The 62765-nt window shown below is 44.3% G+C and overlaps 4 protein-coding genes across 5 annotated transcripts; 2 read left to right on the forward strand and 2 right to left on the reverse strand.

Annotated features, from left to right (window-relative positions):
- Positions 1-10234: 10234 nt before the first annotated feature.
- On the forward strand, positions 10235-11042 carry LOC124666947. The gene is made up of 2 exons (XM_047204283.1): positions 10235-10481; positions 10672-11042. Exons 1-2 carry the CDS (start codon positions 10250-10252, stop codon positions 10824-10826), a joined length of 387 nt encoding a protein of 128 aa, XP_047060239.1. The 5' UTR covers positions 10235-10249; the 3' UTR covers positions 10827-11042.
- Positions 11043-13300: 2258 nt separating this feature from the next.
- Positions 13301-17917, reverse strand: LOC124660389 (serine/threonine-protein kinase 19-like). Its single transcript, XM_047198195.1, has 8 exons — positions 17734-17917; positions 16776-16849; positions 16028-16108; positions 15734-15826; positions 14965-15084; positions 14656-14727; positions 14348-14425; positions 13301-13643 (listed from the first exon to the last, which is right to left on the reverse strand). Exons 1-8 carry the CDS (start codon positions 17846-17848, stop codon positions 13452-13454), a joined length of 825 nt encoding a protein of 274 aa, XP_047054151.1. The 5' UTR covers positions 17849-17917; the 3' UTR covers positions 13301-13451.
- Positions 17918-49729: 31812 nt separating this feature from the next.
- LOC124660390 lies at positions 49730-50858 on the forward strand. Its single transcript, XM_047198196.1, has 2 exons — positions 49730-49978; positions 50493-50858. Exons 1-2 carry the CDS (start codon positions 49747-49749, stop codon positions 50645-50647), a joined length of 387 nt encoding a protein of 128 aa, XP_047054152.1. The 5' UTR covers positions 49730-49746; the 3' UTR covers positions 50648-50858.
- Positions 50859-52995: 2137 nt separating this feature from the next.
- On the reverse strand, positions 52996-58278 carry LOC124660391 (serine/threonine-protein kinase 19-like). 2 transcript variants are annotated; one of them, XM_047198198.1, is made up of 9 exons: positions 57976-58278; positions 57355-57586; positions 56398-56471; positions 55650-55730; positions 55356-55448; positions 54620-54739; positions 54311-54382; positions 54004-54081; positions 52996-53299 (listed from the first exon to the last, which is right to left on the reverse strand). In XM_047198198.1, the coding sequence occupies exons 2-9, from the start codon at positions 57467-57469 to the stop codon at positions 53108-53110; spliced, it is 825 nt and encodes a 274-aa protein (XP_047054154.1). In that variant the 5' UTR covers positions 57470-57586; positions 57976-58278; the 3' UTR covers positions 52996-53107. The 2 variants fall into 2 exon arrangements, with proteins under 2 accessions (XP_047054154.1, XP_047054153.1); XM_047198197.1 differs by having other exon boundaries at positions 57355-57518; positions 57976-58277.
- Positions 58279-62765: the final 4487 nt, after the last annotated feature.

Below are 62765 nucleotides of genomic sequence, written 5' to 3' on the forward strand. Positions count from 1 at the left end.
AATATCCATATTGCTAAAGATGGGAGATGCTCCCGTTTGTGCTTCAGGTAGATAGCAGCGTCAAGAGTTGGTTTGTGTTTGAGTTAAAACAGAGTAAGCAGCCAGGTTGAGCTGCAAAAGACTAGCCTGCACGCGTTATGAACTGAAAGAGGGGCAGATAGCTGCTGCTGATTGGGAAAACCTGCAGGCTATGCACTGAAGGACAAAATCGTTGGGGCTTTTTTTACACGCTCAACGGATTCAATGTGTCCTCCACTCTAATACCTATCGTGGAGGAGGAGGACGGGGAGAGGGAGCTCACTGTGCTGGGAGGTGCAGCAGGACGGGGAGGGGGGTGGCGTCCGGAGCAGCAGGTCCGGCGATGTCGCCGGCGTGGGGAGGTGGTCGCGGGCAGCAGCAGCGCGGCCAGGCCTCAAACAGGCCTTCCGCCGTCGACTCCCCTGGATTTGCAGCAGTCGGCGCCAAGAGCCACGGTCTCGCGCCCTTGTTGTCCGTCCTCATCCATGGCTCGGGCGGCCACCAACGGGAGCCCCGCGAGGATGGCGGCGGCGGGCGCGTCGTGGAGGAAGGTTGGCGCTGCGGTGAGGAGCGGTGCAGGGTGGTCGGCGAGGGAGGCAGGAGCCGCCGCGAGGGGCAGGCGGCGGCGGCGAGATCGGGAGGGGAGAGGAGGCGTCGGGTGGAAGTTGGGTGCGAAAGCGAGGAGAAAGGGGATTTTTTTTGGGAGTAGGGCTCCTGGTTTCAGCAACGCAATTACTACTCCTTTATTTCTTTTGGGAAGCAACCTAATTAGTAGTGTTGTTAGGGTGGGTAGAGAGCAACGCAATTAGTGTGCGTCTCCTCGGGAGCTGATATGCATGACGCTCCGGCCGATTAAGCCCAAATGGACGGCTCAGAACGAGTTTAACAGGGTGATCTGCGTTAATCCAATTCGTGTTATCTAATTGGCTCGACGGATTCAGGGGTGGGCGGGAGATTGCGGTCAAATATTCCCGCTCACTCAACCTCAAAAAATCATCCACCTCCAACTCAAAAGAGTTCGTATCACATTATTGCTAGGTATGAATTTGAGGTTCTCCAGCCCGCACAAGCTAGCTAATACAAACGGCTACCAATGGCGGTATTATCGCTCCTATATTTTTCGAGAACTTGACGTGCACTGACTGCCACCATCCGAGCACCAAGGAATTCAAAGGATGGTGTCACTATGCATGCACCGATCGCCACGACCCGAAGCCGCGGAGGTGGCGTCTCCACATCGTCCCAAGATGCAGAGGCGGATCCAGGGAGGGCGGAGGTCAGGCCCCCTATGCATCGGCTACGCCCATTGTTTGTTATACAGCCGGGGCAAGGGTCAAGGACAAAGTGGCACTTATCAATCCATATATCCACGCGAGCATCATGTATAGGCGACTTTGATGCTTGACTAGGTTTCTCTACACGGTCTCATCTACTCGTATTCCTCGCGTGCCAACTGCCCAACTACACACATCACATTGACACATGAATTCATGAATGAGCATCGCCGTTGCCACTAGGACAAATGACTCGGGCTCAGCGATCAGCGAAGATGCGAAGGCAGGCCTCACGACTCTATGCGTGTCTCTCAACTCATGGGCGGGCACAGGTCGTCGATAATAGGTATTCAAAGTCAAGAAAAATCCAACTGGAAAACGTTAAGGTTCAAATTTGTTCACCACTGAAACGAATCCGACTACTCGGCTAGCTTCTGTGGCAAGCTTCAGGTCACCGAATTCGGGACCCCTGGCCCTTGGTTGATCTGGCCTCTTGTTCCCCTCCCTACGGTGTCGCTGCTTCTGCGGCCTCGAGAATTGAGTCGATCACCGCCTCGGCCCTACTCTATCGTTGGAGCAAGACTAGGGCTAGATTACTTAAACCTCATGGGAATATTATTGGGGCTAATACAGCTAATGTTCGGCCTGAAGGATAGCATGAGATTTCCTCGGTTATAAGTGGCCGAATACTATGCAATTTTGTTTAGTCGGAATTAATGGGTATTCAGCTAAATACTCATGAATAGCTTTCTGCCCGCCCATGTCTCAACTGTCGACCTGCCTCCGCGTCGTGCGCCATGAGGCCACGCCCTATTCCTACACTGATCGCTCAAAGGTATTATTGTAGTAGCTGCTACTTGGTAGCTTGATTATCAACTCAAACTAGTAATTGCTACTTACTAGTTTGCTTTTGATAGTTGCATGTATTATATGGTGTATGTATGTATTAGAGTGTACAATTCCTTAAGTCATCGCAAACATATTGTAAATTAGTAATTATTTCAAATTGTTGGTTTAACCTGCAATTATACATTTGAAAAAAAAATCTAGGATACAAAATTACAGATGTTAGAGAGAAATCTTGCGTGTATATAACAATTTTAATACAAAAGCTTCCAATCGAAATCTCAGACCAAAAGACTATGTGTTGTATCTTTTATATGGTCATTAATATCTTCTTCACCCCCGGCCAGTAAATCATGGATCCGCCCATATGCCAAGACGGAGGCTAAAACTAGATGATGAAGGGTACGTACCTAGCCATGTGTTTGTACTCCAGGCATTATTACCTTGCTAACCATGTGCTTAAGGACTACTTAGGTAGGTTAAAACGACATTAACCAAGAAAATTAATACAATTGAAAACATATATATGCAACAAATCAAAGATAGGATTTCCACCGGGACAGACTTCTGTACGTCTTCTCTCACAGGCGATCAAGAAGGCGGCTTCTGTTCCCGGCCACCTCCCGCCGGCACCGCCGATCGGCCCCTATTCTCTAGCCTTCAGGCCATGGATGCGGGGTGGATCTGGGTCTCCGTCGGTGGGTGGGCTCCGTTCTTTTGGTTTTAGGTTTAAGCTTTGGTGTGGCGGCGCTCAGATGGATGGTGTGGCGGCGCTCAGATGGATGCGGTGGCGTCTTCTACAATATAGTCTCCCCAGCTTCAGCCCCATTTCGGCGGTGATGTCGAGAAGTTTGTGGGAGTAGTGTGGTTCTCGAGGACTTCTAGCTGGGGGATCTCCATGGAGCTTCATCGGCAGTTATTTCTTCTTCTTTGCCCCCGGGATGGATGTGGTCTTCTTGACCCGTTCGGCGACTTCCCGCTCGCAACCAACAAAGTCAGGCCGACTCGGGGGGAGCGGCAGCGGTGGCGCGCCGTCGACACGGTCTGGAGGTTGAAGATGAAGGGTATCTAAAGATTTTTATTGTAATTCTATTTTTGTTGGGGTGTTTTGTACTGTTCGTTGTTTCTCTTAATGCCAAGGTTCTATTCGCAAAAAAAGAACATGTATATGCATGGACACCATTACTATATCAACATGTGCCAGCATGGCCAAGTACGTACGCAACCTAAACCGGACATGCATGCTACGTAGAAAACTACTAGATACTTGCATATATAGTTAAATTAAAATATTTAACTTCTTCTAGCTTGAATTCTAGCTTCTTCTCCTTAGATGGAATTTTTCATAGAAATGTGTACTTGGACAATAGATAAAAGAGTGTATGTGCGTGTATGTGAGCTTCTATATTTATATTGTGTTTCTCAAAAAAGAGTGGAACATATTTAAATTCCATGGAAAATATATTTGGAAAGACAACAAGGTGAACTTATCCCATTAATCGCGGTATCTTGAGTGCAAACTGTCACCCCTAGCAGGCCACGACTCTTGACTTGTTTCGGTTGGAGCTAGACCCCCGTGCGTACAATTCATTGGGTGGTCACGACGTGATGCGGTTGTAACATGTCAATAGCGAAGGGTTCATGGAATTGTTCATAAACCCTATATTTGGTCATTATATCTTCTCTATTCTTATTAAACTCCATATTAGCAATTTATGTGTTAATTAACAAAACTATGTAAGCATGACTCATAGAGCCAAGAACAAGTCGTCGTCCCTAGACGAGGCATGGGGTGAACCCTAGCATGGTCGTCGCCCTCTACTGCATTGTCGTTTTGCGCCGATTTTCGAAGGTGTGTGAGGGCCCTCCATGCTTGATGTTGGTGGTGGTCTTGATCATAATCAGGGTTCATGCAATCCTTCATGAACTCGCAGTGGCCCTCGGAAATCCACCTTGATCTTGTTTAACAACAAGATTTTGTGCCTTGACATATTCTTTTTTGTTCGGAACTCCTCGTTCACTTCCTGCCTCCTCACATCGATTCACCCCACCTCTGTGAGCACTGATGAGGAGGTCAGTTTCCACCATGAGCAACTAGATCCTCGTCGAAGAACCAGACCATGCCTAGTGCCACCACAAACATGGTCTCGCTCTTGAACCACACGATGATCATGTCTACCATCGCCTCCAGCTTGCGTTGTCTATGTCTCGAGAAAGTCTATCGGCATTGGATCGATAATGAACCACACGGCAACTAGCCGCGATTGTGGACGACCTGGATTTGCTCCAGCTCCTAGCTAGCACATGACAACACTTGAGGCCGAAGACGGTTTGGATTTGAGTGTGAGGGCGGATGCGAGGTCACTACATATATTCACTGAGGAATATACAAATTAGTAGTGCATGTCGGGTTCCATCGAAGTACAACACACATATGTAGGAGCTACTACGTACAAATTTGTACTGCTGTTGACGATGATTAATAGATTGGTGGTCCTTTTTTGCGAAAAAAAAGTGCAATGAGCTTGGTACGACTACATGCAACATACTAGGTGCATGGCATAGAATATGCGGAAACGAGCGGGAAACTAGCAGTATATGTATAGGAAAATAAGAATAGGTATAGGAAAATCGCAGTCAGAAGCGAAATTGGGTGCGACCCATAGCAAATTTGGCCCAACCCAGGCCCTTTATGAATTATGATCCACGGGAACAAAACCAGCCGCAATCAGTCCCAAACCCTAACTCTTCCCATTTTCCCTCTCACCGACGAGACAGGCGGCGCCCCACCACGATGGCCGGAACCATATCGGCGCGGCCGGCTTGCTCGCCGGCGCGCACGTGCAGCGATGCGCGGCGCTCCGCCGAGCTCGCCGGACCGCGTCGGGCGCGTGGACGAGGCCGCGCGATGCGGCTGCTGGACGCCGGCGAGGGCCTGCCGGCCATCAGAGCTACGATGCATCTCCGGTCCCTCCCCCCGGCGACGGCGCTTCCTTCGCCGTGCTCCATCGGGGTGGCGAGCTTCATCGCCACGCGCAGCCCGGGGTCGCCATCAACGACAGAGCGCCCTCCTCTGCGGCAGCAATCCACCGCAGCTGCTCCGCTCCGTCCTGGCCGTGTCCTACGACATGCTCGCCGGGAACAAGTCCAAGCCCGCCGGTGAGACACCAGACTGTCTTCTCTCTCTCTACCCCCCTCCGTCTCTCTCCCCTCCTGATCATGTCCTGAATTGTGATAAAAAAATCGATCTTGCTACGCTGTTCCTATTATCTGCTCGTTGCTGCAGTGTATATGTTCATGAAGGTACCGGATTTACTTTTGTAGGTTCATGGCTACAGTTTGTAGGAATTTTAGCTCATCCGACCATTCATTCTTTTTTTGCGCCATTAATTGGGTGTCCAGAGAGGAGGTGATGAACACGCGCACCATGATCTTCTGCGTTTACTTGTGCTGTGTTGGGGATTAGGATAGGATTTATGAACACGCCAGACTGTCTTCTCTCTCTCTCTCTCTGATCTTCTCTTGAATTGTGATAAAAAATCGATATGGCCATGCCTTTTCTAGTATCTGTTCGTTGCTGCAGTTTGTATGTTCATCAAGGTACTGGATTTACTTTAGTAGGAATTTGAGCACATCGGATGCTTCAAAAATAATTGCGTCATTGGGTGTTCAGAGAGGAGTGGATGAATGCACCATGGTCTTCTCTGTTTAGTTGTGCCTTGTAGGAGATTAGGATATGATTTATTTGCTTGATGTGCTTGTGCTGAGGCCGTCCTCGTTGGTTAACACCATCCTGGCAATTTATGTTTGAGTGTGGGATTTTGGCGCAGATGGTCTTAGTAGGAGCTTAATCAATTCTTCTAATCCAAGGTTGAATACTAATTCGACTAACCAGTAGCCTAGTATATGTTGATAATTCTTCTGCCTTTTGAGCAAGGGTATATACTACTTTAAATTAGCAAATAAAATATTCTTGTTTCCCGATGATGCAATTTTCATCTAATGAATTGCCTGGGATCAACTAAAATGTACTTGTCTCGTTTGCTATCATAGTTATTTCTGCCCAGTAGTAGTAGTGAAGACATTGTATGACTTGGTGAAGAAGTACCCTTTGGAGGGCCACCAGTTCATCAGTTTCCCCATTTACTTTGTGAGCAAACAAGGCGTTTTGGGTGTTTTGGCTTGAATTCCAGGAACCGAGTAAGGCAGCATCCTAAGTTTTCAAAATCTTGTGCCTCTAGAATTATAGCTCACTTTATTGTTTCAGTAAATGAGATTCAATTTTTGTTTTTATTGGCTTGGCTAGTCCACTCTGTGTAGTTCCCATAATTTATGTTTGAATTTGAAATGTAGAAAGAGGCACACTGATGATAGCTGAGTCCCAAAATGAATTCTGGAGTCGAAAGAGTGACTGCAAAGTAGTAATGGTTACTCTTGGACCTTATGGAATGTTTGTGTGCAGGAATACTAGTTGGCTTTGCTTTTGCTCATATTCTTTGCATCGTATGTAGAGGAGTGCTAGTGTTATATATTTAGCGTGTGCACTAGAAAGAGACATTGCAATGTGATTTTGTGTTGGAAGCATGAAACTAAATGTTATGCGGCCGGTTCACTGTTTGCTCACCCGGATGATTTGGGTATATGAATGCAGGTTGCCTTGTTCTTGGACCCGTGGTGGTACGTAATAGCCGAAGTAGTGGTGTAAGTGCTGCTGCCTTAATTAGGTGACCTTTGTGAAGTGAACGTGGTCGAGGCTGTGGCGACCGGCCGGATGGACATGCTATTTACAATGTTGCTGTATCGAGCGATTGTGTTGGTCAGGTTCAGTTGTGGCTACTGGAGCAGTTGTTTTATATTTCCGTGCCATGAAAGCAAGCGAAGTTGAGAAGCCACAAAGTTGTCGTCCATTTGGGCGTTGTTTCACCCATGGCAACTAAAATGTAGTAATTAATTCAGCATTAGAGTGCTAGCTTGTCTAAAAAGATGGAGATGGTGGCCAACTTTTTTGTTATTGTATCGTGCTGATGGTGGTGGCTAGCCGTTAGGGTTTGTAATAATTTGTATATAAGGATGAGAGTTTGCAAGTAATTGGCTCTGTTGTGCTTGTAGACTTGGCATTTGTTTATGCATGAATTGTGTTTTTTTGTTGCAGCTGGCCAAATTTGTGATGTGAATGTTGAGAATACGTTTCACGAAATTTTGAACTCAGACAAATGAATGAATGAACCTCTACTAGGGAGTACTCCCTCTGTTCGGGTTTAAAGGTCCGGAGAGCAGAATCGCTAATACCAAGACGCTTTTGGATTCTATTAATTGCAACTGTAATCTCTCCACTTAAATAGGTTAGCTATCTCCTTTTCCTCCTTCCTTTGCATCGTGTATAGAGAGGAAGAGGAGTTATCGCCGGGTAGTTAATTTCGCACGGGAATTAAGGGGAGTTAATACTCCGGGCTAGTACTGCCGAACAACCTGGAAAAGCTCTCCGGACCTGTAAGAGCAAGTACAATAAGGTTGACTCAGCAGGCTATAAAAATTAAAATAGTGTTGTTTTGCTTAGGTGGATGAGAGAGAAGTAGAGAGAGAAGAGAGATGGGCTCTCATGCAAGAGCCAGCTCTTGCACGTGCTCCTAGGCACTTTGTGAGTATGTGTGGTGGGCCTTTTACACATAAAGTTATCAATCCTTAAAGCCAACTATTGTACAAGTTAGCTATAAGCTGACTATAGCTGGCCTTATAGCCAACACCCAGCTGCACTATTGGAATTGCTCTAAATAATTTACATTCTATTCCAGAAAGCCTCTAATCGCTAACATCCAGCCGTGCAAGGAGATAACGGCCTTGTGAAGAGGACGGGCGGCCTCCTGATATAACTCCGCCGGCTTCTCCAAAAGTGCATTGCATGTCATTTGGGGCCAAATAACCAATAGGAGCATAAACAACTAACGCCCAAGACCAACGACGAGGCACATTGGACGAAAGCGAGACCTCAACTTGGGCTCGACGAGGAGCTTTTACATGGTGAGGCGGTGACACGATAAGGCTTTCCAACAAGCTGAGAGAACGTCAAGTGTTACGACAGTTACGTGACCGTCCTCAAGGCATCGAGATCATACCATGGCACCGTGACCACGAGCGAGGCACCTGCAATATTTACTAGTAGTAATAGATAATTTTGAAATTCGGTGAAGTGCACTTGTGAGAGAAAGTAGTTTAGAGAGAGAGAGAGAGCGCGCGCGGCAAGGAGTGTAGTATCGTGGTACAAACCAAACCTGAGGCCCATTGACAGCTAACCCAACGGAAGCCCATTGATTACGCGAGGTTGTGCCGTCTCGATAGAAGAAAAAACAGTGATTTAATTACTCGTGCACCGTCCCGAGGAGTTTACAGAAAGAAGCTTGTACTACATGTGTGAGCGCGAGGTTGTGCCGTCTTTGGTGCGCGAGAGAATAAAAGCAGTGATTATGATTTACTCGCCGTGCCCCGTCTCGAGGAAGAGAGAAGAAAAGCAGTGATTTACTCGTCGTTCACCGTCCCGAGGGAGAAATACACAATCGCCGAGAATGAAGATTTATTACGGTTTTCTTCTGCTCCTAGTCCTTCCGTTCACTCTCCTAGCCTCCCATTTACGGGGCACGACGAGTAAATCATAACCACTGCGGCGGAATCAGGCGAGGGAGAGAATGCAGCGTCATCAACACCACACTTCTCAAAGTCGGGTGCCTGACACATCGGTTAAGCCACATCTGAGAACCCATGCGAGCCGAGCCTCACTTCCTCAACGGAAGGAGGCGTAAGCACACCACTACACAACTCCAGGAGCCTAACACGAGGAGAGAAATAGCCAGGAAGGCCCACCCCACTCGTACCCACTTTGCCAACATCAGGCATAGCCACAGGATCGGCAGACATCCGGGAGAGCCTACCCGACGCAGCTTCCGCTCGCTCCAGAAAGACTCCAATCGCTAACATCCAGTCGTGCAAGGAGAGAACGGCCTTGTGAAAAGGACGGGCGGCCTCTTGAAATAACTCCGCCTGCTTCTCCAAAAGTGCATTGCATGTCTTTTGGGGTCAAATAACCAATATGAGCAGAAACAACTAACGCCCAGGATCGGCGACGAGGCACATTGGACGGAAGCGAGACCTCAACTTGGGCTCGACGAGGATCCTTTGCATGGCGAGGCGGCGACACGATAAGGCTTTCCAACAAGCTGAGAGGACGCCGAGCGTTACGACGGTCACGTGCCTATTGACCGTCCTCAAGACATCGAGATCACTTAAAGGGGTCAGAGCTACCATGGCACTGTGACCACGAGCGAGGCACCTGCAATATTTACTAGTAATAGATAATTTTGAAAATTCGCTGAACTGCACTTGTGCGAGAAAGGAGTTTAGAGAGCGCGCGTGGCAAGGAGTGTAGTATCGTGGTACAAACCTGAGGCCCATTGACAGCTAACCCAACGGAAGCCCCTTGATTCTTCAACAGCGGGCGCGAGGTTGTGCCGTCTCGATAGAAGAAAAAACAGTGATTTAATTACTCGTGCACCGTCCCGAGGAGTTTACACAAAGAAGCTTGTACATGCCCACGCGCGAGGTTGTGCCGTCTTTGGTGCGCGAGAGAATGAAAGCAGTGATTATGATTTACTCGTCGTGCACCGTCCCGAGGAAGAGAGAAGAAAAGCAGTGATTTACTCGTCGTTCACCGTCCCGAGGGAGAAATACACAATCGCCGAGAATGAAGATTTATTACGGTTTTCTTCTGCTCCTAGTCCTTCCGTTCACTCTCCTAGCCTCCCATTTACGGGGCACGACGAGTAAATCATAACCACTGCGGCGGCCCGAGTGCAGCCAGAGAAAGACAGCATCCTTTCTTCTTTTAGCGTTGCACATGTTTTGCCTTAAAAAAAGCTGCCCCACTCCGTCCCCTACCTACGCGGCCACACAGCTACGCTTGTTCCCCAAATCTTCTCTCAAGTTCTGAAATTGGACACCAATTCGTTGTAGAATCTATCAAATCTGCAAATTGGAAGCACAAGGCCACCGCTCCATCCACTGCCCTCTGGTTGGATTTCGAGTACCAGCTCTTCGCTTACGCGGTTGCGCCGGCGCTGCGCATGGCCGCGCCGCTCGCGCCTGTGCTGCCGCTCCAGGCACCCAGCCGGGCATGCCCCACCTCCCGGACCACCCCGCGCCACCATCTCCAGCCGTCGGTGTCCTTCACCCCCGCGGCCGTCCCAGGAGGCGTGAGCGGGCCCGTGCTCCGCACCTGCAAGAATTGCAAGAAGCAGTACGACCCGGCGGCAAATCACCCATCATCCTGCCGCCACCACACGGCCCACTTTGGAGGTGAGAAACATGCCCTGTCTAGCACTTTTCATTTACAAATCCTGTGATCTGTCAAGTGTGATTACTCTGTTGATCTGGTACACTGAATTCGCCGCTAGCTCTTACCATTTTGATTAGAAAGGCGTACCAATCTAGTTCTTTTAGTATTGTTCATTCGGAAAACTAAGTTGCTGTTTTTTGTAATTTCCAGGAGAAACAAAGAGAAAATTTGAAAGCGTCCATGTCGGTGGGACCATGGATACTCCGGGTGCAGGCAAAGTGCTCCAGTACTGGCATTGTTGTGGGTCAGAAAATCCATTTGATGTTGGTTGTACTGCTGCTCCTCACTCTTCATACGATGATTGAATACCTGGCTCTTATCTGCCCACTGGGCTCTTGCCATTCAGCTATTGTTTTACATGAATAGCTTTCTACATATTGCTTATTTTGCATTTATGTCTGAAAATGGCAGGAGCGGCCAACATGATTTCCTTTCTAGCTTCTTATATTATGTGTATTTGGATGTTCCATGAATGAGTTTTTCTACTTTTCTGAAAAGCTAACATACTGTTTATTACCTGACATTCGTTCTTTTTACTTGATTGAATGTTCTCTTGGTAAATCTATATCCATTATCTTGTTTTTTCTGTAGGAAATGCTTGCTTGAAGCATTGCTATATTATGAAAAAAATGACAGTAGTTGGATGTTTGTAGCACTAAGGCTTGCCAAGAAGCTATTCAGGCCTATCATCTGAAGCATTGTTTCAGTGACATATACACAACGACAATGCCACTTGGTGCAACACGTAGGTTGGTAACAGGCTTGCCATTTGTATGTTATGCATTCCCTCGAGAGAAATATTTACAAGGTTACCACGACCTACAGAGGCTATAATACCATCACTTGACTAGGAAGTAACAAAAACAGAGTTGTTGAAGTCCATTGCATTATAAACACGCATGAAATGGAAATCGGCTCATTTAAGCTACATTTCCAACCCTTTTCAAGATCAGCTTATCATAGCAATTAAATCTAGTACTAGAAAGGATTGGAGGAAGCGAGGCGAAAAATTGGAAACCATTAATAGTAAATGATTATTTAGTGTACAAAATCCAAAATCCATATCAGTTATGGATAAATGGTCATGTTCTTATCATGCTTTTCTTAGATCTACTCTATCAGTCTTAGCATCATCAGGACAAAGAGGATAATATGCAGTGTACATAGAAATTTCGCAACATGTTTGCATGAACTTTTTCATAGTAAACAATCCATTAGGTACAAAAGAAATTCCAGTGTACATCGCCATTACTGCACCCCTCACAGTAAAAGGAAGGATGCAGGAACCAATAAGATAGCTCCGAGTATAGCTGATGCCCAAGCAGGAACGGACCGTCTTCTATTCAAAGTAGCCGAAACCTCTAGACCGCGAGACATAATTAGAAGGCGAAACATAATCAGAAGCGTGGAACCTGGATAGTACCCAGCAAGGAAGAGAAACTAAAATCAATTGAACCAAAAGTGTTTTTATCAATCGGTTGATACGGGAGCAAGTAGACCTGTGGGTGTCTGAACCGTCTTTATGTGACCAGGCCCGATAAGATCTCCGAGGTAGAAGACGGCTTATGAAGTGGACAAATCAAAAAACGATAGCCGAGAGGCTGACAGTGGGTATCAGTTTGTCTTGTAATTTTGAGAACTATTACTCATTTAGTACTTCATTGTTCACCCCCTATCTGGCATCCCAAAGAAGCTGTTGCTCGTGGTTCTCACCTCATTTTTCCGTCACTTCCTTGACTCTCATGTTTTTGTTTTCCTCCAATATTTCATGTAGTCTGAACTTTAAAAAACATAGGCGAATCTGAATCCATATCACACTTGATTTTATATCCTAGGACATGGGTATATATAATACATTGAACATGTCTAGTCTTTGTTAGCTCTTACGAAACAAACATATTGCCAACATGGGAGATGTGTTGAGCAGGGCATTCATTAAGTATTTTATCATGTCATTTTCATAGTGTGAGCAGGCAGCAAAATAATGTGATAATCTACTTGCATAACATATTGCCAACATGGGAGATGTGTTGAGCAGGGCATTCATTAAGTGTTTATCATGTCATTTTCATCGTGTGAGCAGGCGGCAAATAATGTGATAATCTACTTGCATGTTAGGTTCTGATCTCTCGCCAAAAATAAAATGAAGGGAAATGTTTCGTTTCGTGGATGAAACTTGCATCAAAGGAATGATCTAAAAGTAACCAACTTTCGCTAGATGAGTCAGTGGTTCAACAGAAATAGCATTATCATGAATGATCCAAAGTAACCAACTTTCGCTCATACCGACCATCACTTGACTAGTAAGAAAAAAAACAGAGTTGTCCAAGTCCATTGCATTATAAGCACCCGTGAAATGGAAATCGGCTCAGTTCAGCTAAGTTTTGAACTCATTTTCAAGATCAGCATGCTATAGCAACGAAATCTAGTATAGTATTTACCTGGGTTCCGAAATATAAGCCTTTTTAGGAAGCTAATAAATCAGCTTACCAAAATGACTTGCATTTAGGAACGGGGGCAGTAGAAAACAATGGAGGTGAAACATAAAATTGGGAATTATTAATTGTGAATGATTGTTTCTTATAGAAAATCCACATCAATTCTGGATAAATTGCCATGTTCTTATTTGTGATCTTAGATCTGCTCCTACAAAAGGTAGCAGTCTTAACATCATCAGGGCAAAGAGGATACTTATGTGCACGCATACCAACTTCAGCTCCTTAATTTCAAACACATTAATCAGATCAAGAATACCTCTCACAGAAAAAGAAAAAAAGAATGCAGGAACCAATAAGATAGCTCCAAGTACTCCTGACGTCAAAAGAAGCCAAAATCGCCATAACATAAAACATAATCAGAAGCACAGAAGCTGGGTAGTTACGCAGCAAGGAAGAGAAAGTAAGATTAATTGATCCAAAACTGTTTGATTATCAATCTGTTGATACACGAGCAAGTAAGCCGGTGGGTGTCTGAACCGTCTTTATGTGACCAGACCCGATAAGATCGCGGAGGTGGAACCGCACGTCTAGAGGCGATGTCCTCAACCTCGTCTTCTCCAGTGAAGACACTAGCATCTCCTTGTACTTCCGACGGTTCAGTAATGAAAGAACTTCCTTCCTCCCCTGCTCACCATAACCACATATGTCAGTCTTTTTGACAGAGAAATTGCAACTGTAAAAAGTCAGTTCGTAGCCATCTAGAAGAATACGGGAAAGCCAGGCCAAGAGGAAACAAACTAGCATTCATGAAGTACATCGTGTGCGGTTCCGAAGTATATACATGAATTGAACCTGTTTATATAATATGAAGCGGCCAAGTACTCCATCTTAGTGGGTATTAAGGAAGAAAAGATGCATGTGCAGCAATCAAGAACAATATAATATAATTCATTGCAATCTAGAAAGGATGTGACATACACGGAAAAATATCATATGGACAAACCCTTTGGCCGCTACAAAAGAGCCACAAAGTAGGCACCGGAAGGGCACTGTCTACTGCTCAGATGGATGCTATGTCAGCAAGAAAACAACTTATGGCCCCATTTGCACAACTTATGCAGGTCTAAGGACACAAGTGTCCAATTTTTAAGTTCATGACTTCATGGACCAAGTTGTACCCAACTTGCCGGTATAGGGACGTACACTGCAATTTAATCTAATAACACTCCTTAGGGATTCATGATAGCCTGTCAATCACTAAAGCGGAGGCTAAATTATTTCACTCACAGATAAGCTTTGAATTCATTATCAATTTGTTAAGGCCATCTTTCGTTTAACTGGCACCGCGAAATTAGAACCAAGGAACAGAAAAGTCAAGAAGTGCAAACCTGGGATAGGCCTTTCAAGATTGGACCAATACTTGGAATAGAAAACCAGTACATGTTTGGATCTATTAGCTGGCGCGTCTGCAGAAAACCAATATGGCACAAACAGTAGGCATGATTGGTCAAAAACATGTTTTCTTCACGTAATCAAATTAGACGTGTTTATTACTTGGTTGCTAAACATGACAAAAAAATATTGGAGATATAGTATTCTTTCAGTTTAACATAACTTTCTTCAGTTCAACATTCTAAAGTAAGACAAAAACAGCGATGATAATGATCCCATGGAAAGTAATAAAAATATTACTTACTAGGAGGCCAGCATTCATCAATACTGTGATATGTTTATCTTTCGCATCACCACCACATGATAACAGTGAACACTGCAACGACAAGCAGAATGCATGAAAAGTTCTATAGAGCAGCACCATGTCTTGGTTTATTACTAGGTATAGTTTAAGAAACAATATTCCAAAACAAAGTGTCAGCTCAAAATCTCCATGATAGATCATCGCAAAGCCTCAGGGAAGTTAAAGCTTGATAATGCACTATTCTACAGAAAAAGTCAAGAAAGAATTCTGCACAGGACTAACACTTGTCAGTAATTGGTTGAAACTTACCAGCTCTAGGTGATTTATGCTAACATCCAATTTCGAATGCAGAACATATTTCTCAAACCACTCAAACACTTCACTACCATCTTGTTTTTTACCCGTTGACCTCCTGATAGCAAACTCCATCTGCATACGTGAACAGATCCATTAGAACTTGTAGTACAAAAAGGTAAAGTTAATGCGATGAACAATCATATTAGGACTAAACTTGTGAATCAACAGGAGATTGGTTACATAATGACTGCTTTTTTATGTAACGAGATGAGATCCAGCCCCCTAGAACACCGAAGAGAAAAGGAAAAGGACATGAAAGATATCTTTTTAGTTAGGCAAGAGATAGAGTTAGGAAGATAAGAATATGGTTTATTAGGCAAGTAAGAGTTCGAAATAAAGGTTCTGAAAAGCAAATCTTCCTATACACACTACAAAGAGAATGTTCACATCTTTCACTAATTAATGAAGAAATGCTCTCTAGGGTATTGTTGACATGTCTATGACGATAAATTTGCAGTCTGATTACTGTGCACTTGTTGGTTAGACAAGGATAGATGGTATATGGGCATATGGCTATCCAGCTTGGTACGGATGGGCTTGAATGAGGTGTTGTATGCATGGTTGGGTGGATGGGCTGAGAAAATTCCATGCTTGCCTTAAGGGAGAAGTATCACAAAAGACTAATTAACAAAATTATATATACTTCTTAACTTCCTTTACATTAACATCATCCAGATCTAGTGAATGAACCTACTTAATGCCAAACCAGGACAACATATACCTGTCTCAGATAATCATCCATGAACATGATAGCATGGTCATCCTGACCAGTACTGAGTTTGAATACTCGGAGTACTCTGTCTTTCTTCAGTGACTGCAAAAGGAAGTATTTCTATGTTCAAATTTCATCACAACCAATGAAAAACTATCTCTGATGCAGTTGGAGATTAATACACACTAGTGAATGATAATGACTTGAAGAGTTTAATATGAGAATCACTAGAAAACAATCCAAATGTAACATCTACAACACTGTTTCCCCATAAAGAGTAATTGCATAAGTTCAAAACAAAACCTCCAAATCTCTATCAACTTGAGTCCTGTCCTTCACGCTGCTATACAATTGGGATTGCAAAATGAATGGCTGTGTCACAACCTACAAGAACATACAAAAAAAGATGAATTTTATTCAGAAATGGTACTGAATCAGCATTACAAGGAAATAACCACAGAAGAAGCACAATGGAGTTTATATAACCATCCTTACTATATTAAAACATGCTCTTTTAACATTACATGGAGTATTTATTCGGTTTGCATATCTTTCCATTAAAACGAGGTGCTAACATAAATACAGGAGTTTAGCGGTGGCCATTAAGCAAAGCGCGCACCACAGCCCCCAAGTACATGTTGCACATACACTCAAAGATAACACTTATGGAACACAAAACAAAACAAGCCTAGCCGCATCGTGGCTCTTGTAACCAGTGATGGTACGCCTGACTCGTGGCTCCACCTCTGCCTTAATTTATTGGCCATTGTCTGAAGGTCCTGGCTCTCCCTGGAATACCTGGTTGTTCCTTTCTCTCAATAGATCAAATTTGCAGAATAACTATGGAGGCAGGTATTTTCGGTGATATCTTGGCAGTAATTTCCGCCTAGACAACCATCAAATTAGCATAGTCTTTGTTTGATGGGATCCTGGAAACGTGAGCTGCCTATCTTTAAAATATTTGCCACAGTGCAGCAAACTGAAACATGATACTTTTGTTCTCCAAGTTCAGACAAGATTGAAAATAATGATAATGAGGGGATGCCAATACCTTCTCTAGCTTTGGGAATTGTGCGCGCATCAATTGTAGAGCTATCAACGTATCAGTGAATATAAGGTTGTCCTCTGCGTCATCAAAATTGTTAGATGCTGACTTGTTACCAGCTTAAGATGTACAACAATATTGTCATTGAATTCAATGTTTTTCACATACAATATGTAGCAACTTCCAGGTCACTAATGTCTTTGATGGTGACAGTCTAATGTAACAGCTAGAAGTGGTCTAAAATAGGAAATAAATTATGTTCTAGGCCACTAAACTTACTTCGAGGTTGTCAGCTAGGCACCCGCTCTCCTAGCTTAGCTATTTTGGTACTAACCATGAACTCTCCAATGTCCTAAGGATCGCTATCCAAGTTCTCTAATTGTGTTCCCAATTTTGCAGCAACATGAATAATCTTGTTAGTCTTTTGTTAGTTCCTCTTCATGAATACTCTTATTCCAGTACCACCCCATACAAAAAATTACTGTTTCATTCACTTTGAGCGATCATGTGTACTTCAAAGAAAAAAAGAGTGTTAAAAAATGGTTGAGCGTATGTAGCTTTATGTTATTTTTGTTCTCAACAATCTTGGTAAAACGAATGAAGTCTCACTTGACTTGTTGCGGCTGGCCAATTCTGACATGCTAGCGAATCCAATTTTCTAGACATATATAACTGAATGAAACAACTACAATAGACATCATATTGATTTTACCAGGCTCACATGCTGAAAAGGATGAGAAAGAGAAAACCTAGGGTAATTGCATGCATAATTACACTGAATCAATCTGATGCAGCATGCTGGTGCTGCTGGTGGTGATACTCAGTGACCTATTTGATTTACTCTTGACCTAAATGCGGAAACTAAGAGAACAATAGCCTATTTGACACACCTGAGCAAGTTTTGTGGCGTGGAGTTTACTTACTCTAACAGAGGGGAATAACTTAGACATAGAAAGTAACGAACCAAGGCTTGTGCTGTTTTTGGTTCTGCCTGGTGAACTACTGGCATTGTCATTAGGAGAGCATGCTCGCTTCCTTTTCCCATGAGATGATGAATGTGATGATGATGGTTCCGCCATCTCACTTTGTTGATTGTATGCTCCGCTTTAAGACGACTGGGACAAATGTCTGTTTCAATTAGGAGTCGAATTAGCTATTTTGCAATCAGTACCATGGAGCTTCCTTCCACGATTCACACTGTAAATTCAGTGCAAAAGCATGGCACATCAGAAAACCGATAGGATAGATGACTTGAATTAATAGTTCAAACACGTTCGCAGTCAAAGGATATTCCAACAAATCTTGAAAGAGATGGACATGGATAAATACACCAAAATATGAAACTGTGGTATGAATGGTACTCCACACTTGGAAGAACTTGAAAGTTTACCAGTAAATGGAAGTTACAAAAATACAACATGAGGGGTGGACAAAGTCCGGTAGAATACCATGCTACAAGCTCCCCTGTAATTTAGGAATCTATTCTAAATTGGAAACTTTCTAAGAGGGAATCATCTGGCTACTCCAGGAACGAGCACTGATTGATAGACAGGGGGCGGATGAATAACCTGGGAGCAGAACAAAAGCAATGTTGTAACCCTTGGTATGTGTGCTTGCCATGGAGTGGAGCATCACATAGTCGCCTCAACCGTACCTACGCCCTTCGATGGTCCGGGACTTCTACCCGTTGACCCATGTGCTGGGTGTGGCCGCTGCCCTCAAGGCGTTACCCTTGCTGGTGGTGCAGAAGACTGAGTCCAGTGCGTCGGCGACGGCACCACTTTCTGGGCATTCTTCAATGCCTGGTCGAGGAAGCTCCAGATCCAGAAATGGTTTGTTGGTAGCGGCAGCCCCCGTTCATAACCATATGTCATTTAGTAAGGTGTAGAACGTTGTCCGGCGGTTTGAGCACCCCGTTTTGGCGGAATGTCTATTTACCTTCTCTGCAGCCAGCATTAGGAAGATCAAAACTAGGGCCAACAACGAAATGCCAGCCCATGTTTTGATATTCTCGCTCTAGGCCCTACTCGTGAACCTTTTGCGAGCGGTGTGTGGTGTGCAGCCGCCCACGGGCAAGAGATATCTTATTCCATTTCATCAATGGTGAACCAGATCTTGCATTTAAATCAAATAATTAAAGAGTGAATTCCACTTTTTACCCTGTAATGTTGTATTTGTGATTTTAATTACCTTGTCGAGTGAAAATTCATGTAGATTACCTATTTTAAAAAAATTGGATCCTTGTTTTCTGATGTATGTCCATTGGGCAGGGTGTTAGGTGATGATCGGGGTCCAAAATTATCAAGATGATAGTGATGATTGGAACATATGGATAAAGGAAGTTTGGGAAAAAATCGGCCATGAGGTCCTTCGATATTTTCATATTTTATCACTTCACATTGACGTATCATGCCTATCCTATCGAACAATAAGAAGCAAAGTGATAAATTGGAGCTAATCCATGTTTAAAGTCTCCTAAATGGAATATTTTGGTAGATGTTCCACTAAATGGGGTAATATGTTTCATAAATGTACAGCTACAGGGTAAATTGTGGAATTCACTCATAATTAAATTATGAGTTGTTCTTTCGAATACATTGTATGGAGCTCACAACAGATGTTCCCCGGACTTGAACCCATTGACAGTGCACTGAGCAGTGTAGATGGCTGCTGGCTCCATCATCGATTGCTAGAACTTCAGCATCTCGTAATCAACAAGGCTCAACTCGATTGTATGAAGACAGGAGCTCCTGAAAATGGCACACAACACTTGTGTCAGAGAGGTAAGATACATCCAGACAACTATGCTAGTGTGCAAGATCCATGTACTAGTAGTTTGAGTTATCTTACATTCTTGTCGACTTGCCTGCCTTCAGGAACCTTCTCAGTTCTCACGAAGCAGTATGGAGTTGGTACTGACATATCAAACTTAAGTCTGCCCACGTACTGTCATCCTAGTATCAGTTCTAAAGATAAGAATTCATAAAGGAGGATGACCAGGGTGATCTTGTTTTTGTGGTCCTAAACTAGGAATTCTGGGACAACTTTGGAGTGGTTTGACAGGTCCTTCCCTTACCAAGGTGAAGAGAGAATTCTTTTGGGGCATCTGAACAAAATATTTGTAGCAAAGCTATTAGTCTTTTGACCTATAGCCTATAATAAAAACTAGAACATAAAAGCACGCGTTGGTACGCTGCATATATTGAGAAAAGGAGGCCTTTTACAGTAGGGGCGGACAAATATGACCCGTTCAACCAGCATGTCCGATGGCCTAGATTAATCAATACTTGTGACCAAAAGTAGCTCGATTGATATTTTCACCTTCAGTACAGATAGCATGAATATTGCATAAGTAATACATTGGTATGTCTGATGCTTGGAAGTAATACATGTGTACTGTGAGCCATGTATGATCTCACAAATATAGACTAGTCGGTATAACAGGAACTACGTCAATGTTAAATTAACTCTGTAACTTTGTGGCAGTGTCCAGTTTACCGTCCACTGTAATATTTTTGTGCTGCCAGATCGTTCATCTGTTAAGGATCTATGCCACAAGGTTTCGTACCATTTCGACAGTCTGAAGAAGAGTATGCAGGTAGCAGTTATATAGTCCTGGAGGAATTCAGAGTTTCTGACTGGTAACGGTACCCAGTTGCGAGTGTGAGTTGGGGCTGATTGGATATAATTACGTTCCATAGAACCACATTGTGACTAGCTTTGGCCACCCATGAATTAATGATCACACTAGACTGGCGGTAATGACATGCTTTTCAAATCACAGCTCAGAACAACACACAAGGTACTTTTCGAATGACAGCTGAACAAAATGATTAGGCAACCAAAAGAATCTGGCTACATCATGGTGATCTTTTTTATTCAGATAACATATAAACATTGCTACATTATAAATTAAGCTAGACCATGGCACGTCGATATTTTCTTCAGATATATAACATATAAACACTGCCGACCACATTGATGCAGCGCGACAAACTTGGTGGGAACTGCAGAAGCTGTTCCTTCAACTGGAAAAACAAGCTCATTATCAACCCACCGAGATGAAAAAGAGCTCTGTAACATGTGTTGTGAATGAGCAACTAGTATTCACTGATGGACAAAGGCCAGTACATGTACATGGTGCAATATGCAGGGAACCCCTCAAGATAAGTTTTAGGGTTTCGGGGTAGTGCTGCTACCCCTCGGGATCTCATATATATACACGTACGGGTACAGTCCGTACGGAATACAATACAGTCCGGGCTGTGTACAAATTGTACAGCTCACGAACATTACATTGTTAACACACCCCCTCAATCTAAACTAGTGGATACAAGATTTAGATTGGTACTAAAACGATGTAACATTTGTCTAGTGGCTGGTTTTGTGAATACATCAGCCAACTGATCCTCAGAAGAAATAAACCTTATCTTCAAAGCGCCATCAGCAACCCGCTCGCGCACAAAATGAAAATCAATTTCAATGTGCTTTGTCCTAGCATGGAACACTGGATTCGCTGCAAGATAAGTCGCCCCTAAATTGTCACACCATAATATAGGTGTACGCTGCCGAGGAACACCAAGTTCTTGGAGTATCGATTCTACCCACATAGCTTCAGCAGCACCATTTGCAAGAGCCTTATACTCTGCCTCTGTACTGGACCTTGAGACAGTAGGCTGTTTCTTAGAGCTCCACGACACAAGGTTAGATCCAACAAAAATGGCATACCCACCAGTGGAGCGACGGTCATCAACATCACCTGCCCAGTCCGCATCTGTAAATATACTAATGCCCATAGCTAAAGATTTGCGAAACTTCAGCCCGGTGTCCAAAGTTCCTTTGACATATCTCAGAATACGCTTCACAGCTTCCCAATGTACCTCAGTAGGCTGAGACAGAAACTGACACACTTTGTTGACAGCAAAAGAAATATTCGGGCGAGTGAGAGTCAAATACTGGAGACCACCAACAATGCTACGGTACCGGAAAGAATAGTACCTAGAGTTGTACCAGAGTCGCGAGAAAGACGCTCTGTCGTCACAAGAGGCGTAGAAGTAGACTTGCAATTCTCCATGCCAACTTTATGTAAAAGATCAAGCGCATACTTGCGTTGAGTCAACGTCATGCCCCCAGAATTGCGAGACGCTTCAAGACCAAGGAAATACGCCAGAGGACCAAGATCCTTGATGGGAAACGTGTCAGAGAGAGCTTGAACAAGCTTATCAACAGCTGCAGAACTGGAGCTAGCAATGACAATGTCATCAACATAGACAAGCATGTAAAGATGAACAGAACCCTGAGAGAACACAAACAGGGACGTGTCGGCCTTGGACGAGATAAACCCCAACTGATGCAAACGAGAACTTAAGCGAGCATACCAAGCACGGGGTGACTGCTTCAGACCGTAAAGGGCACGTTGAAGCTTGCAGACATGAGATGGAAAACGTGCATCCTCAAAACCTGGCGGCTGCTGCATGTACACATCCTCTTGCAGATACCCGTGAAGAAAAGCATTACTCACATCAACCTGGCGAAGAACCCTGCCGCGAGAAACAGCCAATGAAAGAACCAGGCGAACCGTGGCAGGCTTGACGACAGGGCTGAAAGTTTCGCCATAATCCAAACCATGTTGTTGAGTAAAGCCACGAGCAACCAGACGAGCCTTGTGCTTCTCAATTGAACCATCAGGCTTGTGCTTTGTTTTAAACACCCATTTGCTTCCAACAATGTTGACACCAGGAGGTCGAGGCACGAGAACCCAAGTGCGAGTCTGACAAAGGGCAGAGAACTCATCAGCCATAGCAGATCTCCAAGCAGGTTCACGGAGGGCATCACGGTGCGAGGTAGGAGCAGCAAACAGAGCACGACGACGCACATCATAGCGGACTGTGCCGTCGGTGTAAGCCTTCTCGCGCCGAGTATGATCACGGTGACGGGAACCATAGGATGAGCCGGTGCATGAGACAGGCTAGACGAAGGTGCACCAGATGAATCGCCAGAAGAAGGCGCACCAGGCAACGAAGCAGCCGACGCGGGCGCGTCACCAGGCGAGGCACCAGGCACGCCAGGTGAAGCAGCAAGCACAGGCGAGGCACCAGAGGCACCCGACGTGCCAGGTGAGACGACCGGCGCGGGTGAGTCAGGCGAGAACCGGTCCTGAGGCGCTGATTGCTGCCACACAGGAGGCGACGGAGTGGTGCCGGGTGCATGGGACGGCGTGCCCATGCCATGCACGTCGATCGTGGACGTGCTGGGGACGTCGATCACGGGCGCAATGCCAGCATCGGAAGCAGCGAGGTCGGACGAATCATGCACAGCATCAACAGAGGCTACAACAGGAATGTCAGTAGTAAGGTAAGACAAGTCATATTTTCGCATATGGTCACTAGTAGCCGGTTCAGATGTCGGATAGGTAATAGCCTCATACAAAGATGGAAGATCTATCTTAGCACCGGGAGTGGCATAGGGAAAAACAGATTCATCAAAGACGACATCGCGAGAGATGTAGATGCGACCAGTAGACCGATCTAAACACTTATACCCCTTATGCATAGCACTGTAGCCTAAAAACACACAAAGTTTGGACCGAAACGCAAGCTTATGTGCATTATATTTGCGGAGGCTAGGCTAGCAAGCACAGACAAAAATACGAAGGAAATCATAGTTAGGCTGGATGTGAAGAAGCCGGAACATAGGCGTCTCCTTGTTCAAGACAGGTGTAGGCATGCGATTGATTAAATAACATGTAGTCAAGAAAGCTTCATCCCAGAACCGGAGAGGTAGGGAGGAGTGAGCAAGGAGAGCGAGACCAGTTTCAACAAGATGACGATGTTTGCGTTCAGCAACACCGTTCTGTTGAGAGGTATGAGGACAAGACACCCTATGAGAGATGCCAACACGCTGAAAATACCGATGAAGGCGGTGATACTCACCACCCCAGTCAGACTGGACAGCTTTGATTTTGCCATTGAGGAGACGTTCAACATGGGCCTGAAAAGCATAGAAAACTTGCTCGACATCAGACTTATGTTTCAGGAGATATATCCAACAGAAGCGAGAATAGTCATCAACAGAACTAACATAGTATGTATAGCCACCAGAAGAAGCAATGGCCGGTCCCCAAACATCGGAATGAATTAATTCAAGAGGCATAGTAGAAACACGTTCAGAAGCAGTATATGATAACTGGTGGCTCTTGCCACACTGACATGCATCACAAATAGAAGAAGATTTGTCTGAATCTAACACAGGCAAACTATAATTTTTAACAATTGTCTGAACTATATTATTGGACGGATGACCAAGACGCTGATGCCACTGGGACGGCGAGACCTTGACACTAGAGCTAGCATGGCGAGATGAAAAAGAAGTTGACGCTCGATTGACTGGTACTGGATATAGGCCCCCCTTACTTCTACCGTGAAGAAGGATTCTCCTCGTGGCCTTGTCCTTAACAAAGAAAAAATCCCGATGAAATTCCACAAACACAAGATTATCAGCAACAAGACGGTACACGAAAAGAAGGTGCTGGCTAATTTGAGGTACGTGAAGGATGTTTTTCAAGTGAATAGAAGAACAGGCTAAAGTAGAATGACCAATATGTGAAATAGACAAACCTTTACCGTTAGCCACTTGAACATTGTCCTTCCCGGTGTAGCGCTCGTGCACGTGGAGGCGCTCGAGATCATTGGTGATGTGATCCGTTGCCCCGCAGTCCATCAGCCATGGCGGGAGACTGTTGTTGGAGGTCGTGGAAGCGGCGTTGCCAGAACGCCGACTGTCGTTGTTGCGGATAAAATCCTGGTTGAAGCGGTTCTTGCAATCAAACGCGTCATGCCCCCAATATCCGCAGAGTTGGCACTGCGGACGCTGCTTCTTGCCACGGCGGGCGGACTGCTGCTGATTACCACCGTTGCCATAGCCACCAGACTGCTGCTGGTCGGTACGGCCTTGGCCCTGCTGGTAGGAGTTGCCAGAGGGGCACCCCCCGCCGGACTGAACGGGGGAATAGTCTGAAGCACGCGGCCGGCTGTTGTTGGAGTAGGAGCCGGCCCGGGAGGCGGCATTAGCCGTAGAGGTCCACTCGTCGTCCTGCGTCTACTGAGTCTGCATGGAGTCGAACGAGAGGATGCCGGAGTAGAACTCAGCGTAGGGGACGGAGCAGTTCCCCATGGTAAGATGACCGGCGATGGCGTTGAAGGTTTTGCCGAGACCGGTGATGATGTAGTCGACTAGATCATCGTTGGGGACGGGCGCGCCGGCGATTGCCAAGGTGTCGGCGATGGCCTTCATCTTGTGCATGTACTGGCAGGCGGTGAGGTCGTCCTTACGCAGCGTCGTGAGTTACCGACGCAGATGGCGGATGTTAGCGCGGCTTTTCGCGCCGTACATGGTGTGGACGGCACTCCACACGGCGGCGGCGGTTGTGCAGCCTATGAGCTGACACGCGATCTCCGGCTCCATGGAACCGAGGAGAAGCCCAAGCACCCGCTGATCGGTCGTCCACCATCGGGTGTAAGCGGGATTGGTGACGTCCACTGCATCGTCGCCCGTACCGTGCTTGATCATCTTGGCGGGAGTCTCCTCGGTGCCGTCGAAGTAGCCGTGAAGGCCAGCACCGGACAGATTGGGGAGGGTCAGGCCCTTCCACAGAGTGAAGTTCGTCGCATCCAGGCGCACGGCAGGCGCCGAGATCGACGGGGAGGGCGCCGATTGAGCTCAAAAGCTGTAAAGCTCCAGTCGATCCCATGGCTACACGGAGAGTCTCGCGTGAGGGAACGCGGCGACGGAGAGGCGACGCGGAAGGACTCGCGTCGAGAGCGACGGCGCGATGGAGCGGGAGGGCTCGTGCGGCGGCTCTGATACCAAGATAAGTTTTAGGGTTTCGGGGTAGTGCTGCTACCCCTCACGATCTCATTTATATACATGTACGGGTACAGTCCGTACAGAATACAATACAGTCTGGGGGTCTTTTGTCGTGGGTTGAGTAACCACCCGCGACAAAAGGGGGTGATACGTCTCCGACGTATCGATAATTTCTTATGTTCTATGCCATATTATTGATGATACCTACATGTTTTATGCACACTTTATGTCATATTCGTGCATTTTCTGGAACTAACCTATTAACAAGATGCCGAAGTGCCAGTTCTCGTTTTCTGCTGTTTTTGGTTTCGGAAATCCTAGTAACGAAATATTCTCGGAATTGGACGAAACGAAGACCCAGGGGCCTATTTTTCCACGAACCTTCCGGAAGACCGAAGAGCATACGAAGTGGGGCCACGAGGTGGCCAAACCACAAGGCGGCGCGGCCAAGGGGGGCCCGCACTGCCCGTGGTGTGGGCCCCTCGTCGCCCCCGACTCGCCCTTCCGCCTACTTAAAGCCTCCGTCGCGAAACCCCCGAGGCGAAAAACCACGATACGGAAAACCTTACCGAGACGCCGCCGCCGCCGATCCCATCTCGGGGGATTCCGGAGATCTCCTCCGGCACCCCTGCCGGAGAGGGGATTCATCTCCGGAGGACTCTACACCGCCATGGTCGCCTCCGGAGTGATGAGTGAGTAGTTCACCCCTGGACTATGGGTCCATAGCAGTAGCTAGATGGTTGTCTTCTCCTCATTGTGCTTCATTGTTGGATCTTGTGAGCTGCCTAACATGATCAAGATCATCTATCTCGTAATACTCTATGTTGTGTTTGTCGGGATCCGATGGATAGAGAATACCATGTTATGTTAATTATCAAGTTATTACATATGTGTTGTTTATGATCTTGCATGCTCTCCGTTATTAGTAGAGGCTCTGGCCAAGTTTTTGCTCTTAACTCCAAGAGGGAGTATTTATGCTCGATAGTGGGTTCATGCCTGCATTGACACCTGGACAGAGTGACGAAAGTTCTAAGGTTGTGTTGTGCTCGTTGCCACTAGGGATAAAACATTGGCGCTATGTCCGAGGATGTAGTTGTTGATTACATTACGCACCATACTTAATGCAATTGTCCGTTGCTTTGCAACTTAATACTGGAAGGGGTTCGGACGATAACCTGAAGGTGGACTTTTTAGGCATAGATGCAGTTGGATGGCGGTCTATGTACTTTGTCGTAATGCCGAATTAAATCTCACTATACTTATCATGCCATGTATGTGCATTGTTATGCCCTCTCTATTTGTCAATTGCCCGACTGTAATTTGTTCACCCAACATGCTTTTATCTTATGGGAGAGACACCTCTAGTGAACTGTGGACCCCGGTCCATTCTTTAATACTGAAATACAAATCTGCTGCAATACTTGTTTTTACTGTTTTCTCTGCAAACAATCATCTTCCACACAATACGGTTAATCCTTTGTTACAGCAAGCCGGTGAGATTGACAACCTCACCGTTTCGTTGGGGCAATGTACTTTGGTTGTGTTTGTGCGGGTTCCACGTTGGCGCCGGAATCTCTCGGTGTTGCGCCGCACTACATCCCGCCGCCATCAACCTTCAACGTGCTTCTTGGCTCCTCCTGGTTCGATAAACCTTGGTTTCTTTCGAGGGAAAACTTGCTGCTGTGCGCATCATACCTTCCTCTTGGGGTTGCCAAACGAACGTGTGAAATACACGCCATCAAGCTCTTTTTCTGGCGCCGTTGCCGGGGAGATCAAGACACGCTGCAAGGGGAGTCTCCACTTCTCAATCTCTTTACTTTGTTTTTGTCTTGCTTTATTTTATTTACTACTTTGTTTGCTGCACTTATATCAAAACACAAAAAAATTAGTTGCTAGCTTTACTTTATTTACTATCTTGTTTGCTATATCAAAAACACAAAAAAATTAGTTTACTTGCATTTACTTTATCTAGTTTGTTTTATTTACTACTGCTAAAATGTTTACCCCTGAAAATACTAAGTTGTGTGACTTCACAACCACAAATAATAATGATTTCCTATGCACACCTATTGCTCCACCTGCTACTACAGCAGAATTCTTTGAAATTAAACCTGCTTTACTAAATCTTGTTATGCGAGAGCAATTTTCTCGGTGTTAGTTACGATGATGCTTGCTGCCCATCTCAATAATTTTGTTGAACTATGTGAAATGCAAAAGTATAAAGATGTAGATGGTGACATTATAAAATTAAAATTGTTTCCTTTCTCATTAAGAGGAAGAGCTAAAGATTGGTTGCTATCTCTGCCTAAGAATAGTATTGATTCCTGGACTAAATGCAAGGATGCTTTTATTGGTAGATATTATCCCCCTGCTAAAATTATATATTTGAGAAGTAGCATAATGAATTTTAAACAATTGGATAATGAACATGTTGCTCAAGCTTGGGAAAGAATGAAATCTCTGGTTAAAAATTGCCCAACCCATGGATCGACTACTTGGATGATCATCCAAACCTTCTATGCGGGACTAAATTTTTCTTCGCGGAATTTATTGGATTCAGCTGCTGGAGGTACCTTTATGTCCATCACTCTTGGTGAAGCAACAAAGCTTCTTGATAATATGATGATTAATTACTCTGAATGGCACACGGAAAGAGCTCCACAAGGTAAGAAGGTAAATTCTGTTGAAGAATCCTCTTCCTTGAATGATAAGGTTGATGCTATTATGTCTATGCTTGCGAATGATAGGACTAATGTTGATCCTAATAATGTTCCATTGGCTTCATTGGTTGCTCAAGAAGAACATGTTGATGTAAACTTCATTAAAAATAGTAATTTCAACAACAATGCTTATCGGAACAATTCTAGTAATAACTATAGGCCATATCCTTATAATAATGGTAACGGTTATGCTAATTCTTATGGGAATTCTTACAACAATAATAGGAATACATCCCCTGGACTTGAAGCCATGCTTAAAGAATTTATTAGTACACAAACTGCTTTTAACAAATCTGTTGAGGAAAAGCTCAATAAAATTGATATTCTTGTTTCTAGAGTTGATAGTCTTGCCTCTGATGTTGATCTTTTGAAATCGAAAGTTATGCCTAATAGGGATATTGAAAATAAAATTGTTACTACAGAAAATGCCATCCAAGTTAGAATTAATGAGAATATAAGATTAATGGCTGAACTGCGTGCTAGGTGGGATAGAGAAGAAAATGAAAAACTAGCTAAAGAGGAAAATGTAGCTAAAGTTTGGACTATTACCACCACTAGCAATGCTAATGATTCACATGTTGCTGCACCTCCTACTATCAATGGTAAAATAATTGGTGTTGGCAATGTTTCTACTCCTAGTGCAAAGCGCGCAAAATTACCCGAAACTGCTAAAACTGCTGAAACTGCCTGTGATAAAACTGCTGAATTTTTTTCCAACCTTGGGGATGATAATCCCATTGCTTTAGATTGTAATGATTTAGATTTTGATGATTGCCATATCTCTGAAGTTATAAAGTTCTTGCAAAAACTTGCTAAAAGTCCTAATGCTAGCGCTCGTAAACTTGGCTTTCACAAAACATATTACAAATGCTCTCATAAAAGCTAGAGAAGAGAAACTAAAACTTGAAACTTCTATTCCTAGAAAGCTAGAGGATGGTTGGGAGCCCATCATTAAAATGAGAGTCAAAGATTTTGATTGTAATGCTTTATGTGATCTTGGTGCAAGTATTTCTGTTATGCCTAAGAAAGTCTATGATATGTTTGACTTGCCACCATTGAAAAACTGTTATCTGGATGTTAATCTCGCTGATAATGCTAACAAGAAACCTTTGGGGAAAGTTGATAATGTTCATATTATGGTTAACAATAACCTTGTCCCCGTTGATTTTGTTGTCTTGGATATTGAATGCAATGCATCTTGCCCCATTATATTGGGAAGACCTTTTCTTCGAACCGTTGGTGCTACTATTGATATGAAGGAAGGTAATATTAAGTATCAATTTCCTCTCAAGAAAGGTATGGAACACTTCCCTAGAAAGAGAATGAAGTTACCTTATGATTCTATTATTAGAACAAATTATGATGTTTATGCTTCGTCTCTTGATGTTACTTGAGTCACACTTTCTGCGCCTAGCTGAAAGGCGTTAAAGAAAAGCGCTTATGGGAGACAACCCATGTTTTTACTCCAGTATTTTTGTTTTATATTTGTATCTTGGAAGTTGTTTACTACTGTAGCAACCTCTCCTTATCTTAGTTTTGAGTTTTGTTGTGCCAAGTAAAGTCTTTGATAGTAAAGTAAGTACTAGATTTGGATTACTGCGCGATTCATGATTTCTTTGCTGTCACGAATCTGGGTCTACCTCCCTGTAGGTAGCTCAGAAAATTAATCCAATTTACTTGCATGATCCTCAGATATGTACGCAACTTTCATTCAATTTGAGCATTTTCATTTGAGCAAGTCTCGGTGGCCTAATAAAATCCATCTTTACGGATCGTTCTGTTTTGACGATTCTGCCTTTTATTTTGCATTGCCTCTTTTGCTATGTTGGATGAATTTCTTTGATCCATTAATGTCCATTAGCTTTATGCAATGTCCAGAAGTGTTAAGAATGATTGTGTCACCTCTGAACATGTGAATTTTTTATTATGCACTAACCCTCTAATGAGTTGTTTTGAGTTTGGTGTGGAGGAAGTTTTCAAGGATCAAGAGAGGAGTATGATGCAATATGATCAAGGAGAGTGAAAGCTCTAAGCTTGGGGATGCCCCGGTGGTTCACCCCTGCATATTATAAGAAGACTCAAGCGTCTAAGCTTGGGGATGCCCAAGGCATCCCCTTCTTCATCGACAACATTATCGGGTTCCTCCCTGAAACTATATTTTTATTCCGTCACATCTTATGCACTTTGCTTGGAGCGTCGGTTTGTTTTTGTTTTTGTTTTGTTTGAATAAAATGGATCCTAGCATTCACTTTATGGGAGAGAGACACGCTCCGCTGTAGCATATGGACAAGTATGTCCTTAGGCTCTACTCATAGTATTCATGGCGAAGTTTCTTCTTCGTTAAATTGTTATATGGTTGGAATTGGAAAATGCTACATGTAGTAACTCTAAAATGTCTTGGATAATTTGATACTTGGCAATTGTTGTGCTCATGTTTAAGCTCTTGCATCATATGCTTTGCACCCATTAATGAAGAAACACTTAGAGCTTGCTAATTTGGTTTGCATATTTGGTTTCTCTAGAGTCTAGATAATATCTAGTATTGAGTCTTGAACAACAAGGAAGACGGTATGGAGTCTTATAATGTTTACAATATGTCTTTTATGTGAGTTTTGCTGTACCGTTCATCCTTGTGTTTGTTTCAAATAACCTTGCTAGCCTAAACCTTGTATCGAGAGGGAATACTTCTCATGCATCCAAAATATTTGAGCCAACCACTATGCCATTTGTGTCCACCATACCTACCTACTACATGGTATTTATCCGCCATTCCAAAGTAAATTGATTGAGTGCTACCTTTAAAATTCCATCATTCACCTTTGCAATATATAGCTCATGGGACAAATAGCTTAAAAACTATTGTGGTATTGAATATGTACTTATGCACTTTATCTCTTATTAAGTTGCTTGTTGTGCGATAACCATGTTTTCTCGGGGACGCCATCAACTATTCTTTGTTGAATATCATGTGAGTTGCTATGCATGTCCGTCTTGTCCGAAGTAAGAGAGATCTACCACCTTAATGGTTGGAGCATGCATATTGTTAGAGAAGAACATTGGGCCGCTAACTAAAGCCATGATTCATGGTGGAAGTTTCAGTTTTGGACATATATCCTCAATCTCATATGAGAATAATAATTGTTGCCACATGCTTATGCATTAAAGAGGAGTCCATTATCTGTTGTCCATGTTGTCCCGGTATGGATGTCTAAGTTGAGAATAATCAAAAGCGAGAAATCCAAAATGCGAGCTTTCTCCTTAGACCTTTGTACAGGAGGCATGGAGGTACCCCATTGTGACACTTGGTTAAAACATGTGCATTGCAAAGATCCGGTAGTCCAAGCTAATTAGGACAAGGTGCGGGCACTATTAGTATACTATGCATGAGGCTTGCAACTTGTAAGATATAACTTTCATAACTCATATGCTTTATTACTACCGTTGACAAAATTGTTTCATATTTTCAAAATAAAAGCTCTAGCACAAATATAGCAATCGATGCTTTCCTCTTTGAAGGACCATTCTTTTTACTTTTATGTTGAGTCGGTTCACCTATCTCTCTCCACCTCAAGAAGCAAACACTTGTGTGAACTGTGCATTGATTCCTACATACTTGCATATTGTACTTGTTATATTACTCTATGTTGACAATTATCCATGAGATATACATGTTACAAGTTGAAAGCAACCGCTGAAACTTAATCTTCCTTTGTGTTGCTTCAATACCTTTACTTTGATTTATTGCTTTATGAGTTAACTCTTATGCAAGACATATTGATGCTTGTCTTGAAGCACTATTCATGAAAAGTCTTTGCTTTATGATTCACTTGTTTACTCATGTCATTACCATTGTTTTGATCGCTGCATCCACTACATATGTTTACAAATAGTATGATCAAGGTTATGATGGCATGTCACTTCAGAAATTATCTTTGTTATCGTTTTACTCGCTCGGGACGAGCGAGAACTAAGCTTGGGGATACTTGATACGTCTCCGACGTATCGATAATTTCTTATGTTCTATGCCATATTATTGATGATACCTACATGTTTTATGCACACTTTATGTCATATTCGTGCATTTTCTGGAACTAACCTATTAACAAGATGCCGAAGTGCCGGTTCTCGTTTTCTCGCTGTTTTTGGTTTCGTAAATCCTAGTAACGAAATATTCTTGGAATTGGACGAAACGAAGACCCGGGGCCTATTTTGCCACGAACCTTCCGGAAGACCGAAGAGCATACGAAGTGGGGCCACAAGGTGGCCAAACCACAAGGCGGCGCGGCCAAGGGGGCCCGCGCCGCCCTGTGGTGTGGGCCCCTCGTCAGCCCCCGACTCGCCCTTCCGCCTACTTAAAGCCTCCGTCGCGAAACCCCCGAGGCGAAAAACCACGATACGGAAAACCTTACCGAGACGCCGCCGCCGCCGATCCCATCTCGGGGGATTCTGGAGATCTCCTCCGGCACCCTGCCGGAGAGGGGATTCATCTCCCGGAGGACTCTACACCGCCATGGTCGCCTCCGGAGTGATGAGTGAGTAGTTCACCCCTGGACTATGGGTCCATAGCAGTAGCTAGATGGTTGTCTTCTCCTCATTGTGCTTCATTGTTGGATCTTGTGAGCTGCCTAACATGATCAAGATCATCTATCCGTAATACTCTATGTTGTGTTTGTCGGGATCCGATGGATAGAGAATACCATGTTATGTTAATTATCAAGTTATTACATATGTGTTGTTTATGATCTTGCATGCTCTCCGTTATTAGTAGAGGCTCGGCCAAGTTTTTGCTCTTAACTCCAAGAGGGAGTATTTATGCTCGATAGTGGGTTCATGCCCGCATTGACACCTGGGACAGTGACAGAAAGTTCTAAGGTTGTGTTGTGCTGTTGCCACTAGGGATAAAACATTGGCGCTATGTCCGAGGATGTAGTTGTTGATTACATTACGCACCATACTTAATGAAATTGTCTGTTGCTTTGCAACTTAATACTGGGAAGGGGTTCGGACGATAACCCGAAGGTGGACTTTTTAGGCATAGATGCGGTTGGATGGTGGTCTATGTACTTTGTCGTAATGCCCAATTAAATCTCACTATACTTATCATGCCATGTATGTGCATTGTTATGCCCTCTCTATTTGTCAATTGCCCGACTGTAATTTGTTCACCCAACATGCTTTTATCTTATGGGAGAGACACCTCTAGTGAACTCGTGGGCCCCGGTCCATTCTTTAATACTGAAATACAAATCTGCTGCAATACTTGTTTTTACTCGTTTTCTCTGCAAACAATCATCTTCCACACAATACGGTTAATCCTTTGTTACAAGCAAGCCGGTGAGATTGACAACCTCGGTGTTTCGTTGGGGCAAAGTACTTTGGTTGTGTTGTGCAGGTTCCACGTTGGCGCCGGAATCTGCGGTGTTGCGCCGCACTACATCCCGCCGCCATCAACCTTCAACGTGCTTCTTGGCTCCTCCTGGTTCGATAAACCTTGGTTTCTTTCTGAGGGAAAACTTGCTGCTGTGCGCATCATACCTTCCTCTTGGGGTTGCCCAACGAACGTGTGAAATACACGCCATCAGGGGGTTGGGGTGGATCCGTGGGAACTGCATCCAACGGCTCCGGCCGTTTGAATCCAACGGCCTGGAGCCGTTGGACACGGATCAGCCCTTTTCCCATATACCCTATATGAAAATACAAATGTTTTATATAACTTCAATAACTTTTGAATGGTAACTCAAATAGAAAAGTTTTATATATGAAAATTGATCAGAAAAATACAATGAACATGAATATGACATCCATATAACTATTTGCATCTCGCATCATATCAAACATTGATAGCCGTGTATGTTTCACCCCTAATGATATGCGGAGTGACACCGACTAAGGTTTCCCCGTGCCACGTGTCGCCGCCGCTTCCACGTGCCTCCCCCCGTCGCTGCCGGCGCGCGACGTGTGTAGCCGTGGATTACACGTGCCACGCCCCGCGTGCGCTATATAGAGCGCCGCGTGCGGGCGCAGCCACACGTCGCCACCTCCTCTGCTCATTCATCTCCGGGATGCCGCCACGTCGTCGAGGGTCGTCCGGTTTCTGTGGCGTTTGAGTGCGTCCGAGCGGTAGGTTCTACACCGAGATACGCGCCGGTGGCTTCCGCCTCACCCTCGGCACGTACAACACGCCGGAGCTGGCGGCGCGCGCTTACGACGCGGTGGCGTGGCGTTTCGGCGGCCACGGCGCGACATGAACTTCGCGGATGTTGAATCGCTAGAGGAGGCAGAGTTCCTGGCGCCAGCACCGTGCCTCATCGACGACGAGGATCGTCGCCGGCACCGCCAGGTGCAGCGCAGGATCGCCATCGCCGAGCACGATGAGAAGTTGATGCGCCAGTGGAGGGCGCAGTTCCCCAACGACGTCGACAACACCGACGCGTTCTTCGCTGACCTCAAGGCACAACGCAGGTCCAACAGGCGCCACCGTCGGGCCGTCGCCGAGTTCGAGCTTGAGAACCCGAATACAACTTGGGCTGAAAACGACCCTCGGTGGTATGAAATTTGGACGGAGACAACCTCCGACGACGAGTAGAGACTAGACTAGTCATTTATCTATTTTATTGTAATTTCAATAAAGTCGTTGTCGGTTGTTTTAGTTTAAATTCAGTTTATAAAGTCGTTGTCGGTTGTTTTAGTTCAATAAAGTGGTTGTTACGAAATTTTATTACGATTGAACTGGAATTAAAGTACATAGCTCAACTGAAAATTAAGATACATGGCCAGATTCGAATGTTGGAGCCATTCAGTCATAGTCGTGCCTAGCCCTATAAACGTCGCCACTGTAGTCATCATCGTCGCCGACATCATCGTCGCTAGCATCGGGGTCGCGGTTGTCGAACCTCGGCGGGTGAGCACGTGTGGGCTGGGATTGAGGGTAGCGCAGGCGGGGGCCACGGTAGGCCATGACGCTCTGGAGAGTCCGGCCGCGCCACCACAGCCGACGGCCGGCCTCGTTGAAGTTCGAAGGATGCGGGCCATCCTCCTCGTACCTAGCAACCGTCCTCTCACGCTGATTGATGAAGAAGCTGTCCCAAGTCGGGCTGTAGTCGGGATGCCACTGGGGATTCCTCCGCTGATCTGCCGTGAGCTCGAAGTAGTAGTGGTTCGTGAGGGCCATCTCGTGTGCCACGCCTAGAGGGATAGGAGGGACCGGTACGCCTCCGATGCTCAGCAACCAGCCGGTCGGGACGAGGTAGCCCGACGGACAGGGGTAGTTCGAGGCGCAAAGCGCCTCCGCCTCCCGGGGTGTTAGAGATACGATGGAAGCCATGGAAGAGGGTGATGAGGTTTGCAGATATGTGTCTAGATGTGATATGTGAATGGAGACCAAGCCTACATATATATAGTGAAAAAATGCCGGGAAGACGGAGGCGGGAAGTGGTGGAAAGCGCGGGAAGAAAATAGGCGGGCAACCATTAGTCCCGGCTGGTGGATGCAACCGGGACTAAAGCTGTCGGCAGGATGAGGATGTGTTGGTAACCTTTAGTCACGGTTGGTGGGTGCAACCGGGACTAAAGCCGTCGGCAGGATGAGGACGCGTGGGTGGACTGATGGCGTGTGATGCACACGTCCGTTGGGAACCCCAAGAGGAAGGTGTGATGCGCACAGCAGCAAGTTTTTCCCTCAGTAAGAAACCAAGGTTATCGAACCAGTAGGAGATGAAGGCCATGTGAAGGTTGTTGGTGAAGGAGTGTAGTGCGGCGCAACACCGAGGATTCCGGCGCCAACGTGGAACCTGCACAACACAATCAAAATACTTTGCCCCAACTTAACGAGTGAGGTTGTCAATCTCACCGGCTTGCCGTAAACAAAGGATTAAACGTATGGTGTGGAGAATGATGTTTTCTTGCAAAGAACAACAGAGAACAATGATTGCAGTAGGTTGTATTTCAGATGTAAAAGAATGGACCGGGGTCAACAGTTCACTAGTGGTGTCTCTCCAATAAGATAAATAGCATGTTGGGTAAACAAATTACAGTTGGGCAATTGACAAATAGAGAGGGCATAACAATGCACATACATATCATGATGACTACTATGAGTTTTACTTAGGGCATTACGACAAAGAACATAGACCGCTATCCAGCATGCATCTATGCCTAAAAGTCCACCTTCGGGTTAGCATCCGCACCCCTTCCGGTATTAAGTTGCAAACAACAGTACAATTGCATTAAGTATCGTGCGTAATGTAAACAATACAAATATCCTTAGACAAAGCATTGTTGTTTTATCCCTAATGGCAACGAGCACATCCACAACCTTAGGGGTTGCTTGTCACTCCCCCAGATTCAATGGAGACATGAACCCACTATCGAGCATAAATACTCCCTCTTGGAGTTACAAGTATCAACTTGGCCAGAGCCTCTACTAGCAACGGAGAGCACGCAAGATCATAAACAACACATATATGATAGATCGATAATCAACTTGACATAGTATTCCATGTTCATCGGATCCCAACAAACACAACATGTAGCATTACATATAGATGATCTTGATCATGATAGGCAGCTCACAAGATCTAAACATGATAGCACAAAAGGAGAAGACAACCATCTAGCTACTGCTATGGACCCATAGTCCAAGAATGAACTACTCACGCATCAGTCCGGAGGCGGGCATGGTGATGATTCCCCTCTCCGGCAGGGTGCCGGAGGCGATCTCCAGAATCCCTCGAGATGGGATTGACTGCGGCGGCATCTCAGTAACTTTTCTCGTATCGTGGCTCTCGGTACTAGGGTTTTCGCGACGGAAGGATTATATTGGCGAAGGGGCAGAGTCGGGGGACGCTCGAGGGGCCCACCCCATATGGCGGCGCGACCAGAGGTGGGGCCGCGCCCCCCTATGGTGTGGCCGCCTCGTCGCCCCTCCCCGTCTCCTCTTCGGTGTTCTGGAAGGCTCCATGGAAAATAAGACCGTGGGATTTTGTTTCATCCAATTCCGAGAATATTTCCTGTGTAGGATTTCTGAAACCAAAAACAGCAGAAAATAGGAACTGGCGCTTCGGCATCTTGTTAATAGGTTAGTGCCGGAAAATGCATCAAACTGATATAAAGTGTATGTAAAACATGTGAGGATTGTCATAAAACTAGCATGGAACATAACAAATTATAGATACGTTTGAGACGTATCATGGACGCACTGCTCGATGAGATAAAGCATGTAGCGCACGACGCCCTGTCGAAGGAACAAGACAAAGTAGAAGCGGCCCCTTGCCTATAAAAGGAGCATCGATGCGCCTTGGCAAGCAGATCAACAAGCCAACCTAGCAGGTAGGGAGAGTTTCATCCCCATGGATGGAGGAAAGGGTTGGGAAATCTCCCGTGGCGCAGCTTCTCGAAGATGTCGTTGGTGCGCACGCCCTACGGCATCTTCGGAAGTTGCGCCTCGGAAAAATTTCCCTGCAAGCCTGATACGTCTCCGACGTATCGATAATTTCTTATGTTCCATGCCACATTATTGATGATATCTACATGTTTTATACACATTATATGTCATATTTATGCGTTTTCTGGAACTAACCTATTAACAAGATGCCGAAGTGCCGCTTCTTCGTTTTCGCTGTTTTTGGTTTCAGAAATCCTAGTAACGAAATATTCTCGGAATCGGACGAAATCAACGCCCGGGTTCCTATTTTGCCCGGAAGCATCCGGAACACACGAGAGCCGCCAGAGGAGGGCCCTGTGGGCCCCAGACGACAGGGTGGCGCGGCCAGGGCCTGGGCCGCGCCCCCCTATGGTGTCACCGCCCCGTCGCCCCTCCGACTCCGCCTCTTCGCCTATATAAAGGTCCCAGACCTAAAACCTCGATACGAAAAAGCCACGGTACGAGAGACCTTCCAGAGCCGCCGCCATCGCGAAGACAAGATGCGGGGACAGGAGTCTCTATTCCGGCACGCCGCCGGGACGGGGAAGTGCCCCCGGAAGGCTTCTCCATCAACACCACCGCCATCTCCATCAACGCTGCTTGTCTCCCATGAGGAGGGAGTAGTTCTCCATCGAGGCTCGGGGCTGTACCGGTAGCTATGTGGTTAATCTCTCTCCTATGTACTTCAATACAATGATCTCATGAGCTGCTTTACATGATTGAGATCCATATGATGAGCTTTGTATCGCTACTAGTGTGCTACTCATGTGATGTTATTAAAGTAGTCTATTCCTCCTGCATGGTGTAAAGGTGACTAGTGTGTGCACCGTGTGGTTCTTGTCGTAGGCTATGATCATGATCTCTTGTAGATTGTGGAGTTAATTATCATTATGATAGTATTGATGTGATCTATTCCTCCTTCATAGTGTAATGTGGACAGTGTGTGCACTATGTTAGTTCTTGGTTTATTTTGCAATGATCTATTATGCTCTAAGGTTATTTAAATATGAACATTGAATTGTGGAGCTTGTTAACTCCGGCATTGAGGGTTCGTGTAATCCTACGCAATGTGTTCATCATCCAACAAAAGAGTGTATGTAGCACATATGAGAAAGAGTTATTTATTATGCGATCAATGTTGAGAGTGTCCACTAGTGAAAGTGTAATCCCTAGGCCTTGTTCCTAAATACGCTATCGCTGCTTGTTTACTTGTTTTCATTGCGTTACTACTGCTGCGTTACTACTGCTCATACTTATTCATACCACCTGTATTTCACTATCTCTTCGCCGAACTAGTGCACCTATTAGGTGTGTTGGGGACACAAGAGACTTCTTGCTTTGTGGTTGCAGGGTTGCATGAGAGGGATATCTTTGACCTCTTCCTCCCCGAGATCGATAAACCTTGGGTGATCCACTTAAGGGAAACTTGCTGTCTTGTTCTACAAACCTCTGCTCTTGGAGGCCCAACACCGTCTACAAGAATAGAAGCACCCGTAGACATCAAGCTATTTTCTGGCGCCGTTGCTTGGGAGATCAAGACACGCTTGCAAGGGAGTCTCCACTTCCCAATCTCTTTACTTTGTTTTTGTCTTGCTTTATTTTATTTACTACTTTGTTTGCTGCATTATATCAAAACACAAAAAAATTAGTTGCTAGCTTTACTTTATTTACTGTCTTGCACTCTATATCAAAAACACAAAAAAATTAGTTACTTGTATTTACTTTATCCAGTTTGCTTTATTTACTACTGTTAAAATGAGTAATCCTGAAGTTGAAGTTCGTTCGTTTAAGCAACAAGGGGGAGAATGTTTAAAAGATGCTTGGTATAGAATTAGTGATGCCCATAATAGGTGCACTAAGAAACACTCCACCACTATCCTACTCGGGAATTTTTATGTTGGTATCTCTAGCTGGAATAGATATGTTCTTGATTGTCTCGCGGGAGGTAACTTCCTAGGCGCTCCCGCTTTAGAAGCTAGTTGCATTATTGAGAGTTTATTTGGAACACCACCTGTTAATGAAACTAAAATTGAAACCTCCCTTGAGGATGTTATGAAAAAATTGGAAACCATAGAGAAAAATTTTCCGAGTGTTGAAACTAAGTTGGAGATGTTACTTGATAAAACTGATGAACTTGATAAATCCTTAGGAGGAATTGATGAAAGAATTAGTATCCTAGGAACTTGTGTTGATCATGATAATCAAATTAATAGGATTGGCGAACTTGAAAAAGCTATGGGAACCTTGGGTTCAACCTTTTCATCTTTACGAGTTTAGAGAGAAAGCTTATGTGGGAAAGGAGCAAAAGTTTATGTATGTCTCTAAAGTGCCTAAACTAAAGAAATATTATTATAGGCCTAAAATTGACAAAGCCCTTAGTACCACTACAAATGGGGGAGCTTATGATATCAATGCTCCATCTCTCGATAATACTTGATTTACACTTTCTGCGCCTAGCTGAAAGGCGTTAAAGAAAGCGCTTATGGGAGACAACCCATATTTTTACTACAGTATTTTTGTTTTATATTTGAGTCTTGGAAGTTGTTTACTACTGTAGCAACCTCTCCTTATCTTAGTTTTGAGTTTTGTTGTGCCAAGTAAAGTCTTTGATAGTAAAGTAAATACTAGATTTGGATTCTTGCGCGAGAAACAGATTTCTTTCTTGTCACGAATCTGGGTCTAATTCTCTGTAGGTAACTCAGAAAATTAAGACAATTTATGTGAGTGATCCTCAGATATGTACGCAACTTTCATTCAATTTGGGCATTTTCATTTGAGAAAGTCTGGTGCCTCAATTAAATCCATATTTACGGACTGTTCTGTTTTGACAGATTCTGCCTTTTATTTCGCATTGCCTCTTTTGCTATGTTGGATGAATTTCTTTGATCCATTAATGTCCGGTAGCTTTATGCAATGTCCAGAAGTGTTAAGAATGATTGTGTCACCTCTGAACATGTTAATTTTTATTGTGCACTAACCCTCTAATGAGTTGTTTCGAGTTTGGTGTGGAGGAAGTTTTCAAGGATCAAGAGAGGAGTATGATACAATATGATCAAGGAGAGTGAAAGCTCTAAGCTTGGGGATGCCCCGGTGGTTCACCCCTGCATATTCTAAAAAGACTCAAGCGTCTAAGCTTGGGGATGCCCAAGGCATCCCCTTCTTCATCGACAACATTATCGGGTTCCTCCCTGAAACTATATTTTTATTCCGTCACATCTTATTCACTTTGCTTGGAGCGTCGGTTTGTTTTTGTTTTTGTTTTGTTTGAATAAAATGGATCCTAGCATTCACTTGTATGGGAGAGAGACACGCTCCGTTGTAGCATATGGACAAGTATGTCCTTAGGCTTTACTCATAGTATTCATGGCGAAGTTTCTTCTTCGTTAAATTGTTATATGGTTGGAATTGGAAAATGCTACATGTAGTAATTCTAAAATGTCTTGGATAATTTGATACTTGGCAATTGTTGTGCTCATGTTTAAGATCTTGCATCATATACTTTGCACCCATTAATGAAGAAACACTTAGAGCTTGCTAATTTGGTTTGCATATTTGGTTTCTCTAGAGTCTAGATAATATCTAGTATTGAGTTTTGAATAACAAGGAAGACGGTGTAGGCTCTTATAATGTTTACAATATGTCTTTTATGTGAGTTTTGCTGCACCGTTCATCCTTGTGTTTGTTTCAAATAACCTTGCTAGCCTAAACCTTGTATCGAGAGGGAATACTTCTCATGCATCCAAAATCCTTGAGCCAACCACTATGCCATTTGTGTCCACCATACCTACCTACTACATGGTATTTCTCCGCCATTCCAAAGTAAATTGCTTGAGTGCTACCTTTAAAATTCCATCATTCGCCTTTACAATATATAGCTCATGGGACAAATAGCTTAAAAACTATTGTGGTATTGAATATGTACTTATGCACTTTATCTCTTATTAAGTTGCTTGTTGTGCGATAACCATGTTTACGGGGACGCCATCAACTACTCTTTGTTGAATATCATGTGAGTTGCTATGCATGTCCGTCTTGTATGAAGTAAGAGAGATCTACCACCTTAATGGTTGGAGCATACATATTGTTAGAGAAGAACATTGGGCCGCTAACTAAAGCCATGAATCATGGTGGAAGTTTCAGTTTTGGACATATATCCTCAATCTCATATGAGAACACCAATTGTTGCCACATGCTTATGCATTAAAGAGGAGTCCATTATCTGTTTTCCATGTTGTCCCGGTATGGATGTCTAAGTTGAGAATAATCAAAAGCGAGAAATTCAAAATGCGAGCTTTCTCCTTAGACCTTTGTACATGCGGCATGGAGGTACCCCATTGTGACACTTGGTTAAAACATGTGTATTGCGATGATCCCGGTAGTCCAAGCTAATTAGGACAAGGTGCGGGCACTATTAGTATACTATGCATGAGGCTTGCAACTTGTAAGATATAATTTACATAACTCATATGCTTTATTACTACCGTTGACAAAATTGTTTCATGTTTTCAAAATAAAAGCTCTAGCACAAATATAGCAATCGATGCTTTCCTCTTTGAAGGACCTTTCTTTTACTTTTTATGTTGAGTCAGTTCACCTATCTCTCTCCACCTCAAGAAGCAAACACTTGTGTGAACTGTGCATTGATTCCTACATACTTGCATATTGCACTTGTTATATTACTCTATGTTGACTACTATCATGAGATATACATGTTATAAGTTGAAAGCAACCGCTGAAACTTAATCTTCTTTTGTGTTGCTTCAATGCCTTTACTATGAATTTATTGCTTTATGAGTTAACTCTTATGCAAGACTTATTGATGCTTGTCGTGAAGTACTATTCATGAAAAGTCTTTGCTTTATGATTCAGTTGTTTACTCATGTCATTACCATTGTTTTGGTCGCTGCATTCATTACATATGTTTACAATAGTATGATCAAGGTTATGATGGCATGTCACTTCAGAAATTATCTTTGTTATCGTTTACCGCTCGGGACGAGCGAGAACTAAGCTTGGGGATGCTGATATGTCTCCGACGTATCGATAATTTCTTATGTTCCATGCCACATTATTGATGATATCTACATGTTTTATACACATTATATGTCATATTTATGCGTTTTCTGGAACTAACCTATTAACAAGATGCCGAAGTGCCAGTTCCTGTTTTCTGCTGTTTTTGGTTTCAGAAATCCTAGTAACGAAATATTCTCGGAATCGGACGAAATCAACGCCCAGGTTCCTATTTTGCCCGGAAGCATCCAGAACACACGAGAGCCGCCAGAGGAGGGCCCTATGGGCACCAGACGACAGGGTGGCGCGGCCAGGGCCTGGGCCGCGCCCTCCTATTGTGTCACCGCCTCGTCGCCCCTCCGACTCCGCCTCTTCGCCTATATAAAGGTCCCAGACCTAAAACCTCGATACGAAAAAGCCACGGTACGAGAAACCTTCCAGAGCCGCCGCCATCGCGAAGCCAAGATCCGGGGACGGAGTCTCGTTCCGGCACGCCGCCGGGACGGGGAAGTGCCCCCGGAAGGCTTCTCCATCAACACCACCGCCATCTCCATCAACGCTGCTTGTCTCCCATGAGGAGGGAGTAGTTCTCCATCGAGGCTCGGGGCTGTACCGGTAGCTATGTGGTTAATCTCTCTCCTATGTACTTCAATACAATGATCTCATGAGCTGCTTTACATGATTGAGATCCATATGATGAGCTTTGTATCGCTACTAGTTGTGTGCTACTCATGTGATGTTATTAAAGTAGTCTATTCCTCCTGCATGGTGTAAAGGTGACTAGTGTGTGCACCGTGTGGTTCTTGTCGTAGGCTATGATCATGATCTCTTGTAGATTGTGGAGTTAATTATCATTATGATAGTATTGATGTGATCTATTCCTCCTTCATAGTGTAATGTGGACGGTGTGTGCACTATGTTAGTTCTTGGTTTATTTTGCAATGATCTATTATGCTCTAAGGTTATTTAAATATGAACATTGAATTGTGGAGCTTGTTAACTCCGGCATTGAGGGTTCGTGTAATCCTACGCAATGTGTTCATCATCCAACAAAAGAGTGTATGTAGCACATATGAGAAAGAGTTATTTATTATGCGATCAATGTTGAGAGTGTCCACTAGTGAAAGTGTAATCCCTAGGCCTTGTTCCTAAATATCGCTATCGCTGCTTGTTTACTTGTTTCTCTGCGTTACTATCGCTGCGTTACTACTGCTCATACTTATTCATACCACCTCGTATTTCACTATCTTTTCGCCGAACTAGTGCACCTATTAGGTGTGTTGGGGACATAAGAGACTTCTTGCTTTGTGGTTGCAGTGGTTGCATGAGAGGGATATCTTTGACCTCTTCCTCCCTGAGATCGATAAACCTTGGGTGATCCACTTAAGGGAAACTTGCTGCTGTTCTACAAACCTCTGCTCTTGGAGGCCCAACACTGTCTACAAGAATAGAAGCACCCGTAGACATCAAAGCCCGTGAAAGACTCCATCTCCTCTAACAGTGTTGGGGAAAGGGTTCTCATTATTACATAAATGTAGAGATTGTCTTGGGAACTATATATGAAGAATACATTATTACATCGCCATCTACCGTCGTGATCTTCTACGCCGTAGCCATGGAGAATCTTCATCATTTAGCAAGATGCTTGGGTCAATTTTCACCGTGAAGGGCGGAATTTCTTTAAACTTATTATAATCTTCTCGACATGTCTCGTCTTGTCATCCACTCCCACGATGTTTCTTTTCCCCGAAAGAACTATGTGGCGCTTTGGCTCCTCGGTTGATGTATTCTTTTGTTGATTTCTTTTTCTCGATTTGCTAGACATGTCCTTCACGTAGAAAACTTGAGCCACCTCGTTGGCTAGGACGACCTCGTCCATGTACGCAAGATTGTTGGGATCCACTGTTGTCATACCGTACTTATCGTCTACCTGTACACCGCTGAGCTTCACCCATTTGCACCGAAACAAAGGGACCTTAAAAGTGGGTCCATAGTCAAGTTCCCATATCTCCTCTATGTATCCATAATATGTGGTGGTCTGCCCATTCTCGTCTTTTGCATCGAAGCGGACACCACCGTTTTGGTTGGTGCTCTTTTTATCTTGGTCGATCGTGTAAAATGTATTCCCATTTATCTCGTACCCTTGGAATGTACATATGTTTGAAGATGGTAACCTGGCCAACAAGTACAGCTGCTCTACAATAGTTGGGTCACTCATGAGATGTCTTTGCAACCAACTGCCGAAGGTATTCATTTGTTGACGTTTAATCAAGGACTCGGGCTGGCCCGGGTTTATTTCTCGTAAAACATTCTTGTGTTTCTCGATGTACGGAGCCACCAAGCTGGAATTGTATAGAACTGTGTAGTGTGCTTGATTGAAAGAAATCTTGTCCCTCCACACCGTTGCTTTCCTTCCTAGTGTGCCTTTTCCAGTTAGCCTCCCCTCATACCGAGATTCGGGAACACCAATCGGCTTAAGGTCGGGAAGAAAGTCAACACAAAACTCAATGACCTCCTCGGCTTCAGTAGCCCTTTGAGATACTTCCTTCCGGCCTAACTCGGTTATGAACATATTTCTTTAAGACTCCCATGAACCTCTCGAAGGGGAACATATTGTGTAGAAATACAGGACCGAGAATTCTAACCTCTTCAACTAGGTGAACGAGGAGGTGCGTCATAATATTGAAGAAGGATGGTGGGAACAACAACTCGAAGCTGACAAGACATTCGACCACATCTTCCTGTAATCCTGACAAAGTTTCTGGATCCATTACCTTATGAGAAATTGCGTTGAGAAATGCACATATCTTCACAATGGCTAGTCGAACATTTTCTAGTAGAAGTCCCCCCAATGCAACCGGAAGCAATTGTGTCATAAGCACGTGGCAGCCATGGGACTTTAGGTTGTGGAATTTTTTCTCCTTCATATTTACTATTCCCTTTATATTTGACGAGAAACCAGACGGAACCTTGATACTGAATAGGGCTTCAAAAAAGATCTCCTTCTCTTGTTTGGTAAGAGCGTAGCTGGCAGGCCCTTCAAACTGCCCTGGATGATTGCCGTTTCGTCCTTTATGACGTTCCTCGGTCCTCCCGTGCTTCGTTGTATCTTTTGTCTTCCCATACACGCCCAGAAAACCTAGAATATTCACACAAAGATTCTTGGTCAGGTGCATCGTCGATTGCAGAGCGGACTTCCAGGACTTTCCAATATTCTAGCTCCCAAAAAATAGATTTCTTCTTCCACATGGGTGCGTGTTCGTCAGCGTCTTTCGGAACAGGTTGACTGCCTGGACCCTTTCCAAAGATAACATTTAAATCCTTGACCATTTCAAATATATCAGCACCACTACAGGGGACAGGCTTGGACGGTGGTATGCCTCGCTAGCGAAATGCTTGCCTTTTTTCCTTAAGGGATGCTTGTGCGGAAGGAAACGACGATTATACGGGTACACAACTTTTCTGCTTTTTCCCAAATATTTACTTTCAGTCTCATCTAAACAGTGTGTGCATGCATTGTATCCTTTGTTCATCTGTCCTGAAATGTTACTAAGAGTAGGCCAATCATTGATGGTTACGAATAGCAACGCTCGTAGGTCAAATTCTTGCTCGATGTGCTCATCCCACACACGTAAACCTGGTTTGGCCCACAACTCCAAAAGTTCATCAACTAATGGCCTTAGGTACACATCAATGTTGTTGCCGGGTTGCTTTGGGCCTTGGATAAGCACTGGCATCATAATGAACTTCCGCTTCATGCACAACCAAGGAGGAAGGTTGTAGATACATAGAGTCACGGGCCAGGTGCTGTGGCTGCAGCTCTGCACCCTAAAAGGATTCATGCCATCTGTACTTAGACCAAACCATAAGTTCCTTTCCTCACCTGCAAAATCCGGGAACTCTCTCCCGATGTTTCTCCACTGCCGACCATCAGCGGGGTGCCTCAACATCGCATCATTCTTACGTTCTTCCATGTGCCATCGCAACAACTTGGCATGCTCTTTGTTTCTGAACAAACGTTTCAACCGTGGTATTATGGGAGCATACCACATCACCTTCGCAGGAACCTCTTCCTGGGTGGCTCGCCCTCAACATCACCAGGATCATGTTTTCTGATGTTATACCGCAATGCACCGCATATCGGGCATTTATTCATATTCTCGTACTTCTCACCGCGGTAGAGGATACAATCATTGATGCATGCATGTATCTTCTGCACATCTAATCCTAGAGGGCAGACAAGCTTCTTTGCTTCATACGTACTGACGGGCAATTCGTCATTTCTTGAAAACTGCTTCTTTAATATTATCATCAATTTTTCAAATCCCGAGTCAGTCACACCGACCTCTTCCTTCCATTTCAGCAGTTCCAATATGCTACCCAGCTTTCTCTGCCCATCTTCACAACATGGGTACAACAATTTGTGGTGGTCCTCTAACATCTTCTCGAACTGCAACCTCTCCTTATCCGTGCCACAGTCTCTTCTTGCATCAGAAGGGCCCGACGAAGATCATCATCAACAGGATCATCTGGTGCCTGTTCTTCACCTCCTTCTTCTTCATTGTCTTCCATTGCAGTATCATCGCATTCAGAGAACATAGATCGGTACTGGTCATCGTTATCTTCTTCTTCATCGCCGTCTTCCATCATAACCCCTTCTTCTCCGTGCTTGTTCCAAACATTATAGCTGGACATGAATCCAAACCGAAGCAGGTGGCTCTTAATGTCTCTTGAATTAGAGTAATCCTTCTCGTTCTTACATTTCAGACATGGACAACACATAAAACCTTGCTTCGACTTGTTGGCCTCGACCACAAGCAGGAAAGAATTCACGCCCTCTCTGAAAGCGGGAGCACATCGGTTACCGTACATCCATGGATGACTCATCTGCATCATAAGTACAATTATGTATCAGATGCAATCACCTTGCTAAAATTAGTATTATATGAATTATGTATACAAGAAAATAGTTGCTAACCTTTTAGGATCAAAATGAGAAGAAATCTTATCAAATAAAATCAAGTGACATCCCTCACAAACATTTCATCAAACACCTCTTGTGCACATGAAGAAAAAAAGAGGTAGCATAACCCCCACCTTTCACCACCAAGGAAAAAAAATGTAGGGAGGTGGGGACGGGCTGACTGTGTATATATAGGCATGGCCCTTTTGTCGCGAGCTGTGTCACGACCCACGACAAAAGAGGTGCCATCAGGAGGCGCCAAACCTCAGACCCCTTTTGTCGCGGGTTGTGATACCGCCCGCGACAAAAGGGCGCGACAAAAGGCCCAGCCCGCTCCAAAGGGTTTCGGGGCGACGTGGCCAGGTTATTTGTCGCGGGTGCAGACTCGCCCGCGACAAAAGGCTTCCACGAAAGCCCTGTTCTCTACTAGTGTAAGATGATACTTCGCCACTTGGGGCTGGAACTCTCATGGTTCATGAGGAGCTACCACTACAGGAAACGGCGTAGATGCCGACGGCCGGCTGCCCTCGGCGTAGCCACGCCTGGCCCTCGGCGTAGGCTACGCCGACGGCAGCCCTCGGCGTACCTCGTCGGCGTCCACCTCCCTCGGCAGAGGTCACTGTGCCGTCGGCGTAGGGCTGGCCGTCGACGTACGCCTCCTACGACGATGGTGACGGACGACCCTCAGTGTAGATGCCCTCGGCGTAGCGTGCCGGCGACGCCGTTAACGGACGAGCCCCATACGCCGAGGGTACTGCCGTCGGCGTAGAGCTGCACATGGCACGCGGAGGGGACCGGAGGGCCTAAACCCTAAACCCATACGCCGAGGGCTTCACCCTTGGCATAGAGCTGCACGTGGCAAGCGGACGCTAGGCTAGGCCAGTGGCTATGCCGACGGCATAGCCCTGACACCATATGGTCATGCCATGAGGCTATGCCGATAGCTTTTCCCTCGGCGTAGCCCTGACCACAATTTTTTTTATTTCGCCTGGCAGGTTTCCAACTTGTTTCACAGCCCCCAAATTTACCAAAATTCACCAAAATTCACCAAAATCCCCAAAATTCACCGAAATAGCATATAATTCACATAATAGCATACATAGTGCACATAATAGCATTCACATATCCAAATACATAGTACTAGCTAGTAGTAGCTAGCAGGCTCTTACGAAGTAGTTGGTTAAGATGTCAGCTAGGGAATTGTTCTTGTTAGAATTTCTAGGCCTGTGCAAGCGAAGCGGTTTGATCCCGGTAGCTAACTGGACTTGGCGTAGGGATGACTTGCCTAGTGAGATAACATGAATTACTGAGTGACGGCTACCTCCACTCATCCAAAATCCTTGTCCCAAAATAACAACGCCCGCGTGCAACGGCTTTGGAGTCAAAGTGTCATCACCAGCCAGGTCTTTGTCCCGAAAGGGCGCCGCTTGGGCCACAGGTCAATCGAAACATCCAGGGTTTGTTTGGGTGTCCATAGGGAATCACCTTCAAATCGATTTAAAGTGGGCTTAAAAGTGGATGAAAATTGGATGAAAAATAAGTGCAATAACTTAATTATCAAATGCCAGGCTTATACCATTACGACTTGTTGAGCTAATTTATGATTTCGTGCTGAACCTGGTAAACGAACAAATAGGTGATCTTTCCGGAAATGTGAAACAAAAGTTTTTTCCTCGCATCTCGGTCATTTTTACTTTTTCGTTATTTCGTAAACCCCAGGGTATGATACCCTTTAGCTTCACAGTGACAAGTCATTTTCTCATTAGGGCACTACGTTTTTGGATATAATTGGTGTCTTCGCGATATTGATATATTCTTTTTATAGAAAAAAAAACTGCAAATCGTGTCCCCAGATCTTTTCTCCAGTCTCCAAAACTACCACAAATTCTGAAATTGGACACCAATTCGTTATAGGATCTATCAAATCTGGAAATTGGAAACACAAATCCACCGCTCCCTCCGGCCGGACAGCTACGCGGCTGCGCCGGCGCTGAGCATGGCCGCGCCGCTCGCGCGTATGCCGCCGCTCCAGGCACCCAGCCGGGCATGCCCCGCCTCCCGGACCCTCCCGCGCCGCCACCTCCGGCCGTCGGTGTCCTTCACCGCCGCGGCCGTCCCAGGAGGCGTGAGCGGGCCCGTGCTCCGCACCTGCAAGAATTGCAAGAAGCAGTACGACCCGGCGGCAAACCACGCATCATCCTGCCGCCACCACACGGCCCACTTTGGAGGTCACAAATCTTATTTCTCTTTTACCGCTACCTTCTCATCTTCACACTCAGTAGTCAGTCAGTGGTGAGTATGCGTCTATGAAACATGCCCTGTTTGCTCACGGTCTTGTCGATTTCTAACTATGATAGACAGGCAATCGGTAGCCGTACATCTGATCCTGACGAGAAGTTCGTTCAACTCTGTCTACTTATTATTATCTTGTGAAAATTGCTTTCCCAAGGCTCAGGATCGGCTCATTTCGCCTGAACGAAATGTCGATCTTGTTCTGTTCAAATGTGGGCAGCTTTAGCTGGTCTTTTATCTTCTTGAGATATCTAGCATTTTTCATGTACAATTGCTTTGACTTTTGATCTGTGAATTGTGGTTACTTTGTTGATTCTGGTACACTGAATTCGCCAATAACTCTTACCATTTTAATTACAAAGGTGTACCAATCTAGTAATTCTCTTTTCCTCAAGGCGTCACCCATTACATTCTTTCATAAAACTAAGTTGCTGATTTCTGGAATTCCAGGGGAAACAAAGAGAAAATTTGAAAGCGTCCATGTCGGTGGGACCATGGATACTCCGGGTGCAGGCAAAGTGCTCCAGTACTGGCATTGTTGTGGGTCGGAAAATCCATTTGATGTTGGTTGTACTGCTGCTCCTCACTCTTCATACGATGATTGAATGCCTGGCTCTTATTTGTCCACTGGGCTCTTGCCATTCTGCTATTGTTTTACATGAATAGTTTGCCACATATTGCTTATTTTGCATTTATGTCTGAAAATGGCAGGAGCGGCCAACATGATTTCCTTTTTAGCTTCTTATATTATGTGTATTTGGATGTTCCATGAATGAGTTTTTCTACTTTTCTAAAAAGCTAAAATACTTTTTATTACCTGACGTTCCTTCTTTTTACTTGAAATCGAATGTTCTCTTGGTAAATCTATATCCATTATCTTGTTTTTTTTGGTAGGAAATGCTTGCTTGAAGCATTGCTATATTATGAAAAAATAACTGTAGTTGGAAGCTTGTAGCACTAAGGCTTACCAAGAAGATTATCATCTGAAGCATTGTTTCAATGACATATATGTCCAGCAGTATTAACTGCACACAACGGCGATGCCAGTAGAAACATTTACAAGGTTACCACGACCTACAATTCCAGTGTAGTCATACCTACCATCACTTAACTAGGAAGTAACAAAAACAGAGTTTTTGAAGTCCATTGCATTATAAACACACATGAAATCGAAATCGGCTCATTTAAGCTACATTTTCAACCTTTTTCAAGATCAGCTTATCATAGCAATTAAATCTAGTACTAGGAAACGTTGGAGGAAGCGAGGCGAAAAATTGGAAAACTATTAATAGTAAATGATTATTTCCTGTACAAAATCCATATCAGTTATGGATAAATGGTCATGTTCTTATCATGCTTTTCTTGGATCTACTCTTAGCATCATCGGGACAAAGAGGACAATATGCAGTCTACATGGAAATTTTGCAACATGTTCATGCACTTTTTCATAGTAAACAATCCATTAGGTACAGCAAAAATTCCAGTGTACATCGCCATTACTATACCCCTCACAGTAAAAGGAAGGATGCAGGAACAAATAAGATAGCTCCGAGTACTCCTCATGCCCAAGCAGGAACGGACTGTGTTCTATTCAAAGGAGCCGAAACTTCCAGGCCGCGAGACATAATTAGAAGGCAAAACATAATCAGAAGCGTGGAACCTGGATAGTACCTGGCATGGAGGAGAAACTAAAATCAATTGATCCAAAAGTGTTTGTTTATCAATCTGTTGATACGCGAGCAAGTAGACCTGTGGGTGTCTGAACCGTCTTTATGTGACCAGACCCGATAAGATCTCCGAGGTGGAAGCCGGCTCATGAAGTGGACAAATCAAAAAAACAATAGACGAGAGCTGACGCTGGGTATCAGTTGGTCTTGTAATTTCAAGAACTATAACTCATTTAGTACTTCATTGTTCACCCCCTACCTGGCGTCCCAAAGAAGCTGTTGCTCGTGGTGCTCACCTCATTTTCCCTCACTTCCTTGACTCTCATGTTTTTGTTTTCCTCCAGTATTTCATGTAGTCTGAACTTTAGAAAACATAGGCGAATATGAATCCATTTCACGCTTGCTTTTATATCCTAGGACATGGGTATATATAATATATTGAACATCTCTAGTCTTGGTTAGCTCTTACGAAACAAACATATTGCCAACATGGGAGATGTGTTGAGCAGGGCATTCAGTAAGTGTTTATCATGTCATTTTCATCGTGTGAGCAGGCGGCAAAATAATGTGATAATCTACTTGCATGTTAGGTTCTGATCTCTCGCCCAAAATAAAATGAAGGGAAATGTTTCGTTTCATTAGATGAAACTCGCATCAAAGGAGTGGGGAGAAGTTCTTAGATGAGTCAGTGGTTCAGCACAAATAGCATTATCATGAATGATCCAAAGTAACCAACTTTCGCTCATACCAACCATCACTTGACTAGTAAGTAAAAAAACAGAGTTGTCCAAGTCCATTGCATTATAAGCACCCGTGAAATGGAAATCAGCTCGGTTCAGCTAAGTTTTCAACTCATTTTCAAGATCAGCATGCTATAGCAACGAAATCTAGTATTAGTATTTACCTGGGTTCCGAAATATAAGCCTTTTTAGGAAGCTAATAAATCAGCTTACCAAAAAGACTTACATTTGGGAACGGGGGCAGTAGAAAACATTGGAGGTGAGACATAAAACTGGGAATTATTAATTGTGAATGATTGTTTCCTATACAAAATCCACATCAATTCTGGATAAATTGCCATGTTCTTATTTGTGATCTTAGATCTGCTCCTACAAAAGGTAGCAGTCTTAACATAATCAGGGCAAAGAGGATACTTATGTGCACGCACACCAACTTCAGCTCCTTAATTTCAAATTTAGGCACATTAATCAGATCAAGAATACCTCTCACAGAAAAAGAAAAAAAGAATGCAGGAACCAATAAGATATGTCCAAGTACTCCTGACGTCAAAAGAAGCCAAAATCGCCATAACATAAAACATAATCAGAAGCACAAAAGCTGGGTAGTACCCAGCAAGGAAGAGAAACTAAGATTAATTGATCCAAAACTGTTTGATTATCAATCTGTTGATACACGAGCAAGTAAGCCGGTGGGTGTCTGAACCGTCTTTATGTGACCAGACCCGATAAGATCGCGGAGGTGGAACCGCACGTCTAGAGGCGATGACCTCAACCTCGTCTTCTCCAGGGAAGACACTAGCATCTCCTTGTACTTCCGACGGTTCAGTAATGAAAGAACTTCCTTCCTCCCCTGCTCACCATAACCACATATGTCAGTCTTATTGACAGAGAAATTGCAACTGTAAAAGGTCAGTTCGTAGCCATCTAGAAGAACACGGGAAAGCCAGGCCGAGAGGAAACAAACTAGCATTCATGAAGTACATCGTGTGCGGTTCCAAAGTATATACATGAATTGAACCTGTTTATATAGTATGAAGCGGCCACGTACTCCATCTTAGTGGGTATTAAGGAAGAAAAGATGCATGTGCAGCAATCAAGAACAATATAATATAATTAATTTCAATCTAGAAAGGAAGTGACATACACGGCAAAATATCATATGGACAAACCCTTTGGCCGCTGCAAAAGAGCCACAAAGTAGGCACCGGAAGGGCACTGTCTACTGCTCAGATGGATGCTATGTCAGCAAGAAAACCACTTATGGCCCCATTTGCACAACTTATGCAGGTCTGAGGACACAAGTGTCCAATTTTTAAGCTCATGACTTCATGGACAAAGTTGTACCCAACTTGCCGGTATAGGGACCTACACTGCAATTTAATCTGATAACAGTCCTTAGGGATTCATCATAGCATGTCAATCACTAAAGAGGAGGCTAAATTATTTCACTCACAGATAAGCTTTGAATTCATTATCAATTTGTTAAGGCCATCTTTCGTTTAACTGACACCGCGAAATTAGAACCAATGAACAGAAAAGTCAAGAAGTGCAAACCTGGGATAGGCCTTTCAAGATTGGACCAATACTTGGAATAGAAAACCAGTACATGTTTGGATCTATTAGCTGGCGTGTCTGCAGAAAACCAATATGGCACAAACAGTAAGCCTGATTGGTCAAAAACATGTTTCTTCACGTAATCAAATTAGATGTGTTTATTACTTGGTTGCTGAACATGACAAAAAAATATTGGAGATATAGTATTCTTTCAGTTTAACATAACTTTCTTCAGTTCAACATTCTAAAGTAAGACAAAAACAGCGATGATAATGATCCCATGGAAAGTAATAAAAATATTACTTACTAGGAGGCCAGCATTCATCAATACTGTGATATGTTTATCTTTTGCATCACCCCCACATGATAACAGTGAACACTGCAACAACAAGCAGAATGCATGAAAAGTTCTATAGAGCAGCACCATGTCTTGGTTTATTACTAGGTATAGTTTAAGAAACAATATTCCAAAACAAAGTGTCAGCTCAAAATCTCCATGATAGATCATCGCGAAGCCTCAGGGAAGTTAAAGCTTGATAATGCGCTATTCTACAGAAAAGGTCAAGAAAGAATTCTGCACAGGACTAACACTTATCAGTAATTGGTTGAAACTTACCAGCTCTAGGTGATTTATGCTAACATCCAATTTCGAATGCAGAACATATTTCTCAAACCACTCAAACACTGCACTACCATCTTGTTTTTTACCCGTTGACCTCCTGATAGCAAACTCCATCTGCATACGTGGAACAGATCCATTAGAACTTGTAGTACAAAAAGGCAAAGTTAATGCAATGAACAATCATATTAGGTCTAAACTTCAGTGTCAACAGGAGATTAAGTACATAATGACTGCTTTTTTATGCAACGAGATGAGATCGAGCCCCCTAGAACCCCGAAGAGAAAAGGAAAAGGACATGAAAGATATCTTTTTAGTTAGGCATGAGATAGAGTTAGGAAGATAAGAATATGGTTTATTAGGCAAGTAAGAGTTCGAAAGTAAGGTTCTGAAAAGCAAATCTTGCTATACACACTACAAAGAGAATGTTCACATCTTTCACTAATTAATGAAGAAAGGCTCTCTAGGGTATTGTTTACATGTCTATGACGATAAATTTGCAGTCTAATTACTGTGCACTTTGTAGGTTAGACAAGGGTAGATGGGATATGGGCATATGGCAATCCAACTTGGTACGGATGGGCTTGAATGAGGTGTTGTATGCATGGTTGGGTGGATGGGATGTATCACAAAATACTAATTAACTAAATTATATATACTTCTTAACTTCCTTTACATTAACATCATCCAGATCTAGTGAACCTACTTAATGCCAAACCAGGACAACACATACCTGTCTCAGATAATCATCCATGAACATGATAGCATGGTCATCCTGACCAGTACTGAGTTTGAATAATCGGAGTACTCTGTCTTTCTTCAGTGACTGCAAAAGGGAGTATTTCTATGTTCAAATTTCATCACAACCAAGGAAAAACTATCTCTGATGCAGTTGGAGATTGATACACACTAGTGAATGATAATGACTTGAAGAGTTTAATATGAGAATCACTAGAAAACAATCCAAAGGTAACATCTACAACACTGTTTCCCCATAAAGAGTTATTGCATAAGTTCAAAACAAAACCTCCAAATCTCTATCAACTTGAGTCCTGTCCTTCACGCTGCTATACAATTGGGATTGCAAAATGAATGGCTGTGTCACAACCTACAAGAACATACAAAAAAGATGAATTTTGTTCAGAAATGGTACTGAATCAGCATTAGAAAAGGAAATAACCACAGAAGAAGCACAATGGAGTTTATATAACCATCCTTACTATATTAAAACACGCTCTTTTTACATTACATGGAGTATTTATTCGGTTTGCATATCTTTCCATTAACAGGAGGTGCTAACATAAATACAGGAGTTTAGCGGTGGCCATTAAGCAAAGCGCGCACCACAGCCCCCAAGTACATGTTGCACATACACTCAAAGATAACACTTATGGAACACAAAACAAAACAAGCCTATCCGCATGGCGGCTCTTGTAACCAGTGATGGTAGCCCTGACCCGTGGCTCCACCTCTGCCTTAATTTGTTGGCCATTGTCTGAAGGTCCTGGCTCTCCCTGGAATACCTGGTTGTTCCTTTCTCTCAATAGATCAAATTTGCAGAATAACTATGGAGGCAGGTATTTTCGGTGATATCGTGGCAGTGATTTCCGCCTAGACAACCATCAAATTAGCATAGTCATTTTCTGATGGGATCCTGAAACGTGAGCTGCCTATCTTTAAAATATTTGCCACAGTGCAGCAAACTGAAACATGATACTTTTGTTCTCCAAGTTCAGACAATATTGAAAATAATGATAATGAGGGGATGCCAATACCTTCTCTAGCTTTGGGAATTGTGCGCGCATCAATTGTAGAGCTATCAACGTATCAGTGAATATAAGGTTGTCCTCTGCGTCATCAAAATTGTTAGATTCTGACTTGTTACCAGCTTAAGATGCACAACAATATTGTCATTGAATTCAATGTTTTTCACATACAATATGTAGCAACTTCTAGGTCACTAATGTCTTTGATGGTGACAGTCTAATGTAACAGCTAGAAGTGGTCAAAAATAGGAAATAAATTATGTTCTAGGCCACTAAACTTACTTCGAGGTTGTCAGCTAGGCACCCACTCTCCTAGCTTAGCTATTTTGGTACTAACCATGAACTCTCCAATGTACTAAGCATCGCTATCCAAGTTCTCTAATCATGTTCCCAATTTTGCAGCAACATGAATAATCTTGTTAGTACTTTGTTAGTTCCTCTCCATGAATAATCTTATTCCAGTACCACTCCAGAAAAAAAAAATTGTTTCATTCACTTTACGCGATCATGTGTACTTGAGAAAAAAAAAAAGAGTGTTAAAATGGTAGTGCGTATGTAGCTATATGTTATTTTTGTTCTCAACAATCTTGGTAAAACAAATTAAGTCTCACTTGACTTGTTGCGGCTGGCCAATTCTGCCATGTAATAGCTGCTAACAAAACCAATTTTCTAGACATATATAACTGAATGAAACAACTACAATAGACATCATATTAATTTTACCAGGCTCACATGCTGAAAAGGAAGAGAAAGAGAAAATGTAGGGTAATTACATGCATAATTACACTGAATCTATCTGATGCAGCATGCTGGTGGTAATACTCAGTGACCTATTTGATTTACTCTTGACCTAAATGCGGAAACTAAGAGAACAATAGCCTATTTGACACACCTGAGCAAGTTTTGTGGCGTGGAGTTTACTTACTCTAACAGAGGGGAATAACTTAGACATAGAAAGTAACGAACCAAGGCTTGTGCTGTTTTTGGTTCTGCCTGGTGAACTACTGGCACTGTCATTAGGAGAGCATGCTCGCTTCCTTTTCCCATGAGATGATGAATGTGATGATGATGGTTCCGCCATCTCACTTTGTTGATTGTATGCTCCGCTTTAAGACGACTGGGACAAATGTCTGTTTCAATCAGGAGTCGAATTAGCTATTTTGCATCAGTAGCATGGAGCTTCCTTCCACAATTCACACTGTAAATTCAGTGCAAAAGCATGGCACATCAGAAAACCGATAGGATAGATGACTTGAATTAATGGTTCAAACACGCTCGCAGTCAGAGGATATTCCAACAAATCTTGAAAGAGATGGACATGGATAAATAAACCAAAGATATGAAACTGTGGTATGAATGGCACTCACACTTGGAATAACTTGAAAGTTTACCAGTAAATGGAAGTTACTACAAAAATACAACATGAGAGGTGGACAAAGTTCGCTAGAAATACCATGCTACAAGCTCCCCTGCAACTTAAGAATCTATTATAAATTGGCAACTTAAGAATCTATTCTAAGAGGGAAACAATCATCTGGCTACTCCAGGAACAAGCACTGATTGATGGACAGGGGGCGGATGAGTAACCTGGGAGAAAGGAAACGGGCTCAACCGGAGGGCCTCTGCCTGGTCTGCCGTGCCGGCGGCGACGCGCACCTACAGGACGGATGACGGGACTAGTTCGCCGCCCGAGGTGATTGCGGACTACCGGAGTTGCGACGGTGGCTACACACGGCGGCCTCCTTATCTCCTCGATCTCTCCAGCCGGGCGTGGCCGTCACCGCGCAACGACCTACACGAGGGCGGAGCCGGCGGCGGCGATGGGGATTTGTCTCGCGAAGAACAGGTGAGTGTAACAGGAATTCTCTACAAGACTGGGACCACCTGTCAATGACATATCTCATTTTCTTGGTTAGTTGGTTTTATGCCTCTCTAAGTTTTAAATTTACAGAAAATTAAAAACACTACCGAGTCTACTGTTGATAGATTTGCATCGCTAAACGCCTAAACTGATAATTTGTTGTTCTGTCCATAAATTTATCAAATTTTGGCCAAAAACAAACTTCTCAGAAAAATCTGAAAAAATAGAGAAAATCATAAACACGAATGTGAGTATACTGTTATAATTTTAGCCATTTCTTGGCATATATGGTCCGCTAAACTGAGGGGCCAAATTCATGTTGTACACATACACTCGCCGTCCTCTAGCCGCGTTGAGTTCACACGGTAGCAGCGGCGGGCGAGCGCCGACGCCCTACAAAGAAACGGCGCCCTCCACAGCTCCGTCGGGGGCGCACAAGTCATCGCCCTCCACTGCTCTATCGGGGATTCGCCTTCTCCAGCCGCCGGCCTCCATCCTTGTCTCCCTCCAGCTGCCGGACTGCCAGGGATTTAGGTTCGTAGGGGGTCGGGGGAAGTGACAAGCGAATAAGATTGGGCTGAGGGAATTGACTATGAAAAGAAACTGTTCGTATAAGGTACTATTTCTGTTTGTACACGTACAATACACATCCTCGTATTGGAGAAAAATAACATAGGTGGAGCAGCGGTGGAGGTATTAGAAAGTTAGAGCGGCATATCCTCAAGTCCAGTTTTTTGTAATGCCATATGTGCAACTAGTGGAATTGAGAGTAGCATAAAATCAATTAACCCCATTTTCTTTCATCGCAATATATATTTCATATCTGAAATACTGCATCACCTGGTTTTGTACTAGTGTCGGCACTACTGTTTTAAAGATTATGCAAATTTATTCCGTCTCACACACGGCACCTTCTCCCGCGCCATGGTCACCATGGGAGCATTGGCCCGTGCCTGCCCCCTCCGCTCCTCCTCCTTCTCTGCCGGTATACCCTCCAGCGACACCGGCATCCAACTGGTTGTGAGAGGTGCCGATGATCGTGGATCTCCCCCAGGAGGAGGATGATGACCAATAAGGTAGACTAGGGTTTTGGATCATTTAGTTTTGAAGTATTTTCCCGTTCTTATCTATGCAAATGAAGTTTTATACTATCATTTAGAAAAAAACACATTTCCATCAGACCGCTGAACTGCCTCTGAGCTGATTTTGTGTCGTGGGCCGATCCAAATGGATGAGACGCTCTAATTGAGACGATCACATGCCGGCCTCCACTACACACCAAGCCGATGGTGATGGTATATTTTACATTGGAAAACTACACAATTAAACATTGACGTGATGGTATTGCTTTGATTAGTTAGATCTTGTCTATAATGTCATTCTTCTAATGACATAACCTTATTGTTAATTGACAACACATATCTATGATTAGAAAATATTAATCATCATTAACCAATAAATTAGTCTAGTAGCGGCTTGCTAGGGACACGGTGTTCTCTACAAACCACACAAGCATTAATATTTCAGCTTAATACAATTCTAGCGTGTAGTATATACATTTATCATGAATAAGGAAATATGATAATAATTGTATTATCATTGCCACTAGGGCATATTTCCAACATCTTGCTGGTAGAAACTATACTCCATGAATGGTGACACAAACGCCATCGGAGAGGAGGCTTGCTGTTCTTGGATTTTGGTGTGCCTAGAAGTGTGGAAGAGATCAATTGATCGATCAAGAGGAGAGAGGCTGGGAGGTTGATCTTCTCATAATCTTAGAATCTTATAGTATGATCCAATGTGCAAGTGATTACATTCGATCGGTGTGATCGAAGGCAAAGAGGCTACAAGCATTGATGGAATAACAGAAGACAACCTCGAAGAAGTTCTAAACACGAGTTTTAATTTATTACCGTTTTGGGATGGGTAGAAGAAAACGAGACATGCACATTAAAGGAATTCTCGCAAAAAAATTACACATGATGGACCATCTTCTATCCGTTTGCGACGGTGGGCGTATACATTGGCACTTATTTTGAAATGTGCCATGTGCAAATTTAATGTTAGGGCCCAAAAAGTATTTCATTCTACCCACATAGGGAACTGCCCAGGGCGTCGGTATTGTTCAGCACCACACACGGAAAATGCCTTCTTTGTGTCTTGGGGGCCTTAAAAGCCCGATTTTGTACTAGTGTTGCTAATACTATTTTAAAGGTTATGCAAATTTATTCCGTATCACACGCGGTGCGCGCCTTCTTCCGAGCCACAATCACTATGGGAGCTGTGGCTCACGCCTGCCCGACCGCTCCTCCCCCTCCACCGATATACCCTTCTAGCGGCGTCGGTACCCAACTCGCTGTGGTAGGTATCGGTGATTGTGGACCTCCCCCAGGAGTAGGACGACAACCAATAGAGTATACTACTATTAGGGTTTTGGCCTGTTTAGTTTCAATGCATTTTTCCTATTTTTAACTAGGTAAATTAAATTTTAGATCGACATTTTTTAAGGAAAACACATTTGCATGGAACCGCTGAACTGCTCGTGACCCAAACACGTCCGATTTTGTGTCGCGGGACTATCTAAATGGACGAGATGCTCGTACTATGACGATCACATGCCGGCCTCCACAACACACGCTACGGGAAAAATGGCCATTGTTGTGCGCCACTTTGCACGGCAAAGGACCTTATATGCACGGCAAAGAGGACGTACGACAAAGATCGCCCGACAAAGATTCCGACTGCAACGACACCATTGCCGTGCGCGTCGACCATTTGCACGGGAATGGCCTTTGCCGTGCGCGCGCTGGCAAGTGCTTTGCCGTGCACGCTGCCTTTGCCATGCGGGCTAGGGTTTTCCGTGCACGCAACCATTGCCGTGCGGCAGGCGCTTTGCCGTGCGTGCAATCATTGTCGTGCGGCAGATCTGTGCCGTGAAGCTTTCTTTGCCGTGCGCCAGCATGCCAGCCCGCACGGCAAAGGCCCCTACAGGCACGCCCCCAGAAGCTCCCAAGTCTACAGGCTACCGCCATGTGGCTCCTTTGTGGTGTGTGTGCACATGGAAAAGTGACCAAAAGTCCTTTTCCGTGTGCATACACACGGCAAAGGGCCCTGTTTTTTTCATTTTTTTGCTATTTTTTGCGTATTCCCTGCATTTCAAAAATAGCAATTGACAATAGAGCATATACAACATATAATCTTCAACATAACATCACCAAACACTACGGGAACACCACAAATACATCAAACGCACATATTCATGCATACAATGCATTGCATAGAGTCCATAGTCCATCCACACAAGTTACATAGAGTCCATAGTCCAATGTCCATTATTACAATCCATTACAAGTGCGAACATTCCATTACAACAACGACAAGTGCACGACAACCATGCCATCAACCTTGTCCTCCTCCATTGCTTGCGCCGGCCTCATCGTCATTGCCTTGTGACAGATAATCTACAAGGTTGATGGAATTAGCATTTTCATTTGCATATTGAACACTTGAACAAGTACAAGTAGCGGGTTGGGCACAAGTGTAGGAGGACTCACCGTGGTTCATGCTCCGGATGATGTTCGTGTTGTTCACGGTGAGAGGTGTCACCGGGCTCTGAGTGGATGATGGCGGCATCCACGGCAAGGAGAAATGAGGAACAGGAAGACTCCCCGGTGGAGAAGACAGAACCGTCTGGCTCATCAGCCAGTTCATCTGTGCCTGATGCTGCTGCATCATCTGCAGCTGCTGTTGGATCTGCTGCATCATCTGTGTCTGGTGTTGTTGGTACTCCAGAATCTGCTGCTCCATCTGCCGTGCGTGCTCCTGGGCCACCTGCTCCTTTGCTGCCATCTCCGCCTACGATGTGTTGCCGTGATGTCATTAACATTTCAATGGAAAGCATGTAAAGGAAAGGTAGAGGCCCGAGGAAGAACATACCCGTAACCGCTCGACAGCTAGATCCGAAGCCCGTGGCCGGGTCTCTACCTTAGGCTAGCTGTTCTTACGACCACGACGGATCTGGCGGAGAGAGGGAACCTTCGCTGGGTCGACGCACCCGTCACCAAGCCATAGGCGGCCATGCTTCAAGCCTTCTCCCACTACTAGGGAATAGCCTATAGGTGGAGGCAAGTTGTGCCGGCGCACCACCTTGTGCATGCGCCGGTGGCAAGGATTGCCGGCGCACCACATTTCAGATGCGCCGGCGAAGAAGGAGTACTGCCAGCGCACCTCGGGGAAAGGCTCGCCGGCGCTATTTCCTTGCATGGCCCCGGCCGATTCGGGCCAGGCCCAAGAATCATTGCCGGCGCACCGGCCCAGTGGTGCGCCGGTGGAAAATTTGCTATTGCCGGCGCACCACTAGGCCGGTGCGCCGGCAATGATTCTTGGGCCTGGCCCGGGGGTGATATAGCCGAAAGGGGTATATGTTGCCGGCGCACCATGGTCCAGGTGCGCCGGCAATAACCTGGCAGTTATTTCAGCCACCAACCAGCCCACTCACCACATCACTACACCT

The sequence above is a fragment of the Lolium rigidum genome, chromosome 6 (genome assembly GCF_022539505.1).
Source record: "Lolium rigidum isolate FL_2022 chromosome 6, APGP_CSIRO_Lrig_0.1, whole genome shotgun sequence".
NCBI lineage: Eukaryota > Viridiplantae > Streptophyta > Magnoliopsida > Poales > Poaceae > Lolium > Lolium rigidum.

Bases quoted from the DNA above. Each gene is read 5' to 3' on its own strand.
- LOC124660390 (XM_047198196.1), top strand. From the start codon at position 49,747: ATGGCCGCGCCGCTCGCGCGTATGCCGCCGCTCCAGGCACCCAGCCGG. The intron at 49,979-50,492 runs GTCACAAATCTT...CTGGAATTCCAG, and splicing joins CCACACGGCCCACTTTGGAG to GGGAAACAAAGAGAAAATTT.
- LOC124660389 (XM_047198195.1), bottom strand. From the start codon at position 17,848: ATGGCGGAACCATCATCATCACATTCATCATCTCATGGGAAAAGGAAG. The intron at 15,827-16,027 runs GTTTTGTTTTGA...TTCCTTTTGCAG, and splicing joins AAGTTGATAGAGATTTGGAG to TCACTGAAGAAAGACAGAGT. The intron at 14,728-14,964 runs GTAAGTTTCAAC...TTGTCGTTGCAG, and splicing joins GCATAAATCACCTAGAGCTG to TGTTCACTGTTATCATGTGG.
- LOC124660391 (XM_047198198.1), bottom strand. From the start codon at position 57,469: ATGGCGGAACCATCATCATCACATTCATCATCTCATGGGAAAAGGAAG. The intron at 56,472-57,354 runs GTTCGTTACTTT...TTGATGACGCAG, and splicing joins CAAAAACAGCACAAGCCTTG to AGGACAACCTTATATTCACT. The intron at 55,449-55,649 runs GTTTTGTTTTGA...TCCCTTTTGCAG, and splicing joins AAGTTGATAGAGATTTGGAG to TCACTGAAGAAAGACAGAGT.
- LOC124666947 (XM_047204283.1), top strand. From the start codon at position 10,250: ATGGCCGCGCCGCTCGCGCCTGTGCTGCCGCTCCAGGCACCCAGCCGG. The intron at 10,482-10,671 runs GTGAGAAACATG...TGTAATTTCCAG, and splicing joins CCACACGGCCCACTTTGGAG to GAGAAACAAAGAGAAAATTT.